This window comes from Anarhichas minor, unplaced genomic scaffold (assembly GCF_050575085.1).
Source record: "Anarhichas minor isolate MPS153535 unplaced genomic scaffold, ASM5057508v1 ptg000038l, whole genome shotgun sequence".
Taxonomy (NCBI): domain Eukaryota; kingdom Metazoa; phylum Chordata; class Actinopteri; order Perciformes; family Anarhichadidae; genus Anarhichas; species Anarhichas minor.
In genome coordinates, this window is record NW_027466484.1 from 2,548,189 (window position 1) to 2,618,243 (window position 70,055).

At 43.2% G+C, this 70,055-nt stretch overlaps 6 protein-coding genes across 9 annotated transcripts; 3 read left to right on the forward strand and 3 right to left on the reverse strand.

The window, feature by feature from the left end:
* The first annotated feature begins 211 nt into the window (after positions 1-211).
* mavs (mitochondrial antiviral signaling protein) lies at positions 212-7,025 on the forward strand. 2 transcript variants are annotated; one of them, XM_076107196.1, is made up of 5 exons: positions 212-309; positions 1,986-2,108; positions 2,629-2,809; positions 3,170-3,912; positions 4,781-7,025. In XM_076107196.1, the coding sequence occupies exons 2-5, from the start codon at positions 1,986-1,988 to the stop codon at positions 5,510-5,512; spliced, it is 1,779 nt and encodes a 592-aa protein (XP_075963311.1). In that variant the 5' UTR covers positions 212-309; the 3' UTR covers positions 5,513-7,025. The 2 variants fall into 2 exon arrangements, with proteins under 2 accessions (XP_075963311.1, XP_075963310.1); XM_076107195.1 differs by lacking the exon at positions 212-309 and adding an exon at positions 974-1,669.
* Positions 7,026-7,236: 211 nt separating this feature from the next.
* On the forward strand, positions 7,237-13,879 carry pank2 (pantothenate kinase 2). Of its 3 annotated transcripts, none has more exons than XM_076107197.1 (7): positions 7,237-7,579; positions 8,038-8,390; positions 8,808-9,061; positions 9,935-10,111; positions 11,317-11,440; positions 11,941-12,066; positions 12,326-13,879. In XM_076107197.1, the coding sequence occupies exons 1-7, from the start codon at positions 7,387-7,389 to the stop codon at positions 12,374-12,376; spliced, it is 1,278 nt and encodes a 425-aa protein (XP_075963312.1). In that variant the 5' UTR covers positions 7,237-7,386; the 3' UTR covers positions 12,377-13,879. The 3 variants fall into 3 exon arrangements, with proteins under 3 accessions (XP_075963312.1, XP_075963313.1, XP_075963314.1); XM_076107198.1 differs by having other exon boundaries at positions 9,935-10,078; XM_076107199.1 differs by having other exon boundaries at positions 7,445-7,583.
* A 5,443-nt stretch (positions 13,880-19,322) lies between these two features.
* On the forward strand, positions 19,323-38,281 carry loxl3b (lysyl oxidase-like 3b). Its single transcript, XM_076107317.1, has 16 exons — positions 19,323-19,683; positions 20,464-20,627; positions 22,290-22,507; positions 24,021-24,086; positions 25,359-25,366; positions 25,643-25,691; positions 26,693-26,900; positions 27,778-27,958; positions 32,537-32,691; positions 33,385-33,555; positions 34,858-35,017; positions 35,911-36,154; positions 36,389-36,504; positions 36,711-36,847; positions 37,598-37,709; positions 37,818-38,281. The coding sequence occupies exons 1-16, from the start codon at positions 19,323-19,325 to the stop codon at positions 37,889-37,891; spliced, it is 2,424 nt and encodes an 807-aa protein (XP_075963432.1). The 3' UTR covers positions 37,892-38,281.
* Positions 38,282-38,607: 326 nt separating this feature from the next.
* mrps26 (mitochondrial ribosomal protein S26) lies at positions 38,608-43,016 on the reverse strand. Its single transcript, XM_076107318.1, has 4 exons — positions 42,664-43,016; positions 41,588-41,734; positions 41,341-41,464; positions 38,608-41,151 (listed from the first exon to the last, which is right to left on the reverse strand). The coding sequence occupies exons 1-4, from the start codon at positions 42,882-42,884 to the stop codon at positions 41,020-41,022; spliced, it is 624 nt and encodes a 207-aa protein (XP_075963433.1). The 5' UTR covers positions 42,885-43,016; the 3' UTR covers positions 38,608-41,019.
* A 2,339-nt stretch (positions 43,017-45,355) lies between these two features.
* neff2 (neuronal intermediate filament family member 2) lies at positions 45,356-47,078 on the reverse strand. The gene is made up of 3 exons (XM_076107208.1): positions 46,074-47,078; positions 45,604-45,728; positions 45,356-45,416 (listed from the first exon to the last, which is right to left on the reverse strand). The coding sequence occupies exons 1-3, from the start codon at positions 47,076-47,078 to the stop codon at positions 45,356-45,358; spliced, it is 1,191 nt and encodes a 396-aa protein (XP_075963323.1).
* Positions 47,079-51,140: 4,062 nt separating this feature from the next.
* LOC142967816 (nanos homolog 1-like) lies at positions 51,141-51,797 on the reverse strand. Its single transcript, XM_076107414.1, has one exon. It carries the CDS (start codon positions 51,795-51,797, stop codon positions 51,141-51,143), a length of 657 nt encoding a protein of 218 aa, XP_075963529.1.
* Between the last annotated feature and the right edge of the window lie 18,258 nt (positions 51,798-70,055).

A 70,055-nucleotide genomic window follows, 5' to 3' on the forward strand; every position in this document is an offset into this window, starting at 1 on the left:
CTGCTGCCATCCCATCCCATCCCATCCCATCCCATCCCAGCACAGCCCAGCACAGCACAGCCCAGCACAGCACAGGTCACCGTTAGGGTCGTGATTAAGCACGCCCCGCCTTCTTCACAGCCTGACCTCTATGCTATTGGCCCGTGTTTTGATTGACGGCGCTCTCGTCCAATAGGAATGGAGAGCGAGCAGCTCGGGAGGGAACAGCTGCGCAGATGTGTGTGTGAGGAAGACAGCGCAGGTTTTCGTGAGAGCAGGAATAGCTTTTGACGGAGAGTCACGAACTGCTGAGGCACCAAAACACGAAAGGTGAGAACTATATTATGTGATATTACGATTACTTCGTCTTTATTTAGCTTTATTTAACAACACATTTCAATATTTGACACGCAGTTAGATCGTCTTTGTTGTTCCTATGCATCGGTCATTGTCTTCCAAACCTGCTTAGTCAATTGTTTTGATCATAAAATAGGCTTGAAAAGTATTCTTCACAACATATTTCACTGGATGATATGAGTCTCTATCGTTCTTGTTGTTCGTGTGCAGCCCTCTCTTTCTTCCCCCACCCTTCCTATTCATGTTTACTCCAGAACTGCCTCGAGCTATTTCCTCATGCCAGTTTGTAAATCTAAATAAATCTGCTTTCACTTCTTGTCGAACGTCCTCGTGTGGGACAACAAGGTTAAAGTGAATCTGAACTCTCGCAAAGCGCCACAAGACTCAAATAAGACTTTGAAGCAGCAGCTGTGAGATTTTCATCAGATCTGTTCTGCATGAAATTTGACCCACAAGTCTTGGAAATCCAAGGAGAAGGACCGCCATGGCCTGCCATGTTAGAGGTCATTCATTGGGCTCAGCTCTGCATAATTCACCCTCGTGCCAAGGTGCTCTTTCCTCCTCTCACCCCCCCCCCCCCCCCCCCCCCCCCCCCTTGTCTTGGTAATCTGAAGTCCCTCATCACTTTACACCTAGATGCATGCTTGAAAATACAACCCACACACTTCCTACATTCCACTTACACAACGGTGTGTGTGTGTGTGTGTGTGTGTGTGTGTGTGTGTGTGTGCGTGTGTGTGTGCGTGTGTGCGTGTGTGAGTGAGTGAGTGAGTGAGTGAGGTAAAGCAAAGCTCGGCCTCTGAGGGCTAATGATACGTTGAGGAAGATTTTGCTCTTTGGTTTCTGCCTCTGACATTAGTTCCATGTTGACACTAACGTGTAACGTGCTGCTCCATTTGACGAGGCCGGTGATGACGGATAATCCTGAGAAGATGTCCCTCCCTCCCCTGACTGACAGCAGATTACTTCACCTGACTGTTTAGATACAAACAGAGTGAAGGTTTTAAGTTGTATTCAATACAAAGTGTTCCCAGGCTTTATATTTGACCCTGACAAAGGTGTGTGTGCGTGTGTGTGTGTGTGTGTGTGTGTGTGTGTGTGTGTGTGTGTGTGTGTGTGTGTGTGTGTGTGTGTGTGTGTGTGTGTGTGTGTGTGTGTGTGTGTGTGTGTGTGTGTGTGTGTGTGGAGAGACGTTCATGCTGCACATTTGAAGTTCAGTTATGAAGCTGAAGTGTGGAGGTGATTAATCAGTGACTAGTCTGGACCTGTTCACCTTCTTCGTATGCCAGACAACAGCAACCTTGACCTGAAGCGTTGTCCTCCTCTTGACAACGTAAGAGAAGAGTTGCAGCTGTGCAGAATGAGTCACACACTTTAAGAAGAGTTTCCCGTAAACTGACAGGAAATGGTCCCATTTTCTGTTTTTACCCCGGAGCTGCAGGACGTCTGATCTTCATTTTCACTTTCGGTTTCACTGAGTAAAAAGTCCCGACTCAGTGAATCAGTGATCACTGCAGACGATACAGATCAGGTTGCCTGAATGTGTTTTTTGGGTACTTTCCCATCTCCCATGTAGTGACAGGGTTGATACCAGGAGCAGAAATGATCGTAACTGTCTCTGTGTTTTTGTCCACGTTGTCATTTCTCAGATGTCGTTTGCCAGTGACAAGCTGTACAACGGATACTTACGGCGGAAAATGCCGATAATTGTGAGCAAGGTGAAAGTGAGAGAAGTAATGATCCACCTGCCCTGCTTGACTCCTCACGACAGGGTAAGTTTCGTTAGTGTGAAGGACTAGGACTAGGACTAGGACTAGGGTCTGTTGGATTGGTTCGGGTGTTGTGGTATCTTGTAAATGCCATTACGAGCTTTAAAAGGAGGCAGAGGAATTATTCTCAGCGTTTATTGGTCTCATGTACTGCTGTCAGGATATAGTGACAGTTTGAGCAAATATGACAATTTTTTAAAAGTTACCAACTTTAAGATTACAAGTACAAGCAGGCGTAGCGTAGCACAGCTCTGTTAGCATTAGGGCCCGACCAATACTGTTTCTCTTTTTGGCCAATATTGATATAAACCATTGAGTCTGTACAGTTAGTTTCTGACATAACATCACATCCGATCAGAAACATTTTTGGAGGGAAAATGTGGTTATTGTTCGGCTTTTATAATGTTTATTACCACTGATGACAGAAACAATAAACCTCACTAAAACAATCATCAGTACACTAACAACAAAGCCATAACTTGATGTATTCATATGCTTCTTTTTGTATGAAATCTAATTTTAGGAAAACATAGAGGCAAAAAGAGAAACGTATGGGAACTACGACAGCATGGTGCTTCTTCTGGACTGTCTGAAGAGGAGAGAGAACTGGCCGGAGCAGTTCATCGACGCACTTGAGGCGTGTGAGCATACGACTCTAGCAGCAGAGATCAGAGCCGAGTACGACGCTCTGAGAGGCGTCGACAGTAAGTCTTTAAGTCAAGTACCTCGTACTGAGTATTATTCCCTTCTGATCAGAACATATGTAGCACTACCTCAAACTAATTCTATCAAATGTTTAGGGTTCCTGTGATCAAAGTAGTATGTGAGACAATAAAGAGAACTAGGCTTCAAGCAATGCGTCTGTGTCCGGTAATAAATAAATGTATCGGACATTCAGCACATTCTGTTCTTCCTGTGAACTCGAGTGCTCGTTAGAAACTCCAGTAAGTGAGTAAATGATAACTGGATTACTGTATTATTACACAGTCAGCTAGCCTCTCAGGAGCTTTAGTCACATGCATTCAAAATGGATTTAAAAGACAACGTTGTTTGCTTTGCCCTAGATTCCAACCCCGGCTCCCCTCCAACGACTGTCGTCAGGGCACACGTCCATCCAGCACCATCTGCCAGTCCTCTGCCCGTCCCAGAGAGCGGTGCAAACAGTCAGGCTGCTGTTGCTCCGCCAGCTGAAGCAGGTGAAGCGCCAGCTGAAGCGTCGGCTCCTCCGGAGCCAGCCGCCGAGGCCTCCCCCCTTCTGGAAACCCCCGTGCAGCCGCAAGTTCCTGAGGCTGTTTCTCCACCTGAGCTGGTGCCTGAGCCCCCACAGTCAACTCAGGGTGAAGTGGCAGCCCGTCCATCAACACCTCCCGCGTCCCCTGAGAGCCCAAACGCTCAGACGAGTACACCTCCATCGCCTCAGAGGGAGGTTAACGCTCACCAGGAGCCGGAGGAAAACTCTGAATCAGACATCCAGGACGTCTCTGGTGATAATGGTGTGATCCCTGATCAGGAGAGCGCGGAAAACAGCGAGGTATCGATCGACCATGTGGCCACTCATCAACCACCCCAGCGTGAAACAGACGCTCCACCCAGCCCGGATCCTCTCCAGACAACTACTACCTCCACACAGGTCCGGCCACCGCAGAGTCCCTCTCCAACCCAGACGAACTCAGATGTCACCGACGGATCCTCTTTCCTCACGATGACTCCAGAGAAGCCTCCAGTCCAGGACACCACCCCTCCTGTGGACCTCAAACCAGCTGTTGTCCTGCAGCCTGAAGAGACCTCTGAACCTCCTACCACACAGGTGAATACCCACATATGGTAATAAAAACACAAAAGATGTCTCTGGTACTATTTGTTTTGGTCCTCAAACCTTCATCAAGCATTAACTAAATGTATTCATTCATGACTTTTACTTAGTGAAAGTCTGAGGACTGAAACGTCATTATGACAATAGAATACGAGTGACCAACAGCGGGAGAGATATTCTACGTTAGTCAGTTAAACCGTTCACAATCCCATGATGTCTGTTTTATATTGCTGTGAAAACATCTCCTTCATACAAGTGTATTCATTCAAGTTTCTAGACAAACATTACATTTGAACACATCATGGTAAAGTTACAATTAACCTGCGCCTCATTTTTACTGAATAGAGCCTGAACGCATCATAATGTAACTCAATGCAACTCTCGTTCAGTGTTTCTGACAAAAACTAATTGTGTGCATTTCTTTAATATTTTAAATCCTGCATTATTTACATTCATGTTTGCTGGCTTGCAGTTTGTTATTTCTTGCTTTTACTCACATTGCGGCGTTTCTTGGCTCGTTGCAGCCGTCAGCTCTCGATCAGTTTAAGAAAACAACAAAAAAACGGCGACCCACTCATAGAAACATAGAGCTGCTAGTCACCTAGCATATGGTACCTTTAATGAAACCCGTTACATTACTAATAACACTTCAATCATAGGTGTTTTCACCCAACAGCATAACATTTTTGAGTAGAATATACTCTTCTAATGTTGTTTGAGAGGGATCGATTCAACTTCACTTGGAGCTGTTAAGCTGTAGTTTTCCTAACGTCTTTTCAAACCACATTCACATACCTGACAGAGAAAAAACTACACCAGCTTCCTTTTTAAAAGCTAAACTTGACCTCATTTTCATCTGCAGGTTGTTGAAAGCGGCCCACAGACAGAAACTGCAGCTGCATCCTCCCCCCTGCCGGGTGCTGCTGGGATAGACGCCTCTCTCTGTGATGACAGCCATGTGTGTCTGAGCAAGCCTGGCCAACTCATCAGCATCCACCCACCAAATAATGGCAGCCCCGCTGTCTGTGCACCCAGCTACCCGGTGCAGCCTTACTCGGGTGACAGTGAGCGTCTGGAAATCAGCGATGCTGCACCGGACGCTGTGACCGCCGCCCAACCTCCTGCATGCTCTGCTGTCAGCTCCATCACTGTGAGTACAGCGTCCGCACTGCCATGCCAGGAGAACGGCATTGCTCTTAGCCATAGTGAACCGGAGGAAAACCACTACGAGTCCCCTTGTCGGGGTTTGGAGAGACACCAGGTGTTGACGCACGTGGTGCATGTATCCGAGGAGCCGTCTATCCTTGACCTGGACGGCCAGAGCCCAACACAAGCTCACATCGTTAACGGTGAAGCAGCCAAGGAGATCGCCTCTGCACCACCACTTCCCACCAACACTGTGGACCCTGTATTGAGTGTAAACACCCCGTCCAGTGAGGAGTGCCACCCCTCTGAGCCCGCACCCGCTGCTGAGTTGAAGGATTCAGAGAAGAAGACGGCCTCTTGCACCCAGCCAGCTAATACAAAGTACATTCTGACCGCTGCAGGAGTGGGCGCCTGTGCACTGCTGTTGGCGTGGAGGTTTAGGAATTAAGGGGATTTAATACCTTTTTAAAGGAAGTTAAGATGAGGATCTTGGGGTTATGGTGCCTTATTGTATCACTGGAAAGGCCAGAGGCAGCTGTTTAATAGTTACCTATAGTAATAATAGCTGATTTGCCAGACCTTTGGTCATGTCATTAATTACGAGTATGTTGTAAAGTCGGACCATGTTTTATCCTTTTTAATGTTGAATGAAGTTTTCCCTCGAGAGCAAAAACCAAACCTTCCCTTCTTAAATTAGTAATGGAACTTCATGGAACTGAGGTTGAGATCTCAGGTTATTTATGCACTCGCTGCAAATATGTGGAACGTACAGATACACTTAAGCTGTCTGTTGGTGATAGAAATGTTTGTATGTTCACTTGTCTGATAAGCACTTTCAAGATAAGACTGTTGGCTGTCATCCAGTAAAGATTAGTGTACAAAGGACCTGAATTATACTGGATGTGGACTGTGGAAGACGGAGTACCAGCATCACACTCTGTAGATGATGGCTAGTGCACTGTCTGTATTTATTTGTACATATTTACACTGTATAGGTATTTTAAGATAAACGGATGTGTTAAAAACATTCCAAAGCACTCAATTCTCAAAGAATCAGTCAGCTAGACGCTGTATATTTAAATAACATACTTTACAAGTTTGAAATGGTCCGTAGCCCAGACCAGTTATTCCGAAACATTTAAAAACTATAGCACTTCCTGTTTCTTTTAGAGCCAAAGAGAGTGTTAATCGTGAGATGTCGTGTCAGTAGCTTCATATTTAACTGGGTTTTTAAATGGTCATTTTTGTGGTTATTGCTTATTTCTTCTGTTTCGATGTTTGAAAACATCAGAAACATGGAGTTAGTGTAAATATCACTTCGGTTTTTTTATGCAATGAGATCAATTTAATAATGCACAATAAAAAAATTGGAAATGGGCAAAACTTTCCGCACAGGCTGTGTGCTCTCTGGCCATCTTCTGGTGTGGATGTTTTGAGATGGCATTTTATTTTTCCATTGGATTTTTCTCTCCTTTAAATAGAAGCAAGTTTGAGAATTTGTGTTGTGTGAGCTGCAAAGATGCTTCGTATATTTAATGTATTGCCATTATGGAACACATGTACAATCTCATTGTAATCTCAGTTTAAGGTTTGTCAAAATGTTGAGTCACTGTCTCTATGCACTTGACAATCATATAAACAATAAACCTAAAATTAAAAAAAATCCTTTATTGAGTGTGCATGTTAATTTCCCTGCAGAGAAAAGAAAGAATGAAAAAAAAAATATATATATATAGTGCTTGTATTATAGATGATTTGGGAGTAGCTGGATCATTATCATCAAACAAATGCATACTTTAAACTTGTTAAATGCTATTTGGTAAATTAAATGTCTATTGTCAAAGCATCATAAATCTATCCTTTCTTTAAAAGGACTTATTTTTTAAATTTGTATTGTATTTATTGTTTAATCTATAATAAATTGAATATAAATAAATACAAATAAAGGAGTTTGTGGGATATACTGTAGCTTTATATTATTCAAGATGTTTGCAAGGGATAAATAAAAGTGTGCTTGTTTTTAACGTCATGCATAAATGATGTTTAATTCAAGAAAAATATGACATCAGCCTCTTTTTATAAGCTGTTTTCTGACTGGTGGGTTCGCATTCTGATTGGTTCTGGAGTCCTTCAATCACCGACTGACCCCGCCCACCCCAGTCTTGACAGCGAACATAAAAAGGACATGTACACCGACCGTTAACGACACAGCTACTTAGCTAGCTAATTAGCTAGCTCATAGACCGTAGTAAACCATTGACGTACAAGGGGTGTTATTTCATCATAAACTGTAGCATGTATGTAGTGAGTTAAGTTATTATAATGGCGTTCAATGGCCACCAACGCGAGGATGAAAATACCGACGAAGACGAAACGCCCACGAAGCAGCCGCGGTCCGACAAGGAGATGCCCGACAATGAGGCAGCCGCGCCCGCAGGAAGAGACACATCCGACCGGAGGACCTCCAACTCGACGGCGAGGCTTCGGAGCGACTCTGTGAAGAAAACAAGGCCGCGTAGGTGTTGACCGTTTCATGCATGGAGCTCGGTGTATTTGCTGGGAAACGCATCGTTTTGCATGTACATAAAATACATGTCGTGAAAATACAAAATGTGGAAATAGTGTCCTTTTAACGAGTGGCATAAAATTCCTTAAAAATAAATTGTAAATGTCTATAATCTGCTGAGATGTAGCTAAAACGGACACAAGAATTTTGGTATTGGTATTACAATGTAATAAACTGTAGTGGCAGTATATAGCCAGGATCTATTTTGCAACAAGATGGCGTTCGCAGTACACACTGTACTTCTGCTTCTGTTATGTCGGCCAGCATTGAGACATCAGCTCTATTGTCCTCACTGTCACTAAGCCTTTCAATTTGAAATATATGCTATCATGCAATGTTAAAACAAAAACAAAATAATGGTGATTTTATTGTCTTTTCTTATTTAAATATTATCTCACATAATGCAGCATTTCCCTGGTTTGGGATGGACATTGGAGGCACTCTGGTGAAGCTGGTGTACTTTGAGCCCAAAGACATCACAGCAGAGGAGGAGCAGGAGGAGGTGGAGAACCTGAAGAGCATCCGGCGCTACCTAACCTCCAACACCGCCTATGGGAAAACGGGCATCAGGGACGTGCACCTGGAGCTGAAGGACCTGACGCTGTGCGGCAGGACGGGCAACCTGCACTTCATCCGCTTCCCCACACACGACCTGCCGGCCTTCCTGCAGATGGGTCGCAACAAGCACTTCTCCAGCCTCCACACCACCCTCTGCGCCACAGGAGGGGGGGCGTACAAGTTTGAGTCTGATTTCCGCACGGTGGGTCTGCAGTTGTTCTCTTCTTCTCGTTTGCTTTTACAGGCTTGGACGGTGAAGATTGTCAGGAAGGAAAGAGCAGACTGACATGTGAAGTATAACCTATTTATAGCATGTGATGTAATCTGAACAGAACAGCCAGTGATGGAGAACACTTGAAATCCGCGTTTGAAGATGTAGTAATACTGTCAGTGGTTACAAGGACAAGACGGGCATGCATGTCCTCATGCAATTGGTTAGAAATCAAAGCAAATCCATTTTTTAAATCATGACTGGACACTAAAGGTCCTTTCAACTCTTCCTGTTTTCTTACCCCCCTGCTTCCCCCCCTCCCCCGGTTTCCCGCCTCTGTTCTCCTGACCACATGCCCTCAGTGATGTTATCCATGTTCTCTTTCCTCTCACACACAAAAAAAAAAAGATGGCGGACCTGCAGCTCCACAAGCTGGATGAGCTGGACTGTTTGATTCGGGGGGTGTTGTACATCGACTCGGTGGTCTCCAGCGGACCCTCGGAGTGCTACTACTTTGAAAACCCCACTGACCCAGACCGCTGCATCCAGAAGCCCTACACACTGGAGAACCCCTACCCTCTGCTGCTGGTCAACATAGGGTCCGGGGTCAGCATCCTGGCCGTTTACTCTGAAAGCAACTACAAACGAGTTACAGGGACCAGGTAATGATCAGTGATGGAGATCTACTGGGCTCTGGCCATGTTGGCTGGTGGACTACGAGTCATTTCATATTATTCAAATAATGGAAATATATATTTACATATGAGGTGCCAGTGTTGCTTATGTAGGACGTTAGTGGAAATCCACTGGGCCTGCTGCAGTTTGCTTTAAGCAGGCTGCTCCCATTTAATCAAAATATAATTCCTATATGTTCATGATGAGTTGGGCCTTCATCTGCCACAGATTTAAAAAGATTAAGGAAAGCATTTGTAGGTCAGATAATATTCTACAGTCTTGAAAGAATGAGCAAAGAAAACAACGAAACTCTTTTTTCGAGTGCAGCATGAAACATTTAAAGACATATTGGTTGTTTGTGTCAGCAGAAAAACAAAAACAGAAAACGTGAGTTAACTCTAGCGAGCCACACGCAGGCTGACATCAGGTTAAAGTGATGCAGGGATTTGCAGGTGGGTCCAGTCAAGTGGGCGGCTTGCTTGGTGACGTCTGCCCCTTGTGTCTCCCTCGTATTAGGGTAGTATTTGTTTTTAGCTGTCTGCTACCAAACCACTTCCCTCACTTAACTGTAGCAAAATGGTTCTTTGTCAGCTTGATTTGGGTTTAGTTTAAAGTTTTCCCTCCTCCGCCTCTCCACTGGTTTGTTTGAATGTGGTTTCTCTGTCTGGTGACTCATGAATGCTTACTTGTCCCTCGACATAATGGCCTTTTGTGCTGAGAAAGAAACACTAGATGAGCGTCTGTATAATATACAAAACCTCTTTCTCTTTGCCCTTCATTTTAGACTCCAATTCTAGACTTTCAGTCCAGACTGCTGACACTTCTAGAATATGAATATCTCTGTTGCTCTGTGTCCACAGCCTCGGTGGGGGGACCTTCCTGGGCCTGTGCTGCCTGCTGACTGGCTGCTCTACTTTCGAGGAAGCAATAGAAATGGCTTCTCAAGGGGAGAGCACACGAGTGGACAAGCTGGTTCAGGACATCTATGGAGGAAACTATGAGAGGTTTGGGCTGCCAGGTTGGGCTGTAGCCTCAAGGTGCGGTTTACAGCAGCTTTTTTTTTTTTTTTTTTTCTACTGTGGGTCACAAGTGTTTTTGGTGGCGTCCAGCACAAACACAGTCACAGCTGTGAACCAGGACAGTGCTACATTTACTGCAGGTCCTATTAGCGGTGGGGGGGGGAATCCATTCTTAGATGCATCGATTTTCTCTTGAAGAGGCAGAAAACTCAATAATCGGAAATTTAAAACTCAATTCCATGGTTGCCGGTAACAATTCTGTGACACTGGGATGTCTATTCTTAACCGCTGCTCCTGAACGCAACATAGGTAGTAATACACGTTAAACTAAACCCAATACTAGCAGAGTTTTGGTGAAGGCGGCTGAGCTCGAGCAGCCGAAAATGGATACAATCCCACCGGACTACCCTGACGTATGGAAGCATTACGCTTCTTCAGGAAGGCTGAAGCCAATCAAAAAGTAGGTTGCAACTTTTTTTGCCAGGGATTTGCGCCCATACTCAGTAATTGAGAATCAGAGCTTTCACGCTTTGTTGCACACGTTGGAACCGAGATACAACATGCATCTCAACGTTGTTACGGACACCTCGATACTCTACAACCAAAACTAAGTTAAAGTCATGGCATCACTGAGGAAGGTGGATCGGATGGTAGTAACGTGCTGTAACCGCTTACTTTATCTCATTCATGTACGTATAGTTTTACCACATGTTCAAGAAAGCGTTTTGTACGAGACCTGAACCCTCATTGCCTCTAAAAGCAGCATCTGTTTGAAGAGAAGTCTTTGTTATTTATTAGTGAATAACAGCAGCTTGTTACGTCACATGACTTGTTGGTTGTCTGTGCAAAGCGTGGCAATGTAACACTCCAGCTGACACATCTCTTCTATTTGTTAATATTGTTTAATTAATAAAAGATAATGGAAGTAAATTCATCTGTTTTTTTTTTATAAATTATGAATCATTACAAATATGCAGTGTTTTAAAAATAGCAGATCCTCACAGTGAGAACAAAAATAAAGTATTTTGATGAATCAATAATCGTTTTATAATCGCATCGTAGCCGTTTGAATGGCGTCGTGCGGTGCCTACAGATTCCCACATCTAGTTCCTTGATTTCAGTTGTTTTCATCCTCGAATAGAATACCCAGCAAATACCAACACCTGATTATACAACGTTCCTGTGCTTGTTCATCTAATACGGCTTGTGTTTTGATCTGACAGTTTTGGCAACATGATGTCCAAAGAGAAGAGGGAGTCTGTGTCCAAAGAGGACCTGGCCAGGGCAACACTGGTCACCATCACCAACAACATCGGCTCCATCACCAGGATGTGTGCTCTCAATGAGGTTGGTGATCAAATAAAGGTGCTTTAGATGAAGCTGTCTGTGGACCCTGCTGCTCGTTCCCTCTCTGCGTTCAGCCTCTTTACGGTGCTGCCTTGTGTCATCTTGATCAAGCAGCATTGTACAGGGCTATGAAGGCGTAGAGGAGCGTTCAACACCTAAAGCAGAGGTCGTCCCACCCAAAACCATTTCAAGGAAAGCTTTATGTCGATATGATTTATTAGTTGAGTTGACGAGTGAAGGGTATTATTCGGTGCTTTATCTATGGCTTCTATTATTACTACGATAACTAGCTGTGACCTAACGGTAATAAGGAATATATAACTTAATATACACAAATAAGTCATATTATTATTGTAACAACCATTTTGCTTGGTTGAATTCTGCCTCAATGGATTTCACAGTTTGACTCGTGAATAATATTTGTCATTTGTGTTGATACCGTTTCAGATAAACTTATTAACCAACTTGTTTCATCCCCCTCGTTCTCTCTCCTCCCTCAGAACATAGAGCGAGTGGTGTTTGTGGGTAACTTCCTGAGAGTGAACACGCTCTCGATGAAGCTGTTGGCCTACGCCATGGACTACTGGTCTAAAGGACAGCTCAAGGCGCTCTTCCTACAGCATGAGGTAAATAACTGTAACAATAAAACAACTTTATTTATAGAACACCCTTCAAACAACAGCGCTACAAAGGGAGGTAACACTAAATGGAGCAAAATTGTACATGTGCAACAAATACAATCAGCTACATAAGTCAATAATAATAAGTCATACGGTTTAAAGAGACTAAAAATGTAGTTTTTTCTCTTTTTGGCCTTGTTCAAAGACCTAAATTGCAGTTTCGTGTGATTTCTAACTTGGTTATTGTCTGTTTTTTGTTTTTTAGGGCTACTTCGGAGCAGTTGGAGCCCTGTTAGAGCTTCTGCATCCGTCCTAATCGGGCCACTCTACATCCAAAGAAGTACTTGTCAATCTGCTGCAAAAACCTTTCGCACTTTAGACTGGCCAGAATTAATTCCATACTGGGATGCTGCGTCAGCCACCAGCCAGTTACTGCTAAATTGTGGTTGTGGCAGGTAAACTGTCAAACATTTCAACGTCAGCAATCAAGCCTGAAACACTTAAAGAGTACTCGTCATCACAAAGTCTTAAGGACTGCATTCACCCCTCAGAGGGTTCAGGTCCTGGGCCTGATGTTGACCCTACTTAGGAACAGCTGGATGGAAGGTTGTTCAATTCTCTTATTAGTTTATAATTTGGTGGCTAGAACTTAAAGGAAACATTTTACCAGTAAAGCGTCATTCATCATTGTTTATTTCCTGAATATGTTGTTGATTTAATTACAAACAAGACATTATTATTATTATTGACTAATCCTGTCATCCCTACATACTTACAGTCCTAAATAACAACATATGGGAAATCAACCAAGTCGTGGATGATATCTTGAGACTTTAGACAATTGAACTAAAATGTAAAGACTGTCGGGCAAGACGTTGTCGTGATAGCACTCCCATCCATCTGATACTCCTCTTTAAAGGAGACGTTCACTATTACTGTTATAGAATGCGTGGCGTTTATTTACTGTCAGCAATTGAGATCTTAATGTGTGTAACATTTATGAACCCAATTGTTTACTCCAGGCTGTCATTTTGTAACAGTGCAGGTATCAGAAAATCTAGACAATCAGTTTTGAGGTTCGTGAGACTGGACTGTAGAGTCCAAGTGATACATTTAAAGTCCCTTTCTGACCCCTGCCCTGCTGAAGTGCCCTTGAGCCACTGCATCTCTCTCCTTCTAGAGGGAAATCAGAGCAAGTGGAAATAGATTTTGATGAATGTGAGAATTGAGGTAACAATGAGGGCATTATATCCCTGAGTTTTCTCCAGATTTAATAAGAAAACAGGTTCATTTAATGCAGAAACGTGATGCATCCCTCCAATGGAGGCTTGAGGTCCTGTGATCCCAAACCACGTTTGTCTTGTTCAGCATGTCTGTACTTAAATGTTGTGAATTCACTGTACGTCTTAGTCAGGCTTCCTGAAGGTAGAACTTGTGTCTCTGACATGCTTGTTATCAGAGTTATTTGTCCCATCATTTCATTGAATGCTTATCCGTCCCACTTTAATGTTTCCACCGATGGATTACAGGGACCAGAATGAATCCTCAACTTCCTAAAAGAGATTTCACTCACAAATGAGTTACTTGATAAAAATGTATCTGAAAGTTCTATATACAGTAAGTTGATTTTCAAATGAAGTGCCTGTCATGTGTTTGTATAAAATACACTGTGTTCAGCAATGTGATTTGAAATGAGAGAAACTGTAACTCTATAGGGTGTCCCACTGTTTGCTTGTAATGTTACATTGCAAAGAAAACTTTTTTTCAGTCATGACAAATGTCCTATTTCATTGTTCCTATTAAATACATGCCTTTCATATCTTTGTGTCAATTTGTGGAGAAATGTGTTTATTTGCTTTCGTTGTTACCTTTCTACAGAGCCAGCATAGCTGTGGAATACTCTGTTACAAGTAAAAGTCTTTTACAATTTTAAAAGTACGTAAGTATTAGCATCAAAATATACTTAAACTAAAGGGAAGTAGTCACGCAGAATGGCTAATTTCAGAATAATATATTGAATTATAAGTATTGATGCATTAATATTTACATTACTTTAATGTTGAAGCTGTTAAACTGTATTTTTATCATATATATATATATATATAGATATAGATATATCTATATCTATATCTATATCTATATATATTGATAGATAGTGCCAGGTAGCAGTCTTCTCGTTATACAAAATAATCATTCTGCCCCAAGCTGAATCTATTTGAGGACGCTGATTGGATAAATTGTATGTCACACATTTATATCTTTAACCAGCAATTGGCTAAACTGCTTCATAGCCCCGCCTCTTTTGGGCAGTTTCTCCAGCGCCCCAGAGCTTCCATATTGATTCCATATTTCAAAACCACAAATATTGACAAGTTGTATAGTTTATTATTATTATTATTAATTTTATTTTATTTGTTGTGGCTCAAGGTGGGGCGGCGCCCTAGCGCCCTCTAGTGACCAGCCGCCACTGTTAGTTACTGTGTTTACCATGCAGTATTATCTCATTTAATGGTAAAGACAAACTGAAGGCGAACATGAGGTGGAGTTCACCCTCATTCATTTTCTATGAGACACGAGCGCATCGCTTCTGATTCCAGGCGACGCGGGAATGTTTCGCTAACGAGGACGAAGTTCGCCTAGAAACCCCGGAAGTGATTTGCTGAAAAGCCAGTAAAAGTGTTGTAGTGAGGAGAGAGCATCTGCGGTGAAAGATTTTGATATTATGGGTGTGAAAGTCAGTCACAATTGTTGTGCCTTCTGTATTCATCTTCTCCATGTTCCAGGATTACAGTTAAAAACACAAACGAAGAGCTGCTTAACACAACATCACATTAAACTATGAGAGAAAGTGCGGTTAGCTTATTTACGCAGTTTGCTAATGAGCAAGCTAACTAATTTAGCTTTACTGGCTAGCATGCGAGCGTTGATACGCTAACCGAAAAGTCGAATTATTCCTTCAAATTAAAGGTTTGTTGAAAGGCCAAACTGTACTTTTTAAGGCTACAGTTAGGGGGAAGCATAATGTTACATGTAACATATATGCTCGCCTATGTTTTCACCAGCAAGGTATTTATTGACATCATTGGAGATTGAATTTTAGTCCCCTTAACGTCCAAGCTACCTGCTTCAACTGCAGGTCAATAGAAGGATATTTTTTATTGATTTTACAGACAAAATGTTTTCCTAAGAAGATATTTTTGCAGATATTTTCAGGTTGTAAATCTTCTGTGACATAAGTGAAATTCACGTGGGTTTTTTGACGTTATGCAAGGTAGGACCTCCTGTTACAGAACCATCCATGAATGAGTTAGTGCCTTTCCAGGGAATAAAGCCAGCCCACCGCTGCTGCTGCTGCTGCTGCTGCTCCTCCTCCTCCTCCTCAGTGACGGCTGCACAGCTGGCAATTTACAGACAATACGCTGTAAGGAGTAATTGGCTGCTAGATGGACCACTGCCCTGTAAATTGGACCAGTGTTTGACGGAGGAGATGAATTAGCACCAGTACTGGGATATTTATTCATCTTTTGCCTTTTGGAGGGTTTCAGCTTGTGAACTTCTGGGATCACCAAAACAACTGAAGACCCAGCCCCTCTGCACTGGAACCGTTATAACCTCCGCATACTGGAAACACAAGGTAAGGAGGATGTGTTTGTGGTTTGTAATCATGCCCTATTCCTAATATATATATATATATATATATATATACTAGTACAACCAACGCTTTCACTTCTAAGATGCTGAATTTTGGAGATGGAAAAAAATGTGAGGAATGCTGCAACAGGAAACGACGTGTTCCCAAAGCCAAATATTGACTTTGAAAAATAGTCAGAAGTGTGTTCACAGGAGTCCTTGCTGCCAAAATATCTGCTGTGATGCACTGAAACCTTCTCATAACTCACAAAGGGTAAATAAGTTGTAGCTATATATATTAATAAAAGATGAAGTTTTTACTGCTTTGTAGGTCACGTATACAGCATAGAGCAACATTTGGGTTGTAAAATCCTTTCTGATGGTGTTTTTTACTTAGTAATCAATGTTCTTAATGCATTAATAACTGATAACCCATCAAGCCTGAGGTTTCTAAACTTGTATAAATTGTTGTTCCAGATGCTGTGCAGTTGTTCTCCAGAATATAAGTGATTTAAGATGATTAAGTGATAAGGTAGATTTATGCATCAGTTGGGTTTCTGATGTCTCAAAGAGCTAAAAAGACGTAATAGCTTTTAAAGATTCCCTTATTATAAAGTGGTAGTGTTAAATGTTTCTGTCAAGATTACAACTCTAACTGTGTTATTGTTATCGTTTGAGAGAGAAACGTTTGACCACCGCTTGTTTCCATATAGAGCAGCTCTAGTCTCCCTTTCTCCTGATCTTCTCTATGGTGAACACTGAAACCTGTCTTCTCCTTCAGTGTTCCTCTGGAATGCAGTTTCTTCCGTCATCCGTCCACTCTCTTTGATGTGGCTCGCGCTGATGTTGTCTCGTTAGACATAAAGGTTCACAAAGTTCCTCTGAGGTCAACAACAAGGCAGTTCTGTTTCAGTCTACAAAAGCACAGCGAGGAACAGAACTCTGCTGGTGAATTGATCAGCAAGTTATATGTGTGTTTTGGTGGGAATGTGTGCATACAGTGTCTCCGACAAAGATGACCAAAGTGTTCCGTATGTTGAAGCAAAGAGATGCGCCGATGCAGAGAACTGCTGCTGCTGGTTGATTTTAGCCTTTCACAAGACCTGATCCATGATCCATGTGCACATTGGTATGGAGAGTCCCTGCTTCAGCGAGGGGCGAGAGAGGAAGAGAAACAGTTCAATGAGAGAGAGAGAGAGAGAGAGAGAGAGAGAGAGAGAGAGAGATTCCTGTAACAATAAATCAATCTGTTATATTCTGTGTGTAATATACTTACCCACTTAATTCTACTTGGGTCTTACGTCTGTGGTTTTGGTTGTGAACAGTTCAGCCATATTATCTAAACCACTTTCTTCAGAGGTGCGACCGATAGTTGGTTGTAATTAAACTTATATACGTACATCCAGGTGCATACATCAAATTGGACCTCTGCAGTTAACCCAAAGCATTTTGGGGAGCAGTGTGTTGCTGTGAAGTCCCCCGGACACGGACACCTCGACAGGCGAACAGTAGGAGCCGGGGATCGAACCCCCAACTGTGATTAAAGGTCGACCCTGTAAAGATAGCAGTCTGTTAACTGTGATGGATGTTTACAGCAGACAGTTAACAACATTATTATAGTTCCACACAGTTCGGCTTCAACGTTCATTTGGTACTTTCCTACATTTCCCAGGATTCCATATATACACCCCCAGAGAGGAGACGTTCATGTGCTGCTTCAGGTTGAGATGGTTGTTGTCTTGTAGGTGTGTCTGTGTCCTCTCTGTAGACTGCTGCAGGGATGAGTCAGCGTTTTTACACTTCCTGTTCCCTCGTCTGAAAGTCAATGGGTTCCTTGAATGAGTTGGGCCTTCACATTCATTATGCTTCACCCATTACCACCCATCATCGTGTGGTGGTTTTGAGGCATCTTTGACGGATGTACGTTAACGAGATTTTTACCTTCTAAAAATGCTGAACATGAAACAGAAATACTCCAGAATTATGTGAAATACACCTTTTTGCCCTCATCAGGATTTGGTTCAATAGATCTACTGTATATCAGCGTTATAACTATGTTTTTAGCCTAGCTTAGCACAAACACTGATAGCATATTCTCATTGAACTCGCAGTAAGAAAGGAGTATAATCCTCAAATAGCTGGAGTGTTTGGTTTCATTCTTTCAGGGCGTCTTTCTTTATTTGGCCCCTCCTCCTCCTTTGCATGCCTGATCTCTAACGTCAACAATATCTTAAATGCAGAAAGCTTTAATAAACAGAATATCTGCCTCACAATGTGGCACCGCCTGCCTTTAGAGGCTTAGTGTGAACGTGTGTGTCCTTCCATACACCGTGCAATTGGACTCAGACGACGCAGTCACTCTCAGACATGTTTTGGAAAGGGCACCTTAAGTTTGTGGTTTCTGTACCAACACATCACACTACTGTATTTGTGTCTCTGGAGGAACAACCCCCCACCTCTCGCTAAAAGCAAAGAAGGAGTGTAGCTGTCAAGTTATCAATAGCAGGCCTGTGTTAGCATCGCTGTACAGGAACGTTTCAGAGCGCAGGGTGAACACTTCGTGTGGAAAAGGGGGCTTGTATCAAGAAATATGAATGAACATCAACCCGGAGGAGAATGTTCTGAATGACGGGGACGTCTGCCCAATAAAAGCTGAACAGCAGCTCGCCAGCAGTGGGGAACAATGGACAGAAAAGCTACAAAAGAGGGACAAACGTACTGTGAAGGTGCAGCTGTTGATATCATATAAACATTCACGTGATCGACCTCATGGTGTGGCCATGGAGCTCTACACATCTTTAAACGTTCCCTGTTATTCTTCCACACATCTGAGTGAAGTCAACACTCACCAGATGGTTTGACTCAAACTGCCGGAGCAGCTCTACACGGTTACATCACTCCTTACAGTACTTCCATCTGCTTATTGTATTCTCAGCTCCTCTGTGGGAACCCTCTTGGTTTTAGCTCCAGCTACTTATAAGATGCATTCAGGGTATCATTTAGGGCCCGAGTGTCACCACAAGTCTGTTTGGAGACCGGAGAGACATTTGGGGGACAACTAAAACTTGGGTAGCTCAAAGGCCTCCCTCTGGTATCAGAATAGCACTAAACGGTATTAAGAGTACTTAAGAGTGTCCCAACATGGAATTAATTTAGAGACAAACTAGTACAGACACAGCTCACCTGTTCAGAAATGTTTGGATCTAATCCATGTGTGAATCGCCATAAAGGAAGAGAAATACACTTTACTCTTTCAGCATGCGGTTAGCTTACCAGCAATGAAGACTGGTAACATAGGGAAACTGATGAGCAAAGTTCCCAAACCTCTAATGTGACATCAGTAGCTCATATAATGAAACGGTCTGGGATGCACCGTGTACAGTAAGAGTGAAAGGTGTGATTGTTTAACTTATTATCTTTTAGTTGTCTGATGATATTCTGTGCTCTCAGGAGTTCAGCCAGTGTCTCCTCGTGCCCGTGAGATACTTCCTGATGCAGCAGAAACCTTTGGCCCGTGTCCCTTTAGGGGCTCTGTACTGTCTAATCTGTAGAAGCTGGTTTCTCCTTAATTCAATTGAATTTGAAACATTGAAACATGTCTCTTCTCCTTTTCTTCATGTGCAGCTGAAATAATGGAGAAGTCAAGACGCAGGCAACGGTTAGCATTCAGCCTTCTGTTTGGGTTGTGGTTACCTTGCTGTTTGGCCCAGACGACGCCATCAAACGCAGCCACTCGGACACCTACGCGGACGCCCTCGCCCACACCGTCCCCGTCCCCGTCCCCCCAGTCCCAGACCGCACGGCTAAAGGTCAGACTGTCCGGATACCCCCGAAAACATAACGAGGGTCGGGTGGAGCTTTTCCACAAGGGGGAGTGGGGAACCATCTGTGACGACGACTTCTCAATACATAACGCCAACGTGCTCTGTCGCCAACTGGGCTTCGTCTCGGCCACGGGATGGACCCACAGCGCCAAGTACGGCAAGGGCCAAGGTAAGAGTGACCTCGGCCACTTAACACACTGTGTGCTATCACATATGGGCATTTATGATGCTCACATGTTTGGATATCACGCAGGATATTCAGATAGTGCAATCATAGAGTTCTGTGTGTCAAAGTAATGTTTAAACAGTTTAAAGTTTGGCAGTTGTAGGTGGCAGTCCTCACCTATATCCTGTAATTCTTCATTTTGGAAAATTAGAAACCCTCATCTTTATTCAGGGTACTTTAAAACATATTGGACCACATTTACATTCGAGACTTTTAGTCGATTCTTTCATTAAAGCAACTGTGGAGAGATTGCTGCCATAAGCACCAAGTGCATCTTCCAGGCCTGGACTGCTTACTTAATGCTGGTAATACTGGGCCCTGTGTTGTTTAGCATGTACATTGATGACCTGCCTTTAGTCTGCCCATCTGTCAGCATTCACATGTACGCTGATGACACAGTTATTTATGGCCCAATTATCAGATTTGTTGAGCAGCTCATGTTTACATCTGTATGTTCGTTACAATGAAACCCACAGAGACTCACCAGCCTGATGTTCTGTTAAAGGAGGAAAGCTCATGGTGGTGTCCAGTTTTAAATGTTGAGGGACTACAGACGGAAAGTAGCTCTCTAGCTAACTTCAGCACATTTACATTGAGCTGAAGAACTGAAATGTTGATTAATGTGCACTGTCCCTGGTCACTAAATAAATACATGAATAAATACATTTTCTGAAAGGCCTGGGAGGGTGCTGGGGCCACACTAACAGTCTGCTGCCTGTTCAGGGAAGATCTGGCTGGACAACGTGCAGTGCAGCGGAGGAGAGAAGAGCATTGAGTTCTGCAAGTCGCGTGGCTGGGGCAACAGCGACTGCTCTCACGACGAGGATGCCGGAGTCGTGTGCAAAGACGAGAGGATCCCCGGCTTCGTGGATTCTAATGTTATTGACGTACGTTGTCATTTTGTTGCAGTAAAGATAACGTTCATTCTGAACCTGTTAAAAGCCCATAAACTGGGCTCCACAGCCTGTAGACTGTAAGATTCAACCCACATGGAAGACATTCATCGCCTCGGTGCTTCTCCACCTGGAGCTGCCACACACATGCTGTTGATGCTCTATACCATGTGTGTGAGCCTGTTAAGAGCAGCAGACTCCATATATGTTGTCCTCCTCGCAGTGAGTGAGGAGCTTCCTCGGTAAACCTGACGTGGCCTCCATCACATGAAAGCTGATTGTCAGCGGGGTCGTGAACTCCGGTCACCGGGTCAGATGATAAACTTCTGCTGTCGTGATGTTGTCCACTCCTTCATGAGCAACTCCCAGTTAGGGTTTAAGGATGACATCACCATATGTTTACTGTATATTAACTACATTAATCTGTGTGAGGGGCATCTGGGAAGGAAGACATGATCAATATTTCATTTTTCATACATTTTTCATATCGTTACACACCTAATTTCAAAGAAGTGATTCTCATTACATCAGAATAAGAAACCAGTTTATTTCCAAATACTTTTTTTTTTAAATACGGTCACAATAAACATAGTAAAAGAAAAGAGGAAAAGTACCCCGAAAGTCAAGAATCATAGATATAAAATAGAAATGTACAATAAATAAATATGTTAAATATTTCTGCTGTAGGGCATTTAAAACAGAGAGGATGTTGTTCACACAATTAAGAATATGTGCAAACTTAATAACATGAAATATGTAAAAGCATATATATTAAAGAATAAGATAATAATCGAGCTGTAAACTGAGAGATACCAAACAGACATTATATAGACAGACTAATGACATTGACTCATTGTCAGTCCCTCCCACCTCCTCCAGTGGAACGATTATAAGTGTTTGTATTCATGTGCTCTCAGGTGGGAATGATGGCTGAATGTGAAGCAGTGTTTCAGTCAAACCTCTTTGGATAAATACGCATTCAGACTTGAGGGAACCTTTGAACCTTAATCTAAAGAGAGCACTGTTGGGTGGGATGCCGGCTATCTCCTTCTTTGATATTCATTTGTTTAAGCGACTGGTCCGAGGTGAACAAGGTTAGAGCGGGGACTCGGCCTCCGCAGACTGGGCTTGAATGACTGGAGGAGGCGTCTCTGTTACATAGAAGGATCTTATGAAAAAGGTTTCATAAGCGTTTCATAAGTGGGCGGCCTTTCAGAGGCACAGCTACTCTCCCTCTTCAGGCTCAGCCAGATGTGGTGTCCAGACTTCAGTGTGTGACCACAGGCCTGCTTTTCTTTTCCAAATAAACCACAGAGGAAGTGACTCACTGCAAAGCTGCAATCAGAGGTAGTCACGTTTACCACTTGTGATCTGTTTGGACCTAAAATCACTCTGTAACAGCTGTGAGTCATTGTGTCTGTTCCCCTCGTTCAAGAGTGTTAGAGAGACGTGCATATGTGTGCATGGATGTGTCAGTATGAGCATTATAAAGAAAACAACCTTTTTATCTGCAAACTAAAGCCTCTTAACGTCATTTAACTGTCTTCATTGAAGATTTTAAAGAAATATACACTAAAAGATGCGAGAGGAAGACATACTAAGATTTAGGTGCAGATGAGTAATAGGATTAAGGTTTTATTTTATTGTAATTAACAGGCTCAAGTCGATGAGAACAAGATAGAGGAGGTGCGTCTCCGGCCCGTGGTGGCCAGGTCCAGAAAGAAGCCGCCCATCACGGAGGGCGTGGTGGAGGTGAAGTACAGAGATGGCTGGGCGCAGATCTGCGACCTGGGATGGACGATCAAAAACACACACGTGGTCTGCGGCATGCTGGGATTCCCTCATGAGAGGAAAGTCAACAAGAACTTCTACAAGTAAGTAGAATCGCTCGACTCCACCAATAAAATCTGATTCTGGTTCAACTGCGTCTTACAACTGTTTATACAGGCAGAGATCATAAAACAAGACAGATCTGTATTCTGTCATTGAGTAGAAACAGACTGCAGCTCATCTTCACAGCCACTTAAAGGTGCTTTGGTATTTTGGGAGATCTGCTAATTAGCTTTCTTGCTGAGAGTAAGATGAGAAGGTTGATACAACTCTCGTTACTGTAGGTATGAAGCTACATACCTACATACATGCTGGTTAGCTTAGCATAAAGACTGGAAACAGATGGAAACAGCTAGCTTGGTATATAACCCACCGGAAAACCACATTGTGTTGTTTTCACACTTGGTTTTTGTATGTTTTTAAAAATATAACTTAATTTGTGAGTTCTTCAGGTGCTGGTAGGTGTATTTAGTTACCTCTGGACAGAGCCAGGCTAGCTGTTGTTTCCAGTCTTTATGCTAAGCTAAGCTAAGCTAGCTGTAATACTTTCTTCCATCCTTGGGGTCTTTGTTGCGTCATACCTCTCTGTCTCTGTCTCTGTCTCTCTAAGTTAAATGCATGCACAGAGGGTTACAAATAACTAATCTTACTGGACAATAATGGTCCAATTACATTTAACATTTTAAACCTGTTCCCGTTGTTTTCTTTACTAATTAAACAACATGGACTCTCCATTGAAAAGACCAGTGAATACTTTGGTGAACTCTCAGACCTCTCCCCCAGTTTGTTCTTCAGTGTGACTGCACACGTTATTCATTCCCTGCAGATGGTTCACAGTTGTACGATGTGTGTTTTCTCTCAAACGTGTGTGAAGGCTGAGAGGACTGATCCGGGTTCTAGGGAGGGAGGTCACATAATGAACAGACAGCAGCGACTGGAGAGAAGCCAGCCTGCACTCTGTGCTGTCTCTGTGCTCCGGGCGTCTTCAAGTCTTTCTGGTTATATTGTAGACAAACAACCAGCGTTTCACAATTATCTACAGAACTCCAATCCAGGTTTAGTTTTTACTTCAGTGCTTGAAATGTACCTCCTCCAAACACAGTCTGGTCTTAAAGGTGTTCTGAAGGCAGGAACTTACTGAGACTATAGTATTTGCCAGTCGCAATTGTCCCAAATATTTAACCTAATAATGTTCTAATGCCAAGAAACGCCAAGAAACTGAGATTGTAATAAGGATTGCTGATACCAGCCGATACAAACGCCAACATGTGAATGAAGGGAGTACTGGCTCTTATTTCCTCCACTTTAAACTTCTGAATAGTTGGAATAGCTCCGTGATCACACCGTGGTGACCTGAAGTCTGTAACACAATATACTGAAGTCTGGAGGAATGTTATTCACCGCTGACCCTCCAGTACTTTACCTGAAGTGTGTGTGTGCAGCTCAGAGACAGAGTGTGTGTGTGTGTGTGTGTGTGTGTGTGTGTGTGTGTGTGTGTGTGTGTGTGTGTGGTCTCTCTCCTGTATGTGATGGACTCTGGCTGTCTCACTGTTGCAGACGTCTGAGAAAGCGAGCAGCTGAGACGGTCTCCAGGCCAAAGATCAATGTTTCAGCCGGTGGAAGGTACTCTGTCCCGGGAGAACCCTCCGTCTGCACTCTAGCTGTGACAGTGGGTTTCCTGTTGGTGGTAGACAATAATAACCATCTATCTCCTGTCTCTAGCTAGTCGCCCTCTCTCTTGTCCTGCTGAAGCTCGTGGTTTCCTCGTGTGGAGGTTTCTTCTCATTTCTGTTTATTGTCTTTCACATTTCCACTGACGTGGCACAGATTGTAAAGACAAATTCTAATTGATTGTAAGTGCAGTAAATGCTTCTCTTTGCTCTCAACATGAAGTCAATTGTTTTTTTTTTATTCTGTAGACTATTTGGGGCCATTTTTGATGTGAACTATGTCGTTAATCTGTGCTGCGTCAGTCACCGGAGATTCATCTTTCCACAGATTAGTCCTGTTCCATTGCTCACTACAGTACGGCATGCTTTATGGAGGAGCTCAGTTACTCTTCATTCTGGGTTCTTCAACCAAAAACAGTTGAGTCCGGTAGAATCTGCAAATAACTCACAGCGTTTGTTTTCTTCTTCTCAGAGTGCCAGACGGGTGGAGTTTCCCACGCTGGACAACAGTTATGACGCAACACCATTTATAAAGTGTCCTGATGTTGTAATATTACATCTGGTGCTCTAAAGAGATAACACAAGATAATAATAACTTACAGATTCTAAATGACCCGGTTCTGGACCAGAGTCACAAAATATCTGAGGTGTGTTTCACAAAATCAAACTGCCTTTCTGATTTAAGACCTGTGCTGAAAACGTTGAAGAACCAAGAATGTGTGATTTATGATATTAATATTTAATATCATGCTTTCCTTATTAAACCTACCTTCATGATTTAAAAGCAATGTCATACGTCAAACAACATCAATGTGTAACTTGAGGTTCACATTGTAGAAAAACTACAAGTACTAACACACATGTTGATGATCAGCTTTACGTGTCGTTCTCTATGTGGTCAAAGGTATACGGACAACCAAACACTCCCACTTCTCCCACAGCACACTGGGAACATCCTGTCCTGTTAAACAGGGACGAGTCCACTGCTGTTAAAACATCATTGGAGGTTATATCAGTAAGATTTCAATCAAATGGAACTAAGAAGCCATAAAGTATACAAGAGTATGTAGAAAGGTGTCCATATACTTTTGGCCATGCAGTGAATATGAGCCTGTGTTGATGAAACAGGTCCAAATAACTGCAGAATCTCCACATTTTAACTTAATTCTTTGTCATATTTGTGTTTATTTACGTGCATTTAAAAGAGATGTGTCACTTCCAACAGACCTGTGTGCCTTATATATAACACACTGTATAAAGAAAAGACTGTGAATTACATATTCTGTATTAACAACTCTTACAAACAACATGTTGAAGGAGACACATCCTTTTGAACAGTGTAGCTACAGGTGTTTGTGCGTCATGTTCTCCTAACGGAGCAGTCTAACCCGTGTTTACCTTGCAGGCAGACATCCAAAGCTAAAGCTAACGCTAACGCTAACGCTAAAGCTAACGCTAAAGCTAACGCTAAAGCTAACGCTAAAGCTAACGCTAAAGCTAAAGCTAAAGCTAAAGCTAAAGCTAGCTCTAAATCTAAACAGAGCAGCGCTGGCAAAAGGTAATCTGAGGATGAACCGGAATTCAAGCCGTCTGAAAAGACCCACACACACACACACACACGCTGCTTCCACCACACGAACACATGTCGTTCAGACTGATAAGAAAGTCAGAAAGTTGTGTGTTCATAAGAACAGAAAACAATGTTAGCTGTTTGAATATTTAGTGCAGAATTAAAACACTAAAACTATGCAAACGATTCACAAAGAGACATTTTCTGTAGAAAAGGAAACATGCTTGTTCCCTTTGTTTCCATAAGTTAAATAAGAAGATTGAAACCAGCTTAGCTTAGTTTAGCATAATAAATTTACTGTACAGGCATGATAGTATATCAATCTTCTCTCACTCATTACATTACATTTATTTAGCTTTTTATCCAAAGCAACTTACAGGAAGTTCTACATTTAGAGACGATAGGAGATAAAGAAATGTGTTTTAGATTTGATTTTATGGGCCAAGATTCAGTCAAACATACGAGTTACTCCTGGCAAAGAAAGTAGTTTTGCATATTTACTAAAAAGTCAAACAATGTCTGTAATTATTGGTTTTGCAAGTTCAACGTATACAATGAGCTTCACTTATTATGTAGCTTTACTGCTGTGTGTTTATCCTTTTGTTCAACATGTTTTATAATCAGAGAGGATATCTGTGATAGTTAGTTCTTACTGTAGTATGAGCTGATGGTTGTGCATGTTGTAATGACCTGAAACAAACGCATATACACGCTGATATCTTCATGCTGTCTTTGTAGATGAGGAACATTGTGTTTTCAGTGATTCATTCATTTGTTTGGTCTTTTTGTTGTTGTTGATTCTCAGCATAATGTCAAAACTTTACACTAGAAAAGAGACAAACTAAAGTATTCTCAAAGCAGAGGGCATGCATACTAAGTATATTTATATATATATATACCTACGATATACATACTGTATATCGTAACATACTGTATATCGTAGGTATGGCTTTGGGACATTAATGTTTCCTTGTCTCCGCTCCCTCCAGGTTGTATTTGGAGCGTCAGAAGAACCTCTTCCACATTCACTCGGTGGCGTGTTCGGGCACGGAGGTTCACCTGGCAGCCTGTCCGCTGGAGTTCAGCAAGACCAACGCCACGTCCACCTGCGAGGGCGGCATGGCGGCCGTCGTCAGCTGCATGCCGGGGCCGCTGTTCATTCAGAACGCCGGCATGAAAAATAAACTTAAAACTTCGGTAAAGTAGTCTTTAAATCGCTGAATAGTCCTTTTCCTCAGCAGATATGTTGACTTGTTACAGTAGGAAGAAGCACAGGTGGTTCACATTTCATGAAACATGTCTCGGCTCTTTTTAAGTGTCCCAGTAAGTCATGATGGTAAGCTAGCATGGACAACACCATCACCCTGAAACCAGCAGCTAAATGGGATTCAAGCATCGATGACTGGTTAGTTATAGACGTGCTTTTCCTACTACGACATGTCAACATGTAAAGTGTGAAGAAAGGCCTGTAGGAGGTCATGTTATGTAGTTTATTTACTTAATTTAAAGCCTGTCACTGAAGTAGAAGCAGAGCAGAGCTTCATTACTCTGCTGAGCATCACATTTACATCTGGACCTTGTAAGCAGCTCTGGACTGAGACTCACGGTCTTCCTCAGTAGATGCATTTAGTTCGGCTGTAATGGACATAACTGCATGAAATGTTACGCTCTTTTATTAATTAGACTGGATTTAAATGCTATTTTATTTCCCTGAATGATCTCATTTCTGTTTTGAGAAGAACAAAGTTCTTTGTGAAATATTTCTAATTTTGAGTAATGGAGGTAGACTAAATTTAAATAAGACTAACTCCATTACAGAAATATGAAAACTCATTAAATATACATCAATATACAGTATATAGAAAGTTAAATATTTATATCTTTTAATAATTGAAGCAGTCTAAATCATCTTCTGTATCCGATCTTTAGAGATCGCTCCATTGAACAGTTATTAAAACGTATTAGCCAATAGCAGGCCGTCTGATAGCCTGCTCACATGACTGTTGGTACCTCCCTCCAGGCTGCTCAGAGGACATAAACAAACTAGAGTTGTATGTGTCTGCTTGTTATCTAGAGCAACGTGAGGCTGAAGGGAGGAGCCAGGGTGGGCGAGGGTCGGGTGGAGGTGCTGAAGGACAACGAGTGGGGAACCGTGTGTGACGATCGCTGGAACCTGCAGTCGGCCGGCGTCGTCTGCAGGGAGCTCGGCTTCGGCAGCGCCAAGGAGGCGCTCACTGGAGGCCGCATGGGACAAGGTCAGTTAAAGGTTATTACAAGCCAGTCTGACAATCCTCATTTGATAAGTCTATAATAAAGTAGTTCACCTCCTGTTTGAGAGGAGGCCAGAAACACTGATCTTATATGTATTATAATATTCAACCTAAGTGTGATTTGGCACTTTATCCCTCACGAGGGTCGAAAGGTTCACCGTGCATTTATAGATGAAGTTAACCTCTCAAAAAGATCTGATCTTTGGCTCCGCCCACAGAGCCTACCTCCACCTGCGACGTTATTTCTGCACCCTTAGATATTAGTTGGAGTAGAATGTAAAGTCTGTGAGCCCTAATGAGACGTTATACCTCGTTACAAATACAAACATGGCAAAAGTCAAATGTGTGTTAAAAGGTGTGATATTTGTGGCCATGTTGACTTGCATGTACTGAATAGTTAAAGCTTCATTTATAGCACTGAAGTCTATTTATTGTGTTTATTTCTTCACAGTTGCAGATGTAACTCCTGTATGAAGGAGGCGGTGTAGCAGCAATCTAACAGCACCAATAATCACATTGATATAGTCACAATTAAACAAAATCCGTTTTTTCTCTATTTTTTTGTTAGACGCTGTAAAAAGAAGGCGATAGACATTTGAAACTTCATTCCAAGACCTCAATAGAACCTCTGAGTGTAACGAAAGGACATTGGGTAAAGCCCTTCGTGATAATAATGTTAATCCTGTCGCCACAAAATCCTTATTTCATGTAATTGTGTATTTTTTAAAGGTTAGCCCAGTGGCTTCTGTGCTTTGCATTAAGTCCCTTAAAGGCAGGTTGTGTCTATAACTGTCTTCAGACGGGACATCAGTCTTCAGCCGTCCATCTGCAGCCCGTCTTATCCGTCAGCTCATCTCAGATAGTCTGCCCTCAACAACGAGGCCGCATTCCTGCACACATTCCTCCATATCTTAATAAGTTCAGGGATTCTGTGCACGACGAAAGAAAAGAAACGAAGATAAAACACATGAAAGAAAGACGCCCACCACAGAAAACAAACAAGTTACTACAATAACAGACAAAACGTAGTGAGAAACTCTCCACTACAGTCCTGACGCTGCACTTCCTCGTTCACTGAGCAGCTCTGTTCTACGTCAGACACTCACACGGTCTGTCTCATAGTTTAGTATTATATCATTATATTAAATATATTATCATATTTCTGTCTCTGTTTTACATGAGACAACTGGACCTTAGTTATATATAAAACTCATAGTTATTGATGAGCACATCTCACCCTAAAGACCTTTTCACTAAAACACATTCCCTCACACGTATGAGGGACAAAGCAACCTTTCAAACCAAGTCCTTTGCAGTATTACCTACTTTGGACACATTTTAAGACAAAAATGACTTCATACCAAACAGTTTGATACCCAGGGTATCAAACTGTTTAATTAATATTGTAAAAACAAAACAAACTTGCAGCAAGAGGAAGGACACAGGAAATGAAACATTGCTGTGAATAATTATTCTCTAACCAAACTAAACTGTAAGTGTTGTCACTCAGAATGAAGCTAGAATATGTATCCTTGCATGTGTGTGTGTGTGTGTTCATCGTTAGAACATGGAGGTGGTGTGTAGTTGTTTTTGGTAAACTGCCCACAGATTCCACCAAAGAAGAAACAAGCAGTCCTTTGAAGGGCAGTTCTCAGAAGCGCTGGGTGGGGATGTCTCCTCCCGTGTGTGTGTGTGTGTGTACGTTATGATTTCTACCACAGAGGAAGTCCTTCCAGGAGACTCTCTGTGCTCAGAGGGAGGTCAGACCACCACCTGGCTGAATTCATCCAAGAAACGTTCCTCAACGTCACGGCTGAAGGAATTTTCTTTCACGGAAATGTCCTGATACACTCAGCTCATGGTGCTGTGACTTAGTGGTGATGGAGTTCAGAGGGTGAATGTAAACCAGGGTGTCGCTGACAGAGAACATGCATGCTCAGCAAACGTGCGCTCCAGTTAAAAAGTGAGCTATATGTAGTTTGAAAGGCTGGACTCCATAACTACCAGTTCTGTATGGAATCAAGAAATGTATTTAGAGATGTAGAAATCTGAACTGATATCAGATCCTGGGCATCTGAATGTGCCTCAGTGGGCCTTCGTCCGGTCCTATCAGCTGTTATGATGTTCATTGAGTCTATGTGCTTTAATGAAACAGTGGTTCCACCTGTATCCAGTTCATCAAAGGGTGAAATAGTTACATTAGTGTAGATGGTAGCCAGCCTGACCTGTAACAGCTCTCATGGTTCATAATAACTAACAACAAAGAAGAGATAAAGTTCCCAAACAGAAAAACAAAAACAAAACCATCAATGTTTCTTTTATTTGGTTTTTCTTGGCCCAGTTTTCTCACTCGTCTGAGACTCAAAAGAAACAGGAACTGACTAATCTGATCTAAGCGCCTTATTTAATGGTTTAAGGCTCATTAAATGCTGCAGTGGTTGCAACACATAGAACGTCTGTACCCCATTCAAACACACATTTTAATACAACCCATAGTTGCTATTAAAAGTATTTTATATATTATAAAGTAGACTGAATTTGATAAATAAACAAGAGAACTGGCAAGTGCAACCTAATTGTCTCAAGAGTATAACATTCTCTCTAGTGTCCACCAGGGGGCGACTCCTCTGGTTGTATAGAAGTCGATGAGAAAACGATGTCACTCCTCCTCAGTCCAGATACGGTCACTTCTGTTCACTGGTTGTAAAAAAAAAACAAGATGCCAACGACTAAAATGTCGAACTTGAGGCAGTCCACGAACCAACGGGTGACGTCACGACAACTACGTCCACTTTTTATTTACAGTCTATGGTTGTGACACGAAAACTACAAAATTAGCAAATAGAGTCGTCAGCACTTGAAAATAAGTTTCTTACGGCTGAAACACGTACATTTCCTTCTACTGCTGAGCATCATCGTTTGCGAGTGCTGACGACTTCATTTCGTAATTTGATGAATTGTCTTTTGATAACAGTGGATTCTGAGTTTTCTTGAAAAACATTTAACTAGAAAATGTGTAATTGCTTATAAATGTTCTAAAATGTATTATTTGATCAAAAAACTGTTAATATAGAAGTGGAGAGAAACTTTGCCTCAGCAGTCAAACTAATCCAATAACAAGTCTGTTTTCTGTAACCGTGTCTGTGTGACTGTGTGTCTGTGTCTGTGTGACTGTCTGTGACTGTGTGACTGTCTGTGTGACTGTGTCTGTGTGTCTGTGACTGTATGTCTGTGTCTGTGTGACTGTCTGTGTGACTGTGTCTGTGTGACTGTCTGTGTGACTGTGTCTGTGTGTCTGTCTGTGTGACTGTGTTTGTGTGTCTGTGTGACTGTGTCTGTGTGTCTGTGTGACTGTGTCTGTGTGTCTGTGTGACTGTGACTGTATGTCTGTGTCTGTGTGACTGTGTCTGTGTGACTGTCTGTGTGACTGTGTGTGTCTGTGTGACTGTGTCTGTGTGACTGTCTGTGTGACTGTGTCTGTGTGTCTCTGTGACTGTCTGTGACTGTGTGACTGTCTGTGTGACTGTCTGTGTGACTGTGTCTGTGTGTCTGTGACTGTATGTCTGTGTCTGTGTGACTGTCTGTGTGACTGTGTCTGTGTGACTGTCTGTGTGACTGTGTGTGTCTGTGTGTCTGTGTGACTGTCTGTGTGACTGTGTCTGTGTCTGTCTGTGTGACTGTGTCTGTGTGTTTGTGTGACTGTGTCTGTGTGACTGTGTCTGTGTGACTGTCTGTGTCTGTGTGACTGTGTCTGTGTGTCTGTGTGACTGTGTCTGTGTGACTGTGTGTCTGTCTGTCTGTGTGACTGTCTGTGTGACTGTCTGTGTGACTGTGTCTGTGTGTTTGTGTGTCTGTGTGACTGTGTCTGTGTGACTATGTCTGTGTGTGTGTCTGTGTGTCTGTGTCTGTGTGTCTGTGTGACTGTCTGTGTGACTGTGTCTGTGTGTCTGTCTGTGTGACTGTGTCTGTGTGTTTGTGTGTCTGTGTGACTGTGTCTGTGTGTCTGTCTGTGTGACTGTGTCTGTGTGTCTGTGTGACTGTGACTGTATGTCTGTGTCTGTGTGTCTGTGTGACTGTGTCTGTGTGACTGTCTGTGTGACTGTGTGTGTCTGTGTGACTGTGTCTGTGTGTCTCTGTGACTGTCTGTGACTGTGTGACTGTCTGTGTGACTGTCTGTGTGTCTGTGTGTCTGTGACTGTATGTCTGTGTCTGTGTGTCTGTGTGACTGTCTGTGTGACTGTCTGTGTGACTGTGTGTGTCTGTGTGTCTGTGTGACTGTCTGTGTCTGTCTGTGTGACTGTGTCTGTGTGTTTGTGTGACTGTGTCTGTGTGACTGTGTCTGTGTGACTGTCTGTGTCTGTGTGTCTGTGTGACTGTGTCTGTGTGTCTGTGTGACTGTGTGTCTGTGTGACTGTGTGTCTGTCTGTCTGTGTGACTGTCTGTGTGACTGTCTGTCTGTGTGTCTGTGTGACTGTCTGTGTGACTGTCTGACTGTGTGTCTGTGTGTCTGTGTGACTGTGTGTCTGTGTGTCTGTCTGTCTGTGAGACTGTGTGTCTGTCCAGGAATGGGTCCGATCTACATGAACGAGGTGAAGTGCATCGGCCACGAGAAGTCCATCTGGAACTGCCCCTTTAAAAACATCACATCAGAGGACTGTCAGCACGTGGAGGACGCTGCTGTCCGCTGCAACGTGCCCCACATGGGACTCGAGGACTCGGTCAGAGCTGAACCTTCTTCCTGCAATGATTCATCTTAAAACTTTTTATACTATTTATTGCCCCAGATAGCACAATAATGATCTAAATCATTGGTGTAAATTGGTTAGCTGCGTCAGACGTTCTTCTGAATAATGTAGCATAGGACAGAGCTTGAAACATGTCTCGTATTATACTGTTTATTGTTTTATCCATTCATTTAGCTCTTTGCTGCTCTAAACGTCTTTTTGGTTTTGCATGTGAGTAACATGTAACATGTGAGCTTAAGAGCTGATACTCATCTTCACTCTCTACCAATACTTCTTCACTGCTGTCACAGAAAACAGTCACGTGAGTTCAGAATTAATTCAGTTGCTTGAAACCATCTCAGACCTCATTATTATTATTATTGTTATTTATTTTTTTGCGACAGCAGTGACTTCCTGTTAACACCGAGTATTTCTGGTTGTGCAGTGTGTACTTCACCAGATGATACTCCTCCGTGTTTCCTGTAGATACACATTGAGGACGGACTAAGTGGGATAAAAACTCTGCAAGGGTTCACGCTCATCTTTTCAATTCGGGTCACGTGACATGTAAACCATGTCACCATTAAGATTTGCACCAAAAGAACTTCTAACAGATGAAGTTTTTTCTCCAGCCCGGCTCTCGTGTATCTACTAGCTTTGCTCTAACCCCCTCGGCCCCACACACAGATCCGACTAACGGGAGGGCGGACCCGTTACGAGGGCCGCGTGGAGGTGCTGGGCTCGGACTCTAACGGGACGCAGAGCTGGGGTCTGATCTGTGGAGAGACCTGGAGTACCAAGGAGGCCATAGTGGTCTGCAGGCAGCTGGGCCTGGGCTACGCTAACCAGGGCGTGCAAGTAGGTTATTAACACCACCGAGGCCAACGTCCTGCAGCAGAGCAGAGCTGCTCTCACCAGCGGCTTGCCTTTTGGTATACTTGACATATGCAAATATAATATACTGTCATGAACACTTCATTTCATTACAGTCAAGACATTCAAATCTATGAATATATGTTCAAATATGATCAATACTTCTGGTCAGTCACATACTATGTAATATGTACAGCACTAATCTGGAAACACATTCTAATATCTTCCTAAAACATATGCTAAGTTTGGGTATATGTGTATTCTGAGTATTCTTGAACATTGCAAGTATTAATGACAGTACATTATAAGTTCCATATGCAGTAGAAGCTTCTTTTTCTTCCTACATGGAAGATCATGATACCATTTTGGTCTTTTCTCATGAAGTCACTAATCAAACTCAAAGAGCAACTCACCACTAAAGCCGCGTGGTGAGCTCATCTGGAAACCACGCGGACGCTCTGCAGGCCTAGAGCCGTGTAACCAAAGCACCGCTTCAACAGCACGTTCTCCACCGCCGGAGGAATGTGTGACTAGAAGCGTTAGCTTCAGCCCAGACAGTTCAGAGACAGGACAGGAAGTGTGTTCCCCTCACTGACTCCCAGCAGGGCATGTCTGCAGATCCGGATAGTGGGAGGCCGGACCACTTATGAGGGCCGGGTGGAGGTTCAGGTTGGCTCCAAGTGGGGCACAGTGTGCAGCACAGGCTGGACCACAAAGGAAGCCATGGTGGTTTGCAGGCAGCTAGGGCTCGGCTACTCCATGCATGCCGTGACTGTAAGTAGACCAGAATGTATTGTTTAAAGGAGAAACGTACTCAACGTAAACATGATTAATAGTGAATAAAAACAACAGTATGACAGAGTCAGGACGAATGAAGTTACAAAGTTAAACATGAATCAGGAGGAACTTGATTAGTTTTGAATATTCCTGTAAATCATTCCAATCAAAGTGGCAGCAGGTCTAAGTGTTTGAGGGAACAGAGAAGCAAAGCTTATCAAAGTGTCTTCATATACAGAGTACATTGAGGTATATGACTGTAAAGACTGATTACAATATACTGGGTCATTAAAAAGAATGAATTCATTGATTTAGAGATACTTTAAACATATCACAATTATTATTACAATCCAGTCAGATTATTGAATCACACAGTGAAGGTTATTGTCCTCCAGTGATCATAAACTCAGCTTTACACCAGAGATGAGTCACGAACTCTCTGCAGCTCCATCTGTGCACGGTTCTCTCCTGACCGCTGCGCTGTGCTTGTTTCTGTCTGAACCATCCAAGGAGACGTGGTACTGGGACAGCAGCAACGTGACGGAGATGATCATGAGCGGTGTGAAGTGCACGGGGAACGAGATGTCTCTGAGTCAGTGCCAGCAGCACAAAACCGTCAGCTGCCAGAAAGCGGCAGCAAAGTTTGCAGCGGGAGTCATCTGCTCTGACAGTGAGTGAAGGAAACAAGCGGAAAGGAAAGGACCAGCGCACACATGTGTTACTGATCTGTAGACAAGAAAACACAGAAACAAGAGCCAACGAACATCTATGAGAGAATTATGAATTGCTCTCCCTCAAACCATCAGCTGTTACTGATATCATGCGCTGTACTAAAGAAGTAACTTGATTAAAAGTGATTGTTCTTAATTCTAATCGCTAGGTAGTTTTATTCCAGCGCGTTATTACAAAATTGCTGTATTTGTATTACAACAGTGGTGGATGGAGTAGTCACATCCTTTACTTTAGTACTAATACACTGTAAAAACACTCCCTGTGACTGCTGTACTGTGGTATATTATATCATTACATTGTTCTTGCTCATGCATTCATGTAAATGCAGGATTCTACTCTTTTAGTTGGTTCAGATGGAGTTCATTTTGCATCATAGATCAATCTGCTGCTTATTTTCTCCGCTGTTTAATTTATTGTTTGGTTTGTAAAAATACAGAAAATAGTGAGAAATGCCGTCAGTTACTCGGAGCGCAAAGCGACTCCTTCACAATGTCCCTTTGTCCAAACAATCGTACTAATAATTAAGATAGATCGAGATTAAGGAAAAACAAATCCTCACATTTGTGAAGCTGCAACATGAGGATAAGGATGCTTATTGACATCATGACATTTTTACTTTTAGTTGCCATGATTTGATTTTTCTGTCAATCAAATGATCGACTAATCATTTCAGCTTTTCTTGTACATTTTTCATGTTCTGTGTGTAACGATCTTGATGTTTAAACTGAAGCTGTCAGATACATGTAATGGAACAGAAGCATCAAGTAAAGCCGGTTACATTTACATGAGTGTAACCCTAACCCTAATCCTACTGCCCGCCCCTCTACGCAGCGACCTCTGACCTCGTCCTGAACGCCCCTCTGGTCCAGCAGACGGTGTACATCGAGGACCGCCCCCTGCACATGCTCTACTGCTCTGCCGAGGAGGAATGCCTGTCCAAGTCTGCAGCCAAGGCCAACTGGCCCTACGGCCACCGACGCCTGCTGCGCTTCTCCTCCCAGATCCACAACATCGGGCGGGCTGACTTCAAGCCCAAGGCCGGGCGCCACTCGTGGGTCTGGCACGCCTGCCACGGGTAATATCATCTGTCATCAACTGCAGCTAACTGTGTGGATGAGACAGACTGGAGTTTAATGATGCGCTTATATCATCTCATTTGTCTCAGTGGGCGAGAAAAACACAAAGAAATGAAGTTTACACCAATGCAGCTCCGTTATTTTGTCATAAAAGTGTTTTGTGTTGTCAGTTATCAAAGGAGTTATTTTCTCATGTTTGTCATTAACAGCAACGTGTTGTCTGTGTTTCACAGCCACTACCACAGCATGGATATCTTCACCCACTACGATCTGCTGAACGCCAACGGGACCCGAGTGGCCGAGGGCCACAAAGCCAGCTTCTGTCTGGAGGACACAGACTGTGAGGAGGGTGAGTCTGATCCACAGAGTCCAGTCGTAGAGCAGCAGAGCGACAAGTGGCACCAATGTTGGGTGACACTATGTCAGCTCTCTTATCTAAACAAGTGATAATAAAGGCAAAGATACAGGAACTGTCTGATCAAAGAGTCATTATGAAATACTTCATGATGGATTCACTAATGCATCTTAAAATCAATGAATCTATTTGCCTCCCAGGTGTTTCTAAGCGCTACGAGTGCGCCAACTTCGGCGATCAGGGCATCACTGTGGGCTGCTGGGATTTGTACCGACACGACATTGACTGCCAGTGGATCGACATCACAGACGTCAAACCTGGAAACTACATCCTGCAGGTGAGCAAATACCGCCAGCAAATACCGCCACGATTAATCTCATTGTTATGGCAAAATTCAAATAATGAATTCAAAAGTATTGCGCACTTTTATTTTGAAAGTACTGCTATATGAACAAAAGTGCAATAACATTTGGTTCACGAGATGCAGGTAGCATGTTTTATACTTAATGTGAATATAATTCATACTTTGTTGGCATCTTATTCTGAAAACCGGATGTTCGTCTGAAGAAACCGGATGTTGTCTCACGTTAATCTTTCCGCTAACTTTCAAAGTCCTTCGCTCGCTCCCGATCTGTGCCGTTTAAAAGCGTTTACCGTGAATGTCAGCATATAGGTGCACTAACATGTGAGTGTCTGCTGACTTTACCACAGCGATGTCCAGTAGTCTCCTGGGAGAGCAACAGCTGGTGCAGCGTCTCTCTTTATTTCTGCCCCCCCCCCGACCAGAAGCGGAAGTCGCCTTTTCTCTACGGCAACCCTGAAGGGACATCTTATCTCCAATACAAAACGATAAACATGAGACAGTCTGTTACAATAATAATACATTTTAAAAATGCGTTAACGCGAGATAAAATAATTGTCGGCGTTAATTAATTAATGCGTTAACGCGATAATAACGCGTTAACTTGCCCAGCACTAATATATTTATATACATACATATGTATATATATGTATATATATATTTATATTTATATATATATTCTATTCTGTTTTTAAAATGTTCCCTTTATGTTTCTGACTCCTTCAGATTGTTATCAATCCAAATCAGGAAGTGTCTGAAAGCGACTTCACCAACAACGCCATGAAGTGTAACTGCAAATATGACGGACATCGGATCTGGCTCCATAACTGCCACATTGGTAACCGACTAAACCCTCAAACTACCGGATGACTTCATGTCACCTTCAGCTCGTGTATTCAGACCTTTGTCTTTAACTGCTCTGGTGATTGTCTTTGAATCCCTACAGGTGATGCGTTCAGCGAGGAGGCAGAGAGGAGGTTTGAGAAATACCCCGGGCAGCTCAACAACCACATCCCTTAATCCAGGTTTTAATAGAATCACACTTCACCAGCTCAACAAGCGACACACAAACCTTTTTCTCTTCAGGTACCAAAATGCATTCGCCCACATATTATCTGGAGTCATGGAAGAAGCCAACAGTATTTCCCTGAATGTGTTTTATATACTTGAATATTCAAGTGCTAATGTTTGTCTTTTCTCAGTCGAATGTGAGCTAATGCTCTATTTTTATTACAATGAATGTTCTGAATGATCCGAGTTATGAATGAGGTGTTTATTATGTTCTTTAAGCGTTAGCGTTAGCACATTTTAAACTGAGGCAGTAGCTGGAACAGATGCAGCTCTGTGGGAGTCCTACTGGTCTTCATGGGTATCAGACGGTCCCATTGCCTCAGATCACAACAGTTCATATTAGCTGCACCATTCGCTCTGGGTTGAAGGTTTTCACATCAGTTGCTGGTCAGTTTTCTGCCATCTTGCTCACAGAAATGGTTTTGGAGTTACAATATTTCGTGAATGTATTTATTGCTAAAATCGAGGTGCTTGTCAATTTCCTTTGGGACCAGTTTGAAGCCGTCTGTAGCTTTAGTCTGTGTATTTCTATTAATAGTCATTTAGGGTCAGAACTTAGATGTTATCGGGCAAAACAAACTACAAATACCCTCAAGAATGTCTGTGTGTGTGTGTGCTGATGTAATCTCACCGCTGCACCCAATAAAGAGGAGGAACGATAATGATGATGCATCTGAGAGGCTTATTTTAATAGAAACTGTGTGAAGTCACATCCTTGCAGGTTTAGGGACGTGGCTCTCAACATTTTGGCCTTGTGACCCCTCATGACCCCTCGTGACCTCTCGTGACCAGTTCAAACCATCAGGTTTTCACAGACGAGGAGATGGTGTTTGGTTGGTGTTTGTGTTTTGGTGCATAAAATAATAAACACAGTAAGAGGAAATATAAATATCAGTAAGTACTGCAACCGTCCAGAAACATAAATATAGAATAGATAAATGGACAGTAAAAACATGTAAATATGTACAATATATCTGATTACGTCTTTGTTTCGTTTGAATCATCCAGAACCTGAAAGAAAGAAAAATAGAATAAAGCAAAGTGTGAAATACATAATTTGGGGTTCCAAAAATATCTCCTTTTTTTTACCATGACAACAATCTCTCTAATCCTAAATTACACTTTTTATTTCTATTTTTAGGATTAAGTGAACTAGAACAATGCATTTTTCTTGCTGTTCCAGTTGACTCTATAAGACCAATATTGACCTCGTTACAGTTGATCGATGAGCAGTTCGGGGAAACGTTTCTGATGTTTTTGGAGCCGTAAAAAGATTTGCTGTTGAGGATGAATTGACCCTGTTGGGCTGAATAGATACTCACTGGATTTTATTTTTTAACTTCTCTTTCAGAAACAATGGTTGAGAGATGCACCTCTAAATGAGTGAGAGCATCTTTACACTGAATGGAAGCTGGATGTAGTGACCGGCTGCTAATCTGAGCGTTCATCTCAATCTACTCTGTCGTGCTACTTGTAATCCCAGCCTTCGCTGCCACGGTTAAACAATCCCGTTAACCTCAGTTACCGATCACATTAACTGCGTGCGCTGCATTACGGCAGCTCGGGTCACATCCTGTGATGTTGACCACTACAGTCAGTCCACAGAGGGAGTCCTCACAGCGATGACTGCTCAGAATAAAACCACTGGAACACACACAAACCCCGATTATCTTTCAGACAACTACTTCCCATTAATATGTACATTATTCTACTAAGCAATTCATTTCTTATTTTATCCAAAGTAACATTTTCAAACATCTACGGAAAAATATTCAGTTTAAAATGGAGAAAAAGCAGAAAATCCTCACATTGAGGAAACTGAAACCAGAGAAAGATTGTAATTTATGTCTAAAAATGACTTCAAAATGATTCAGTAATTATAAAACAATAGATACATTGTCTGTCAATGTACATATTTGAGCTCAACGCCACACACTCGATTATAACTGATTATGTTTTTAAAGAGGAGAAACGGATGAAGAATTTAAAATTGTCTTTAATGACAAGATTATTGTACGTTGTTTGTTTGTAAAATGAGTGTAGGTGTATATTTTCTTTACTCTTATTTGTTTACTCTTTCTGTTAATGTGGCACGATCACTGCAGGTGTGTATCTTCACAGAGTATCACCTGAGTTCAGAGGCCATGTTTATTTCTGCTCCTCACACTAAAGCCGCGGCAGGTTTCCTGACTTTCTTCATGCCATCAACCTGCACGCCCGGCCTGACGGAAGAGGATTAACGGGGTTCAGCAGCACGTTGTCACACATGAGAAGCTTAATGCCTGAAACACCGTAAACACTGAGGGGAGCTGCTCACAGCGACCCCTAGAGGGCTGCAGCTGCATGTGCAGGACCAAAGTGATGGTGTAAACACACTCAGACTCCAGAGCAACACCACGTCTATTTAAATATGTTACTGGTATTGTGACCTCTCTTTAATAAAGGGAATGACCACACATGAACTCATATAAATTCAACCCCAGAGTGATTTTTAAATTGTGTCATTTGAAGGATGGTTATCGGTCGTAAGAGGGGAACGTTACCGTCGTCTTTAGGAAATACTGATGACACAATATCCTGACATTTTATAGAATTAGAGATTAATTGCATATTAATGTAAACCTACTCGCTACAGTAGGATGATAAAGATCATAAAGGACTTGATGTATTCATGGATTTATTCTCAGCAATCATCATTGAATGCAGTGTTTCTGGTTATTCCTGTCACACAACATTGTTTAATAGCTTGCTGGTAGCTAAAGATTCTCCCCACACAAATCCTCTTTAACGACGACTTCGTCGACCTAAAGGCCTGAGCAGTTAATATTGTGCTTTAGTGACTGTGGAGCCTTCAGAATATAAAGCAGAAACATGAAGAATAAAAGCAGGAAATGAAGCTTTAATCTATAAGTTATCTGCTAATGAAAGAGTCTCACATATTTCTTAGTTCTTACAAACGCTGAATGTTTTTCTGCCTCCAGGGTGGATGAGACTGAACTCGGCTCACAGTCCTGAATGACGTCCGTCCGTCTCCGTGTGTCCTCTGAGACGGACACACAACAGGTCGCTCTGGTGCTTCACTGCAGCGTCGTCTGTTTCACAACCCTCCCTTCTTTGTCGATGGCAAAGTTGTAATTCTTTGGATTGTCCAGAGCTTCTTCTATACGCTGATCCAAGTTCTCCAATGTGATGAAGTTCTTTGCATCCTCCTGTAAGAGTCGCATATGTTGAGATCAGATTTAGGAATTTAACCACCGTGTTATTTTGAGGCAGAATTTCTAATTTTCCTCTATTTTGTCGACCACAAAACATGAAAAAGTAGCAATTTGAATAAACATGTTTTACTCTAGTTTGGAGGAAGAAAGCAGATAAACAAAAATAGAGAAAATAAATCATACCTGCAACTTCAGAATCTCCTTCTCTTTTTCTTTGATGAACTCTTGCTGCTGTTGTTGTCGCTGAACGACGGCTTCTAGCTGCTGACGCTCAGCGTCCTCCGTTTCCTTCTGGATCCTCAACATCCTGAGAGGGACAGAGCACAACGTGAGCCGTTACTTTGGGAAGATAATAGAAACCAGGAGTGGTTGATCGCATCCTAAAATGAGGTTTCTACTCTTCATGTTGTGATTCGGAGTTTCTTCTTACCGGACTTGGAGTAGGCGGAGGTTCTCCTGGTTGTTGAAGGCCATGAGGGCGCGATGCTCCTCCGCCTCGTGCCTCGCCCTCTCCTCCGCCAGGGAGCCCGTCTCCTCCTCGTACTTTTTCCGAAGCACCTCCTCCTTAAACTCCAGACTGACGAGACACAGAGGAGAGACAAAAGAGAATATTTTACTTTAAAGTACAGTGTTTAACTTTAAACTATCAAGCGCACAATATTTCACAACTGACAAAATGACGTATGAATAATTTTAAGGAATATTTTTTGAATCCTTCTGGTAATATCAAGGCCGCAACTATAGATTATTATCTCTCGTTTATGTTTTTAAACGACCAAACATTTATGTTTATCAGACACGGGTTGAGATGTAAGTGGTTTTAAAACAGAAGCATGTAACGAGAGATAGTCAACGTCAAAGCAAAGTCATGTTGCTGATTTATTCTGTTGAAGGAAATAAGAATTTGGAAAATGTACGATATTGAAACAGCATGCAGATTGCTTCTTTTGATTTGTCGATATATTAACGAATGCTTTTAATTAATCAGTTAACCGTTTGGTCTAAAACATGCCAGACATTGTGAAAAATGCTTCTTTTGTCGAATAGTACAAAAGATATTGATTAATCTATAATAATTAATACGATTAATCACTTTAGTCTTGTTTGAGTTTAACTGTACTTATTCTGTCTTTGTGCTGCAGCAAAAAACGAATTTCCCTTCTGGGGATCAATAAAAGTTCATCTCATCTTATTTACCAGCTTCCTTCAAAATAAACACATTTTAACACCGTGTTGATTCAAATTAGGGGATGCAAATTTAAAATAATTCCTCAAACTTCTTATAGATAGTACCAGCTTTGTACACAGCGAGAATTTGACCAATGCTAGGAATGCAAATTCTCTTGCAATACCTGAAATTCTGCAGCACCTGTTGGCAAGTTCTGGCTGTATATGTGTTGGATGAGGATTGAGGGAACAATATCCGGTCTAACATTTGTTTGGGGGCCACAGATTTTGAGCAGGGAGACAGAATTTGCCACAACACCAGGTGACCCGCTAACGTACCGAAGCGCCCTCGTGATCATCTGGTACTCCGTGTATCTCTCCTTGAGGACGACCATCTCCGTCGCATCGACCGGAGGAGGCACCTTGATTCGCCCCTCTTTGGACTTGGCCACCGGGTCGGTGCGGGACTTTCTCCCCCGGACAGCCTCCACGATCACGGGGCTCCTGGGTGCGAGGAGCCGGGTCACCTGCACGCTCCTCCCGCCGATTACCTGGAACATGACGGCGTCGAAATGTGGCTCCCGGGGTGCAGATTGTAAGTCGCTTAACGTAACAGGTTAATCAAAAGCATTTGAAAGTTAACATTGAGACAGAAATGTTATCGACAGAAGGCAGCGGCCATTTTGGTAACCTCTGACCGGCGGAAGTAATTAGCAGCGTAGCTAGCTAGGTCGGCTAAGGCGTCCGTTAGCCTCTACCGCCATCTGTAGGTCGCTGACGATGCTTTTTAAAATATCAGTATGTCATAGACCATATAAGAAGCAGTATGTGCTCCTTATGGATGTATTAAACAGGCTTTAAGAGTTAATGGCTCTCCTACACCGGTGTTATTGTCTTAACAATAATGACAGATAGCTAGCTACGAAGCTAGGTAGCTAGTTAGCTTCACAATTGTTAAGCAGGCAAACATGTATAAACTGTTTATAAGTTACTTTGTCAAACAAATGTGTATATAAATCTTTTATTTAAATAAGAGTAGCAATATCACACTGTAGAAGTACACTGTTACAAGTAAAAGTTCAAAAGTATTCTTGGAAGTACCAACAGCACAGTAGAAATAGAGTAGAAAATATCAGAATCATATTAAATGACTGAATTATAATTATTGATGAATTAATGTGTACATGACTTTATTGTTGCATCTCGTAAATGTGGATACGATAAAGTCTTATTTTAAGCTATAATAACACATCATTTCTTTGTTGATTTTATTAATTAATCAATAACGCTGATTCTGATTAATCTGAATCTGCAAAATAACAACTTACCTAGTTATTCATTAAAAGTAAAAAGTACAGTGTTTCCCTCTGAATTGTAGTGGAGTAGAAGTATAAAGTAGCATTACATGGAAATACTAGGACACTAGTACCAGTACAAGTACCTCTAAATTATACCTAAGTACAGTACTTGTAAATGTAATTGTGAAATGGGGGAATTTATTTGAGTGTTTTAGTGATATTGGAGCCTTGATTACGCTTATGATGGCTGCCTATTGTCTGTGTTGTTTGTAAAATGTGTGTTAAAATAGATGCCTCGTCTACTGCGAACCAAGTAACCTCAACCTAAAACTAAAAATAACAGACTTTGTATTTGATGTTCTCAACAGAAGAGTCCCACTGGCTCTTAGAACGAGAGAGGGACACAATACTTAATGTTATGTATGTTGAGCTATTGTTTTACACTCACAATATGAGGTACAAATTACATTTTTTGTGTGTATCTTTCTTCAGGGTGCAGTGGGATGCCGGGTGTCAGCCTGGTGACGGATGATGCTGAGGCGAGGTACCAACACATTACAGCTACAGTCAGCGTGCCAAGAACATGGAATAATGGGAAATGGTGCAGTGCCGCTGTGTCGCTTATTGTGACATTGAGAGTAAGGTAAGTAAGGAGAAGTTTAAGCAGCATGAATCGCTTCATGAGTGTCAAATGAAGACAGGAGATGTGAAGTGATTTGCAGGTCAGTTATATGTTTATTCAGCTTGTTGCCGGCTGTTACAGGTACACCGAGCGTGCAGACTTTGTATTAGTTTCACAGATGTAAAGCACCGTTTAGGTCTAACATCAGCAGACAAACAACAAGGAGCTCCTGCACTTATCTTTCAGTTTCATTGTTTAGCTTTAAATGAACTCACAGAAAACAAATCTAATGCAGATAAGCTGTGAGACGCACTGCATGAATAGAAGGAGAAACCAGTAACAATTTAGTCTTCCAAAGCATTTACATGTCCAAATGCTTCAATTAGAAATTTAAATAACCAGCCAAATAGAAAGACCCAAACTCACTCTGGTTTTTAAACCAACCCAATATGTCTAGTATTTGTGTAAATGCAGAGGAAGAATAACTAAAAAGGACGAAAATGGGTCTTTAATATGGTGAAAATAAAGGTTTTAAGGTCACTGGTTCACTCACTGCTAGAGAACCAGGGGTGCAGGACAATGCAGGATCGATTGGGAGAGTTCCTGATCAATAATGCTGCAGGTTTCTTGCATCAGTTCACACACGGATAAAGTCCAAGCATCGAGAGATAAAAGGGATAGTTGTCCTCCTTCACAAACAATTGGTTAAATGTTTGCACAACGAGGGATCAGAAGAGTCGAATAGTATCTCTGCTGCTTGGACCTTCACGTGTGTGACAGAGAGGAACTCAGCCAAAACAATACAGCTGTCCGACTTAGCTATGTCACTAATGCAGTGCAGCCACTCTGCATCTTACAGTTTGCCATCTTCTTGATGTGCGGTGTCAGAACGTGTGTAGAAGAAGGGGGACTTCTGGTGGACCTCTTGTTTAGCACAAGGGCGCATCTGTCTTGAGAAAGGATGAGCTTTGGTTTGGTTTTGGGAGGAGTAAAGGATGGAGGGGAGTATTTGGGGGAGAGAACGTAAGAGAAATGAGGGAGGGAGAGGGGTGATGTTCAGGTCAGGGGTGTGAAGAATTCAGGTTGATGCCGTGCTAGTGGCATTTAGGTTTTAGTTGAGGGCGGGAAAGGAAGGGTAAGCCAGACGAATCTCTTCCCCCTCCAGAAGTTTCCTGGAAAGAAAACAGATGATCTTTATCCTGACTCTGCATTTGTTCACGTATTTACACAATACAAGTATGAAAAACAGAATTTGTCAGTCGTGTGAAAGTAGAGATGAAATAAACATCTTCTAAAACATAGTCATAGAATCATACACGTTTGATTAAGAGGAAGTAAATGTCCACATCCAGATCTCACCTGTACGCAGCTATTTCAATGTCGAGGGCCATCTTCACATTGAGGAGGTCTTGGTACTCTCTCAGGTAGCGCGCCATCTCCTGCTTGGCGTCAGTGATGTCCCGCTCCAGCTCACTGATCCTCATCTATAAGTGCATGAAAAACACAGACATTCATTATCAAATATCACAGTTAGTGATGCTACACACGAGGGACTTTTTCTGCTTGCAGAGATTTGCTACGTTGTGCTCTCACAGTTCATTCGGACAGTCGCTGTGAGCCTGCCACCATTTCCTGCTGAGCTCTACTTTTCACGCATCTGATGTCTGACCTTGAGGCCAAAACCCCTTTACATGCCATCGTTCCTCTTTCTGCTGGAAGAGAAGATTGCTCCTGCTCTGAGAGCACCAGACCAGGTCCCACATACTGGTACACATTCCACTATTGGGTGACTATTCATGCAGATCAGGATCCAGTTAACCCTCATTCACCTGGTACTTTGCCACGTCTTTGGCCTGCGTGTCCTCCAGATCCTCCAGCTGCTTATGAAGGGAGTCGATGACGTTCCGGAGACATTCGATCTCAGAGGAGCGGGACTGAAGCAGCCGCCGGTACTCCATGGTCTCCTCCCGGATGGCGTGCACGGCCTCGTTGTTCTTGCTGGCCATCTCCGCCACGCTGGTGAACTTGCCCTTGTACCAGTCCTCGGCGGCCTGCATGTTCTTGCTGGCCAGCCGCTCGTACTGCGCCCGGATGTCTCGCAGGGCGGTGGAGAGGTCGGGCCGGGACACCTCCACATCCACGCTGATGTTGGCCACCTGCAGCTGGGCCTGCAGCTCTGCCTGCTCCTCTGCAAAGACTTTCTTCAGGAACACCATCTCATCGCAGAGAGAGACCACGGAGGCCTCGCCGTCACAGTTGGAGAGCACGGCCCTGTCGGCCTCCTCCCTGGCCCTCTGCAGGGTCTCCTCGGTATCCATGCGCCGCCTCGCTTCCTCCTCAAAGCGCTCCTTCATCTGCTCGTACACGTCGCGCAGGTAGTCTCTCTCCGCCTCCATCCGCATCTTGTCCCCGTTCTCCGAGTCTATCATGGCCCTCAAACTCCGCGACTGCCCCTCATAAAGCGTCTGCAGACGGGACGGGTCGTTCTGACGCCTCCTCAGTGCCTCCAGCTCGGCCAGCAGGGCTCGGTTCTGCTGCTCCAGGTGCCTCACCTTGTCGATGTAGGTGGCGAAGCGGTCGTTCAGGTCCACTAGCTGCTCCCTCTCCTGGGAGCGCAGGCCCATCAGCTCTGTGTTGAGGGAGCTGGCCTGAGCCAGGTCCATCCGCTCAGACCCGTCTGGCAGGGAAGAGCAGAGCAGCCTCGGGATCCTCTTCCCAGACGGAGGAGCTCGAGGAGTAGAGTAGAGGGAGGAGGACATGGAGGATTTGGTGGTGGATTGGGAGCCTCTGTAGCTGTCCCAAGGGCGGCGGGAGGAGAAGGAATCGTAGCTCATGGTGAATTTTTTGTTGTGGATTTTTTTGTTTGTTTAAGAAAAGGATGTTTTTTAGTTTCAAAAGGTTTTTTTTTTTATGTCCCCCTTGTTCTGCACACCATCGGTGAGGATGAGCGGGCGTTTTGCACTGCACCAGCTCAGTGATGCTGCAGATCCCTGGCTCTTATAGAGTGAGGCTGCCCCCCCCACCACATGAAAGCATCTGTGCTGTCAGCATCCACCAGGCCAATAGCAGCCTGCTGCAGTGAAGAGGGAGGAGGTTGGTTTTCAGACTCTCTCTCAGCCTAAACAGGCAGACCTGATGTGGTAGTGCAGGTTTTCTTTTAATCTGCCCTAAAAATTGCATTGCAATCAATTACTCTCATAACTCTATGCATTTCTGTAGGCTTCTTTTACTCCACTTTATTCCCCGAATGCAGGCTCCGATGCATCTCTCAAAGAATAAACACATCCTTATTATTACAGTGGAAATGACTGGAAACAACCCGTCTGAGAGATCAATACAAAGCACGTAAAGGGGCATTTACTTTAACGGGCACCACTCAAAGGTTTTAATGTTCAAGAGAACAATGAATGAATTGGCACACAGATTGCTTGGTACTTAAATAGATTGATGTGGTTGATAAGTGCCCACTGCTTTATGTGAATCATATGAACGATGATTGAATATTCCCACATACACAGATATCAAGAACCTTTCTGAACATTTAACAGATGGCTGGTTATACTTCTACAGATCATCTTACGTACTTCTCTTTGTTCATCACTACTCTTCATTGTTTCCTGTATTGCTATGAATGTCCTTCACGATGCTCTAGATATTAGAGAATCCGTTTGATCTATCTAGATTGTACATCGATGAGTCACTGATGTCCCGACACCGACAGTTTTTGGGAGACACCACCGAGGAAGAATCTGTATCTGCTGACACAGAGAAACGGTCCTGTGTAACATCCAGAGATGAGTCAGAGGGCCTTTAAATCAAGCTGATCCTCTCGTACAGGAATCGATTGTCATTTCTGCCCAAGGACCTGTTTCTGTTTCAGACACTTCGGACTTGGTACAGTTGTAAGACCGTCGTCTCTTTAGGAGCATTAGAGGGTGTCAGGATGTGTAATCCTGCTGGACTCACTATTTGACCCCTGACAGTAAAGGGAAAATAATTAGGATTTCTCACACAAGATAAACAGTTTATTGGCAGAGTGTGGGTTTAGTAGTGTGTAGTTTGAGAATGCACATCAACAGTACCACCCTGATGAAGGCAAGATGGCCTGAGAACGTTCAGGGCTTAAAGCACCATGCTGGATTCCATAAAGTCAGGAATGTTGGGTAGGAATTCTTTGCATCGCCTGGAGTCTAACCACACATCGAGCCTTAAACATGCAAATGATAAAGCAATATTAGAATGCCATCACGTGACACCATTTAGTTCTCCTCTCGGGTTTTGTTTCCAAACTAAAAGATGAGAAGTTACTTCATCTGATCCAATTATTCCTTTAGGATCAATGTACATCCAAAGCTTTTGTAGAGGAAGACACTCAGGTCGTTCCATGTTCACCCAAAAAGTCAATCAATATGTTTCTCTCCACTTAAAGCTGCAGTGTATGAATGTGTAGTTGATGTAGCAGAGACAATGCATGCAGTGCAACACACGTCTCCTGTCCCTGGTTAGTGTTATTCAAGCTATAATGTAGTTCACTCATAAACAGTTTCACATAATGACATTTGATTTGTGGTGCTCAAGGCACCAGAAAGAGCATTTGATAACTCGATGGCAAATAGTTTAAGGTTACTTAGAAGGGCTTTCTACCTAAATACTTCCACCAGCAGTCTCCACATTAAGGTCTGTGAATAATATCATAACAGACAAACACCGAGTAAATATAAGAGGAACACTCCCGAATACATAGTTAATGCTCAATAAGTGAATTCCATTCAGCTGCTCCAGTTGCATGTTCACTCACTGTCATGACTTAGCAACACGTTTTCATGTCATGACAAGTCTTGTGTCTGCTGTGTAAAAGCTGATTGTTTCAGCTCCATCCTACGTTAGGGTTAGAGAACGGTTCCTCCTGTCACAGATGTATGACGGCCTGGAAGCCACAGCAGCGGCTGATGTGCTGATCATTTAACATGAACACTGGGCTCCAATAGAAACACAAACACAGCTGTGTGTTGTTCACTGTCTAGAGGCTGATCGGGTCCATTCATGTTGTTGCAGTTCTTAGTAGTTGCCAATAGAGGTCAATAAACCTCATTGATTGGTCAGTTAAAGGGACAGCTCGCCAAAAAAACACAATCAGATCTTTTCCCTCTCTGTAGCAGGAGTGTTTTTGTGTGACTGAGTATTTAAGCCATCAGATGTAATTCCTTTAACTACAGTGAGTGACAATTCAAATCTTTTGAAAATAATGCCACGCTCACAGCACCAAGATAGGGATGTTTTTAAATATGACGCGGTTACTTACGACAATCCACAGATCTCATTTTGAAAGGTTTCATCTAGAACTAAAGCAACAACAAACGCCCACCAGCTGTCTGTCTCCGCCCAGTAAGGCCTGTGAATCATCATAACGTTTGCTTTCCTTGATGTCCCTTAATGCTGAAATGATGTTCGATAACTGTTCCATGTAAAGGAAACTAAAATATGAACGTATCAACATGCAGACATGTCTGGACTTTGAGGTTGAAGGAGATGTTTTTAAGTGCCGGCATTGAGCAGGAAGGTTCTTCACAAGTCGTCAGACAGGTGAGCTTACACACAAGTCAACCAGGTTCACTACGTTTCAAACACTAAAGATCTTCCTGATCTAGTCTCACGTGGGACCAATCCATCATAAATAACAGCATGTATTATCTCAGCTCAGCTCTTCATTAATTGACTATATTACTGCATCATCTTTATTAATAACCCAGTGCTTAGAGTCCAGTGCAGATCTTTTAAGAAAGGTTATTGTCATTCACGGTTTGGACACTAGATGGCGCAGTGTGACTATCTCAGAGGAAATACAGTTGTGACAAAATAATCGAATCAAAATAAACATTGAGTCACATCCTCTGCTGCACCTTCATGATGAAGTGTATTCAAATCAGTTGTAGTCAAAGAAAAATGCAAATGACATGTTTATTCAGAGTCATCTACAGAGAATATATTTCCCAATGATACATAAAGTAAAAAGAGAAGTACAAAAAACATTTCTATTGACAGATAAAGACTTTGGAATGTCAGGCTTTGCATTGCTAAACTGTTTCACCCTTTAATACATTTACAAGAGTTCCACTTAAAACAAAAATAAATCTATTCAGCATCTGTGTTTTTGAAGAGTAAAGTGAAATAATGGAGCTTGGAGCTACTTGAAGAGCATGTGCTGTGTCTCACATCTTCCTTTTACATTCTATCCGCATGAAGCCACATCATGAGTATAAGACATGAACATAGAAACAATACAGAAATGACCCTTTAGGCTACGTCTCAATACAAAAGTCTATTCCTTTGGTAGAAAACATTTATCTGCAGGAAAGCATGTGTCCGACTCCTTCCATCCACGGGCCAATGGACTCTGATGGGACTAAACATTCATCTCATATCAGGAGTGCTGCATATTCATTCATGTTGGCATCTCTTAATAATAAACCAATAAAGCCAGAGCAGCCCGCTGACATGCACAGGGCTGTCTGCACTGGCACTGTGCTTCTGATTACAGCATGAAGGTGGTCATTCACAGGTCGATCTGTACAGTACTTTGGTTCATTGTATTATCACCAAGTCCTTAAGAGTGCTGGGGGGGGGGGGGGGTGTGTGGGGGGGGGGGGGGGGGGGGGTATTGCGCGCAATGCATCCAAGTGTAAACTATGTGCCCACAGAGTTGCAAGATAGACCAAAATAAACCCATTACAAATGAAGCAGTGACACGCAAGACAATACTAATAAAAATCTTATTTTCTTATTCTTTCACTCCAGACTTGTCTTGTGCATGAAATGGGGGGGGGGGGGGGGGGCAAAATCACTGCCATACACACTAGTAATTTACAGTGCAACTCAAACTTCATTCATCTCCTGCTTCAGAAGATTTTCAGCCGTTTGCCGGTCGGTCTGCCTCCCTTCGCCACTCTCTGGCTCGGCTGGTCTCTAGAGAGCGGGCAGTACTTGATGGTGTGCGCGTTGTCGCCGTTGGCACTGCAGAGCGGGCAGGTGTACGCCCGGAGGATCGGGCACAGGACTCTGCCGTCCGCCGTCTTCAGGATGTGGGTGCCGTAAACTTCCTCCGGTGCGCCGTTATTCCGACAGAAGACGCACACCTTCGGCTCCGGCTTGCCCCTCTGAGTCTGTTTGCGCCTCCGGTCCATGGAGAGCAGGTCGAGGCCGGCGAAGCTCCCCCTGTAGGGGGGCGAGTCTCTGTCTCCCAGCGGCGAGTCACCCGCGAGGTGCTCGTACGGCCTGAGCAGCGAGATGCGCTCCTTGAGATCGTAGATGGAGCAGCAGTCCAGGTGTCCGTCGCTGTCCCTGCCGTGCCCAATTACGCAGGAGCAAACCGGGGACTCGTCCTCCAAGCCCAGCGTCGCTTTAAGGGACTCTGTTATGGAGTTGGGGCTGCAGGACGGGCTGTTGATCTTGTTTTTGGCCACGAGTGTCGACAGGCCGAGGTAGTCGTTCCAAAAATTAAAGGTGTTGTCATACGGGGACCGCGCGTCCAGGTAGCCGCTGTCTAAGAAATCCATCCTGTCGGAGCTGCAGTCTAACGTCCGCAGAGGTGAATAGGTGTGTTTGTCAGCATGAGTGGTCTGGCGGAGGGGGTCTACTCTCTTCTCTTGCTGGGTCTAGTGTGCAGAGCAGTCAACATGTAGGCGCTGATAAATCCCCCAGAATAAAACAGGGGGGCGTGGTTTGGTTCAAGTTGATGTTCTCTCTGGCTCCAGAGGAGGGTCCGCAGCAGAGCAGGGAGGTACCGAGCTGATCCCTCCCAGGATGTGATCACTGAAAGAGCATCTCTTTGTGTTGCAAGAGAGTTCTCTCTCCTGTTGGAGATAAACTGATTACATCTTTTATTCTCTTGTTGGTGAGACATCAACCTGGTAAAGTTAACCCATAACTATGTTATACAGGGGATTGAACTGTTGGTCAATTTACAGTCAGATGATGAAGGTTTTTTAATAAACAGAAGTAGACTGATACTTTGTTTGCTTCCAGCTGAGGTTTATTTAAATGGGCCTTCTGCTTATTTTGCATCACACTTCCATGAAGTTAGATGACTTTCAAGAAACGGAAAAAGAAAAGTCAAAATCGATGCAGCAGAGGCCAAGACACCTCGACTGTTTGTTCAACACTGGAGCCTACATCCTCATAGCCTCTCACCCTTAACATGTGGTTCAGGGCCATGTGTATATTGGTCTAAGCTCAGCTCAGAACGCCTTCAGTACATCACAGGACTATATCTCACACTTGACAAGCTTTGAGAGCCACAGAAAACATAATAAAACTGTTTCCACATTAGCGGAGCAGAAAACTGATGTGTGTGTCTAGAATCATTGGAGGTTTCCTTTTCAAAGATCTTTGGATAACTTTGCACAATACAGATAAAAGATATTGTTGCAACTGCAGTCTGTTCCTGCATCCCCCGAGATTACAGACGATAGACTAGAATGTGCCGCCTGATGTTTGCAGAACAGGAACAATTCCTCACCTGCGTAGAGTCTCAGACATATTTCATTTATTCTAATGTTTGCTTGGGAATCACTGGAAGACTTACGACTATAAACATTCAGAAAGAAAACCCATCTGAGAATGAAGAGACACACATCACAGCTTATAGACGATCTGACCAGCAGCCGCATAGACGCAGCTCTGCTTTAGGTTGTCACCAGCCACTGAAGGTTGGCAGCTGCTGGCCCACACACTAGATTATAAAGGGATTTAGATTATGAAGAGTCTTCAAGCATAGGTTCACATTTCTCCTGTGGATGTTGTCCCACATCTCTCACATAGTCGTCAGTATTCAGAGGAGCATTATTATAGAGACCGAAGGCGGTTTCCTTGTACATATGGCGATGTTAGTACAAAGGGCACCACAACAACGAAAAAACCCCAAATCAGCATCATGCATATGAACACATTAGCAGGTCCCTTCCTGCACTGATGAACCTATAGTGAGCTGTTCCACGTGAAGCTGCCGGGTCCTCCCTGCACCTGTTCTGCTTCCCCCGAGTCCACAGCTTTGTGCTCACAACCAGCCCTCCTCTGCTCCATTGTCTCCTCTACAGCGGCCCGTTTACCTTCATTAGTATGCATTAAAACGGAGTGTGTGTGTGTGTGTGTGTGTGTGCGGGCGTGCGTGTCAGTTAAAGCTCAGTGAGACAGGCTTGATGACTGACCTGACTGCTGGGACAATGACTGTGTTACTATATTTGTCAGACCCTCAAGTGAAATATTAAAGGCAGTTGAAGTTGAGACCAAAGTCGTTTGCATGTCTTGTGTTTGGAAATTGGAGCTAAGATCCAGTTTGCCAACAGCGTGGGGGGTTTCATTGATGAAATAAATCAATATCAGTCCTTCACAGACTGGTGGTTCAGTGTTATCGGGAGAATTATATAAAAAGTTAAACCCACAGTTTGATCTTCCTACTTCTGGATTCAATGTTGTTTATCAGAACTTCAGAAGCTTTTTTTCTTTAGGTTTGTCTCCTTTGGTAATCAGTATTTAATGCTGAAGGACCTGTATTTGGTTACAAAAGGATTGAATTTGACGCTAAAATCCAAAATGTGCACGACCCTATAAATCCTAAGAAATGCTTCTTTGAAAAGAGAACACCTCGGCTGCTGCTATAAAGGTTTCCAGCGAGTGTCGACGGCACGAAGCATGAAGAAAAATCATGTTCGTGAGACAGTTTCTAGTATGTGAGAATAAATTATCATCAGAATACACCACATGGTCTACTTTCAAGGTCACCCCCGGCTCTGCATGCACAAAGGAAATCATGAGAGAGCATTTAACAGATGAATGGCTGACAAATCACAATAGATCCATTGCATCGGGGCCAGTATGACATGTGGCTCTGCTGCTTCAGGGTGCCTATATAGCTCTTAAAGCAGAATGTGCTTGGCAGCAACAAAGAAAGTATTGATAATGCAAATGAAATACATTCACTTCCACGTTTGAAGACTTTCATCTGGAGTCCCGTGATGTGATAGCGGGCAGCAGCTTTCCCTCCAGAACCATGTGTGGCATGAAAAGAAGGATTCAAGGCAAGTTTATGTGTGTTTGTTTGGCACAAAGGGCTCTTCACAAACACAACAGAGCAGCTAAAGAAGAGTAAGATCAGATACAAATACTAAACAGGGAGTGCAGTTATTGTGCAATAAATCACCTCAAATGTAATAAAGGAAACTAAATCAAAGACACAGGGAAACAAGAGAGTTTTTAATTCAGCTTTAAAAGAGGCCAGAGCTTCATCGTGCATGCAGAGTTATACACTCAGTAGCCAGTTTATTAGGTACACGTAGTGCAACAGTCCTGTAATAAATCAACTGTGGATTCAACCTCATGCTTGCTTTTGAGATCGTAGTTTGATTTTTGTATTGCTTTTTAGTGAGAGATGTTTCTGCCATTGATATAAACGTGAATATGAGAAACACCTGCAGTATAAGGCAGAACCAGAATGATGAATCAGCACTTCATGATGGACTGCATTCGTTTTAGCTGTGTGTATATTTCAAGCACATCAGTCCCGATAGGATTATTATCATCATTATTATTATAGGATATTAAGTCATTTAAATGGATACTAATTGTCTTATATTTTTCTTATGTGAGCAAATCCCACGAAAAGACTAAAACCAGCGTCACCTCCACTAAGCTCCAGGCGGACGTTTAATAGTCTAGTTTAGCCACCTGTTAGCAACCGGCTTCTTTAAGACGCGTACAAGTAAGAAACATGCTGACTGGGTATTTACTGATGTATTTTATGTTGTAGAACAAAACATAAGAATCTCTTAAGCTCGTGTTAACTACAGACCTTGAGACAAGACAACCGACGTGCAGAAGTGCGGACTCATTGCTGGGTTTCAAGACTCATTCCTGCGCCTGTTTCTGTACAAAAACATTTAAAAGCACATCAGAGTTGCTGTTTCATGTTCCTTCATTGTAACAAACATACTGTGGTTTGTATTTGAGTGAATGTCCTGCTGCTGTAAATACCCACAAGAACCAAATGGTATCAATCCGCAGCTGTAAACGCATTGTTTACTCCTGTTTGAGTAATGTTTGCTAGATGTGACGCCGATGTTTCATGAAAGTATCAAGCCTTAAAAACCAAAAATAAACTATATATGTATGTATGTATGTATATGTATGTATGTATATGTGTTCTTGAGATCTTCAGTAGAAACCAATTGTCTTTGGGATTATTATATTCAGACACAAACTAACGCACTCTTGGTTTTGGTCTTTTCATTGAATTTGTTGAAAATGACAAAGATAAAGAATAACGCAGCCTTATCCTTTAAAATAATAATACAAATAACTGGAAGGTGGTGTATTAGTGTGAATAATGTGCTCAGTTTTCTAATGGTCTTTTTAATACATTTAAACTAATACATACTGATTATTTGTACTTCAAGTGCAGTTTCTGGGTTTTTTAGCCCTCAAAGTTGATGAGAAGCAAGAAGCAATAAAAGTACATTTGAGGCATTTAAAGGCTCTCAGAAAGAGTGCCTGATAAACCCGCCCAGATAACAAGAAGGAGTCAAAGAGTTACTTCCATTGGAGCCAAATAGCAGCTCTGTTCACACAATGTGTTGCCATTGTTTCCCTCTGTTTACTTGTCGGTGCTATCTGGCCTCCACACGGCTGCCACAGAGTGTGAATCACGTCTATTAGGGTTCAGCTCCAGTGACTCTAAAGCTTTGGCTTTCAAAGGGTTAAAAAACTCTTCACGTGTGAATTTGGTTTTCAGAGTGTGACGATCACACCCGAGGCCTCCGAGGAAGCTCTGTCTGCCCAACGGCCTGAGATGGGCAGGCCCTGCTCCCCCATTCATCACTGTCAGGTTGAATAGAAAATTAACAAATCCCTTAATTAAAAGACCTCTCTAGACTCTGTGTGTGTGTGTGTGTGTGTGTGTGTGTGTGTGTGTGTGTGTGTGTGTGTGTGTGTGTGTGTGTGTGTGTGTGTGTGTGTGTGTGTGTGTGTGTGTGTGTGTGTGTGTGTGTGTGTGTGTGTGTGGCAGGCACGTGCCAGCTGCACTGCTACAATGTGCAAAGCTACAACGGCCCGGCAGAAGAGACACACACACACAACACCCCCTTCCATGCAAACATACACACACACGCACACACGCCCGCCATTGCTGTCGCTGGATTCATTCGCACAAACTGCATAATGGAGCTTCATCCTGGATCTCTGTGAAGTCCCCCGACACAGAGCTGTGTGGGGCTTTGATCCCTGACCTCGGCCTCCTCTCTTGGGGATATAAGACTGCATCCCTAACGGTCCGTCCATCTGCACACTCACTCACACACACACACACACACACACACACACACACTACCACACACCTTCTGCTCCTTGAGTCCACCCAGCTCCAGACGCGTGTCGTCGTCACCAGCAGCAATGGGGGAATGCTAAACAAGCCACGGTCAACGTGAGATTAGGGGCTGCCTTTGGGCCTTTCGAGTGCTTCATCACGACTAACCAGCTCTCTGCTGTTAAAAGCTCCGCCTCCTCCTCCCAGCAGCTCGGCATTCATGTATTCACACACACAAACACAATATCCTCTTGACAGGGGGAAAGTGGTGCAGCTGACAGGGAGGTGGATGAATGTCCATCGAGCAGGAAGACCTAAATGTGCACATTAATATTCATGTTTTATGTGAATATTGTGACACCTTTAACTCATGATTTCTATATTATGTCACCATCGCATATCAGAGCTGAAACTGCTAGTTGATGGACAAGAAATTGATTTGGCAAATATTGTGATTGTCGATTTATCGTTTAAATAATTCATGGAGCAGAAATGCCAAATAGTTCCTGTTTCTTGCTTCTCCAATGTGAGAAAGTGGAGCTTTCCCCTGTTTATGTAATTGTTTCATTCAATATTTAAGTCCCTCGTCAGTTTTTAATGTTGAAACAAACTGATTGTATATTGATGATCCCTAAACAGAAGCGCTCCCTCTCATCCTCTGTTTCATAATTAAATGACCTTCAAAGCAGATTCTCACAGCTTTTCACTTCACTTGTTCTTAGTCAGTTAATTGTTAATTATGTTGAAACTGAGGCTGCAGCTTCGTCATCAAATATTCTACCACTTGTTTTTCAATTAGTTGTTTGGTCTATAAAACGTGAAAAATAACCAAAAGCCTGATGCGATGTCTTCAGTCCAAATCCCACATCATTCACTTCTTTACCACCACATTAGATAAAGAAGAGCACTAATGGACACTCCACTCATCAAATAATCCACAAATCGTCTCTAGATGAACCATCTTCTATCTGTGACTGCTGTAAAGTACTTTGTAATACTGGTTTGAAAAAGGTCTTGAATGGTATAAAATATATTTTTTTACTGCTGTAAAAAGGGGGTCAAAATCTCTCTGCTGGAGGAGGAGGAGGAGGAGGGAGGGGGGGGGGGGGTTGCGGGCCCACAGATCAGGAACTTGTTTAACTCGCCCAGATCTGCAGAGATCAGAGTGGGAAGTGGTCCAAGGCTTTAGAGTGTATCGGCACAAAGGGGCCGAGGGGATTAGAGGTGGATTCGTTGAGCCCCTGCGATGCCCTTCATCTCTGGGGGTCCACAGCCAGAGCACCTTTGTTGGGTTAACTGACGGTACTTCCCATGAACGCTGTGAGCGGACCAATCCCTTTTTAATGATGCAGGGAAAATTCCATCGTCCCTGATTACCACAATGCTTTCCAGAGCCGCCATTGTCCCACACACCATGTCGAGCTTCTCAACTGTGCAGCCAGGCGAGTGGACGGCGAGGCGTTTGAAGTCTACTTGCAGTATTTTCGCCTGTTACTAAAACAATGCTGATACGTGCACCTGCTTTATGGTTGGAGCATAATGCTAACACTAGCACTGCCGGGGCTTTAATTGCCACTGTGGCCACCCATGTCTAAAATATATGCAGTAGTATGGAGCTTAATGGGCTGTAACATAGTGCTATAAAGTGGTGAATGTGTATATGTAAGGTAAAAGGTTTTATAGGAACCATCCGAATTATCTTGCAATGTCCCCTTGTGTGATCCCCATTGTCCTTTAGGGCTGGACATTAGGACATTAGGACATTAGGTGGGCTACCGATTGAATAATAAGTGAAACATCCCTCAGATGATCCGTAGAGAAATAATCCTAAGAAACCATCAAACTACCCGCTCAGAAACATTACAGAAACAAAATACCACAGTCTTCAACCGCTCGTACATTTTGATCGCTGAACAGTAGAATTATTCTGAGTCATTTTCAGAGAAATGAGTGAGGCTGTACTTTGAGCTAAATGCTAAAGTCAGCATGCAAACATGCTAACATTCACTAAACACAAAGTACAGCTGAGGCTGATGGGAAGGTGTAAACCAAAGTATTGGACTAATAGACGTATCGACTTGATGATGGTACTAGATGAGAATAATGCATCTTTCAGGGAACTTTGATTTCTTTGATACATTTCATGACGATCCATCCAACTGTTCTCGAAGCATTTCACTCAAAACCACCAGTGTGAACCTCGTGGTGGCGCTAGAGGAAAAGTCAGTCGGGTTCATCCCCTGGGAACCACGAATGTCTGGACAAAATTTCATCGCAACCCACTCGTGCTGAGAAAATAAAGTATCACCATATTTTTCTGACCAAATACCTTACGATATTGCGATAATGTTGGGTTGACCTTTGGTGCTTTTCAAAATATTTGCTTGATAATCATCAGTAATGTGTTTACAATGAGTAAGCAGGTGAAGGCAAATAGTAGAACAGCTAGTAAGTTACTGTAATTCAGCCCTTAAAACCAGGAGAAGACAACACTTTTGCCATATTACGATATCCAAAACGTAAGGCGATATCTAGTCTCGCATCACAATATTGATTCATATCGATATATTGCCCGACCCTACAATCAGAAAGATATCTGTGTGGACTAAAGTGATATTCTGACCAACAAACAGGCAGACTGACGTTACTCTGATTAAACTCTGATGTACTGTAATATTATACTACTGTACTAAATCCTCTCCTCACAGAGTACATTCTTGTTGGTTCTCTACAGTAATACGCAGTAAACTCCGTGTACTTGTACCTCACAGAGCATTCGGTCTGAGCAGCAGATGTGTCTCATTGTAGCTCATGCTCGGCGGTCTCTTGTGACCTTGCAGCTATGCAGCTGCTGTCATGTCTGCATTCTGACACTATAGACTCATGAGCAACACATCCAACATATGTGAGTTGACTGCTGACATGGCTGGATGGTAACCCGTTCTCCGTTTGTACGTGTTCAACATATTCACCGTGTATTTCTAGCTGCTGGTGTCTTGGTGTTGAGCTCTGGGACCTGGTGGAGCTGGCGGTGAGGTTGATGAATGCAGTCCAGTGGAGCGAGCTTAAAACCATGTTCTGTGTTGTAAAATAATATATCTTATGATAGTGAGCAGTGACGTATCACAAGTACAGGAGAACACCGGTGAAGATCAAGTGTGATTGTCATCGATTAGACTTTGCTCTCTGATGTAGTAATTGACTTCACTGATTAAATGTGCACGAACACATGATATGTTGTTTGTTTATGCAGAAACCAAAGTGTAAATCAACTATTGTTGGTTCAGAAATATTTAGCTTTTGGAACTCTTTTGTTTTTTTGTTGCAAGAAAGCAAGTGAGCGTATTCCTGTAATGTCAAACCAGTTAAATCAGGCCCCGTATACTATACTTACTTTAAAGGGAGTTCTTCTGACTCGACTTTGTAAACAAACACGATGGAAACTTGCTCCCAAGGTTGTTACTTTTTCGTAATAATGAAAACAAAAAACACCAGGAAGTTTAGAATCGAATGAAGTCCCCGTTACATTTATAATCCAACAGTTGAGCTGTGAGATGCCTCGCATCTTTGTACTAACTTCAAAGTGGCTCCAACAGGAGCAGCTTTGAGTTTATTATTGAAGAACGATCGGCCTTTAAGAACCAAGTCCGTAGTTAAAACAGAGTAACGTACAGAAACCTCAACACTGAGTCTGATGTGTTTTATTATTCTATCTGCTGCAGAAATTGGCACTAAAAGACATACCTGCTAGTCCCACACAGGGCCGCTGAGTGCATGATAGCAGGAGGCTATCCTTAGCTGCATGGAAATCACTACTGTCTAATCTTTCGTTCTGCAATCACCTGCCTTTAAATTCTGCATCTCTCTATTCTTTACTTTGTTTGCTGTAAAGTGCTTTTTGCTGGAGACGAATGAACAAAGGGAAGCAGCTTATCTGATGCCGTCTGCATTTACAGTAGCTCTAAGTGGTCAAAGAACCCTGACTCAGTGTGTGACTACTGAGTGAGTTTTACTAAATATTACCTGTTTTGTTAATTGTGCTTTGCTGCATCAAACAACCCGCCTGGAACCAGCGGTATAGAGCCAGCCCATCTGTACACCTCAGGCAGGTCACAGCAATCCCTCCCAGTGATTTGCTGCTATTAGTTGACCCACTATCCCATCTGCAGAACACACACAGACCCGTGGACCCATGTGCAGATCGGGACAGGCCTGGCAGTGTAATGGTCGATACCACACAGGACCACAGATGGGTCCCCGCACAGTGGAGCCGGTGGCTGGCGCCGGGGCCTGGGCACTGGCCAGATGGGCCACCCTGAGAGAGGCTCAGCCTGTCAGGCCCAAACAGCACAGGCTGATCCTATTACTGTGGGCCAAGACTGGAGTCTGGATCCAGACACATCATCAGGGGAATCCACACTATCATGCCCGACTGTCGCAGGCTGGATTCACCCTGGTGTGTGTGTGTGTGTGTGTGTGTGTGTGTGTGTGTGTGTGTGTGTGTGTGTGTGTGTGTGTGTGTGTGTGTGTGTGTGTGTGTGTGTGTGTGTTTTGTCAGATGTCATTGCTGTTCAAACTGGAAGAATCCGGTTCCATGTGGGTTTGGTATGTTTAGATAACAACACAACTGAATTCTGGATCCTTCTCAGGTTCCTCACATGCTGGATGTGCAGCAGCTATAGTGACACAGCTCACTCTTCCAACACGGTCTTTGAAGGCCAACACTGAGAGTTTAATATTGTTTCTGGGTGTGTGCTCCGCTTCAACCTCAGTATGTATTAGCTGTGAGCCACCACTGGACAATATTTAATATTTTATGGAAATCGAAGTAATACATCTGGGACATTATACATGAATCTGATCCGTTTTCCCTCTTTCTGGTTTTACATTCATTACAAAAAACACAAATATTGGCACAAACCTTTTTTTAAGTCAGATCTTAAAATGTTTCAAACAAAGCTCTAAAAATATTCCTGGAGCTTCTCACATTGCAGCTGCAGTCTGAGGATGCTGAATGTGAGGCCGGGTGTTAGTGAGAACATGCTCACTGTGTAAAACAGTTCCCAAGATGAATAAAAGCTGGATTTCTCTGAAAGATCAAAGGTCTGACAGCAGTGCTACATTCCTGTTAAAGTGCAGTATCGTGGGTCACAAGGAGGAGGTTGTCCATATGGAGTCCTATCTGCTTTCACCTAATGGCTGAACTCAATGTGCAGCTCATGTGTGCTTATTCGCCGGTCTCTGCCTCATCTGCTGTGGTGTTTCTCAGACGTTAGACACAATCAAGAAAAGAGGAAAACATTTAACCTGAAGCTTGTAAGAAGAATTAACTACTACAAAGTGAATGAAGTACTGTACAGTACATGAACATGGTAAAGTATCAGCCTTATTGTGTTCTTTCGGTTTAGTGCAAGAGGCGTTGTAAACAACGTGTGGTATTTAGGAACGTTGAGCAGCTCCCCGGCAGTGATTGATTATTTTACAGTCCCACCTCCATCAGCCATCAGTGACGGGGAGGAGGACATATGAGGACGTCTTTAATTACTTCGTAGTGTCTCTTGGTGTAGATGTCTTTGCTATGAGAAATTAAAAAGTAGCGAAGCACGTCAGTACATCTGTCGGTCAGACTCAAACGCAGATGTCAACTGTGTTTCTGTAATTACTCTCACTGCCAGAGGGAGAGACAAAGGTCTGCATAGAGAGTCACAATGTAAACATATTAGTCGATTAAACCAACCTGTTGTGTCTGTCATAGCTATCATAAAATTGGGGGTTTTTGATTAGATTTATTATAAAGAAGATGTAATAGCCCGTGGTTAAACGTGGGGCGGACCTGTGTCTCGCCCTGGCAGTGAGAGTAATCACAACAACACGGTGAACAGCTCCTCATAGCTCCAGAAACGTCGGCATACATTTCCAAATAGGTGTTATCACATATTGGGGAAACTGAATGGTTACTTTCTTGCTTTCTTTCAGCTTTTTTAAGGCTCAAGAAATGTCCTTTTTGGCAAGTACAGGATGATAAAGCTGGTGAAGCGAAGCAAAGTAAACCTAGTTTCCCTCTAATGCGGAAGTACGATTACAAAATGGCGCAATGTGAAAGCACCCCAGTTCAGGCAAAGAATACAGTCAATTCCCAATAAATGTAAACATATTCATGTTCCCCTCAGGATGAACTTTATTCACTTTGGTGATCGCTTATCTTTTCAGCTAGTATCATCATCCGGTCAAAAACATTAATTTTATGTTTCAAATACTAGTTTTTTTGATCAAGTACCTGCAAAACTAACAACATTCCCATCAGCCGGAGCTTAACTTTGTGTTTAGTGCTAATTAGTAAACGTTAGCATGCTGACAGAGTAAGATGGTGAACATGGTGAACATTACAGCTGCTTAGCATCAACATGTTAGCATTGGATTGCTAACGTTAGATTGAGTACAGCCTCACAGCAGCATGTTAGCATTGGATTGCTAACGTTAGATTGAGTACAGCCTCACAGCAGCATGACTGTAGACTCTAACGCTTCTTCATAAAAAGAGGAATAGAAGCTCATGATGCATAAAAGAACAAATTAATGAAATAAACTGAGCAAAGAGGTGCATTAACAAAGAACGCCAAAGAAAAAAACACAAAAGGCCTTTTTCCTTCATGTTCAGTTGTCATTTGATGAGAAATATTAATGTAGGTAGTATGACAAGACAGTGTAGAAATGCTTTAATCTGTCAAATTAGATGACTCAGTTATGATTTAACTTGTAATTTACAGAAGCTTGAGTGAAGTGAGCCTTAGTAATCAATGTTTATATTCTGCAAATGTCAAATCAGCTGAATTGAGTTGTAATTCACTCCTTAATTATTCAACTGCAACTGATGTTTCAACCTTCTTAATGACAGACTTACATCTGAGGAGCAGGGCTTCATGCTGCACGCTGCCGTTTCTATAACGTCCTCCTCTATGTGACCCGTCCTCACACTGAACCGTCTCCCGAGGTCTAGCTCAGGGGGGGGGGGGGATGGACAGGTTCTTCTTGCTGCACATTGATTTCCACATTTGGGTGATTAAGTTCATAACATGGCCCCGCGGCTACATTAGCGTGTGATTATGCTGGTGTGGGACAGAGGGGAAGCTATTTAACTTTGAGAACAAAGGGACCTCGTGGTCACCTGAGTCCCTCTGGAAGCAGGAAGAAGAACAACATGGGGGCGCTGGGTCTGTGTTTAGCTCTGCGGCTCCTCTCAGTCGGCCTCTCTTCTCCGTTCCCCCTCTCTCTCTCTCTCTCTCTCTCTCTCGCTCTCTCGCTCTCTCTCTCGCTCTCTCCTCCCGTCCTCGAGCAAACATTTCCTCTTTTGTTTGCCAAGATCCAGGTTACCATGGCTACCAACTGGCGCTCTACGAGCACCTCGTTCCTCATCTGAATATCTAGTTATCTATGGTAATGAAATGCACACACCATTATCTGGCTTAATGAAATACACTCCATTGTCTGTGATTAGAGGGAGAGAGCTTTATTTCTCAGCAGTCTACGATAACGACAGCACCAGCGTCGGAGCTGTTGCTGCTTCAGACTCTTCTTCGGGTTTTGAGCCCCGAACGATAAAGAAATACTGTGAGCAGCCCTGCTATGCAGCTTATGTGCTACAGTGGCTGTTTGACTGCACTAATTGGCCTGTCTGCGCTCTCTTCGCCTCGTGACCAGCCCATTAAAAACCAGAAAAAGGACAGATTATGACGATACAATCTTTACATATTCCCCGTTTCTTGAAAAGACTACAACATTAAAGCCGCTGAAGAAGCAGATATAGAACATCATTATCTAACAGTAGCTGAATTCAAAGATCTTTGTGCCAAATCAACTCCTCCCCGCACAGCACTACTCATCTGTGCCTTTGAAACCCTTTGAAATATCAAGAGCATCATAAAGCAGAGACACCGTAAACATCTGCATCTGATCTCACTCGTTCCCCCTCAGCGATAAAAGAGAAAACAGTGAAAATAACTGCCAGTGTGTACTTTAGTCAGAGCGCATCTGCGTGAGCGTGCCGGTGTCTATTTCCAATTTAGGCCGGGGTAATATCTGCAGATTGGGCGGTTAAGTCACTCTGCATTTCATGAGCCAGTCCTGTCAGTAACAGTTATCTCCTCACTGCCCTCTGAGGAGCTGTCGAGGTGAAATGATTCTCTGAAGCTCTGAATAATGCATGAAATTACGTAATGCAAATGGAGGCTTTATTTCCCCTGCCTCTCGCAGACGCAGACGCGGGGCCACTGTATTAGAGCGGCGGAGGAGAAACAGTGGGAGTCCCCAGAGTGAAGGCACTACAGCGGGGAGCGAAAAGGTCAACGATAAAAAAGAAAACCCCGGGGGGCTTCTCCTCACATGCAGCTTTATCAAGTATGAGTCTGAGTTATTGCAGAGCAGAGCGGGGCGTTACTCACAGGCGTTCATGGGAGGCTTATTGTGTGGAGGCAGTGAAATATTCATTAAGCAACGGCCTGGCTGGTTTCCACGCTGCCTGCCTGTAAACAGAAGCCCAATCAAATATAAATAATAACAGAGAGACGAGAGCAGCGCCAGATTTTACCAGATCAAGAAATGACACTTGCCTTCTATGCACCACATTAGGCTGCACTAAACTGTTGTCAAGTCCCTGCTTCAACAAGTACACGAGCCTTCCCACCACCCTTCTGCCCCTCTCTCTCTGCGTGCAGTGGGTAGACCTGAATGGCATTAATTGCGCCCTAAGATGACGGGCAGATGAAAGTGAGGTGGTGGTTTGCTGTGGGACATGGGGGCCGGTTACAAAGAGAGGCTGAGGACGGCTGGCAGGTCTCACAGACTTCAAAAGCAGATAAAGGGCCTTTTTTTGCACAAAGGATCCTCTTTTTTTATTTTTTTTGGTGCTTAATCTTCAGATTCAGGGGTTTATTCGTGCCAGCCTCCTCGCCTTTGTCCACTTTGTGTCAGGTTTTAACGCCAGAGGATTAAATTGCTGTTGCGGAAATCATTGTTTGTGTTTTCTTCCAACCCGCTGCCTCCCATTGTCCCGCGACATAATCGACCGCTCTCTAACAATATGAGAGGTTCATCTCTTCCCTTTGGTGAGAAATGAACAGCGGATGGATCTCGTTACCTTGTTTGTCTGAGGAAACAGAGGCACAATATGTTGTTCTGTTCAGGCAGAGTGCTCTTAACTATTTAAGTAGCTTCTCTTTTTAAATGAGGACACGGAGGTCTTACTCGGAGCAGCCTCAGAACAGAGAGAGAAAACACCGAGCTACCACTGGATGTAACAAAAGTGAGGCTGTTTTTCTGTTCTCTGCAAACAAAGGAGGTCCGACCAGAGAAGATCAGAGTGAGAACACATTGGTCCAGAGGAATAAATCAGACATATTTGGAAATGGGAAAGCTTCGTCAGGTGCTCTAAAGTCTGCCCGGTCCATCCACCCGGACCTTCACCTACAGCCCAGATTCCTGTCATTCTCCAGTGAAGGTATTGGTCTCCAGCCCTCCATCTGCCCATGAATAGGACCAGTCACATTCGTGATAGCATTTAATGAAAAATCCACCCGAGCTTTGGAGGGGGGAGGGAGGGGGATGAAGGGTGGATACAGAGGGAGGGGTTAGGGGGGGGGTGCTGGGGTTTGCAGAGGAGTGCTCAACAAAGAGTGCCTTTCACTGGAGTGGAAAGCCTAAATTGCTCCCTCTCCCTCCCTGCTCCCTCCTCGCTCTCTCATTTTGTCATTTTTTTGATTCAACATCAAAAATGTGCCAAATGACTGGGCAGAAACCCCCAGAGGTTTTCAATGTGTGTGTGTGTGTGTGTGTGTGTGTGTGTGTGTGTGTGTGTGTGGGCACCATGTGTGGAAAGTGTCACACAAAGGGACAGGTGTCTTGCGGTTTAAGGTGGCAGCGGGGTGAGGAGGACACAAAGGTAAAAGCAAACAATCGGCGAGGCTTCATTGAGAAAGATTTGGTCCTGAGCTTGTAGAATCTGGAGCTCGTTTCTGCACGACTTCATCATAATTACAATTATATCATACCTGTACAAATATCCCTCAAACTATGAACGATAAGGCTGGTGTTATTCTTTACTTTTAAAGGCCCAAAACAACATGTCAATCCGCCTCTCGATGCTTTATGACTTCCCTTCTCTCTTTCCCTGAGACCATTGGTTCTTACTGCAGATACAAATATTCAAAAACTCACAAACCTCACATATACATAGTGTTCTTCTTAAAAGAGTTAAAGGAGCAATTTATGCAATTACATTTGTTGTGTGTTTTCCTGCGACTCGTTACAGTCCTATTAAAATAAACGTCCCTCTTTACAGGAAACTACTCAGTTGGGTTTAGGCAACAAAACAATTTCGTTGGATATTTAACAATTACGGCGCATTATTTTTCGTGGGAAGAGCTACAAACGCTGGTTGAGATTCAGAGCATTGATATGGCAGAAAACGATTAGCCATGTAAAGACATAGAGGAGTAATGTCCACCTGAGTCGCTCTCCCCCTGTGTGTGTTGTTATCAGAGCTTCTCCGTGCTTTGTTGACATAGCCGGGCCGGCCGAGCATGCCTTTTAGTGCACGTTAGTACGTGTGAGCTAGCTTACGGCCGCTGCTCTGCACTAGCACTAGCACCCCCCCTCTGGTCCCCCGCCCCCCCTCAGGTAAACACCGTTTGCCGGAGTTGTTGTACTGTTTGCGCTGTTAGCACCGATAGCTACAAACTGCCGGCTCGTGCAATCGAAAGGCTCCCGATCTCGTATGATGCACCTTCAAATGATCCGCTGCGCACTGAATTATAAATGTCACTCAAATAGAAGTAAATAGTTTATTTGTTGGGGACTATTTTGATCTGTGGATTAATCCACATTTGGTGCTCTAGTGAGTATTTGGGGCAGCAGGACGTGTGTGGGGAATGAAGTCAAAATACACTACAGTGTGTGTGTGTGTGTGTTTATGGTAATGAAGGAACATGTCACCAGAGCAACAGTGTGACTCGTTTTCAATCATTTGCAGACAACAATAGAGCTCTATGGCAATAAGATATATCAGGCTTTGATGCACACACAATAGTTCTTGATATGAAAATGATAGAATATCACGAGACTTATCTTTCAAAACACTTTGCTCCCCTTGGTTGCCTGAAACACTGCAGACAAATGTCAGCGGTAATATGAATATTTTGGTCGTTTATGTAGCTTGAAATGCCAAAACCCTGTTGTGGTCCTTCTAACGTTATTCATGTCTCCACACAGAACGTATGTTCAGTAAAGCTGCCTGCCTGCATCCATAATGTTCACTCCTGTTTCTGTTCATCTGAATGAATTATTCAAGTGTGCAGGTCTTTATGTGAATATGTGCGTGTTTATGTTCCCACACAGAGAGAGCGTGGTGAGCGGAGGATAATGGCTCTGACCCTCTTTTGTTGTCTCCCTGATAAATGGAAGTTTAATGGCTGAATCTCAGGAGCAGTTTATGGTTTCTTTCGGTGATTTCATGGGATTTGTGTCTTGCAGAGACTTGCAACACTGTTGAAAGCTCCTTTTACATATTTGTATTTTTATAACATTAGCAAGTTGGCTCTCAGTTTTACCTTAATACGTCTGCAGCCTACTTGACAACGAGCCAACTTGGACTCAAACTACCTTTTGCTGCTCTTTTACATTAGAACATTTAAAGACATTCACAGCGTGTTCATCACTGATCTGTTGACAATGAGAATAGTAGACTTCTCCTTTAAAGATCTTGTCTGAGCTATCTAATTAACCCAAAGGAGACTGGGTTCCTTGCTCACAGGATTTAGTTTTTTTATGTAGAAAAAGAACATTGTGCTCCTTTGAGACTTTGTTTTCTATGCATGCATGAGTAGGTCTGCAACACTGGATGACGACACCGTCAGGACATCTTCCAGCTTCTCCCTCCTTTGTTTACGCAACCCAACAGGTGCGAAACAAACCTGAGAAAAGCTTTCTTCTCTCCTCCGACATCAGATAACAAACCTCACTCATTCCTCATTTCCGACAGACGGGACACAAATGTCCTCCGTGTACTTCGCCATCACTCCCATCTCTGCTTTTTGTATTTTGTTTTTTATCAATTGAAGCAAACATCAGCAGGTCTTGTTTGAGTTTGCTTTTGTTCTCCTTGAAGGAGGTCAACCAGACTAAAACTATCTGATTTACTGCTGCAGCCTTTCAGTGCCGGGTTTATCTCCATTCACATTACAAACAACCCGCTCAGGGCACGTTCTGCTAATAGGACAGCACACATTGATTCTCTTCTTTGCTCATATCTAAAATGTTAATCAATACCCCGACAGCTCGTGGCTGGTCTTCAGAGGAATGATCAACAGTCTTCACAGTTGTCCCTCGATGCGAGTGTTGAACGGATGACTGACTGGATGCTCTTCTGGGGAACTGCACAGCTGAAGGCTTTCTTGTTAAAAAAACAAACAACGTTTCACTTGCGAGACGTATCGCAGCAGAGAAGAAAAGGAGCAGTTTGTATTTTCACAATGAGGATAAACGTGAAAGAGAGTAAACAATTAGATCTATATGCAAAGGCTTCTGTCTTAAACCACAGTTTTGCATCAATATTCAACCGTTAAAATGAGAGTTGTGACCCTGAACACACATTCTGGTACGTTTCCTCCTGCAGAGCACAAACTGCTCTTTGTCTTTTCTACAGTGGAATCCCTGTTTCTCTTCTTGACTATATTACAGTACCTTTCTCCAGTATGGAGAGTATAGAGTCTGTAGAGTATAGAGTCTGTAGAGTATAGAGTTTGTAGAGTCTGTAGAGCAGAGGTAGCCAACACGGTGCCCGCGGGCACCCTGTCGCCCGTAGGGACCACGTGAGTCGCCCGCAAGGCATGTTCTAAAAATAGCACTAGTCACCATGGAGGTCCGTCTAAAATTGTAGTTGCTGTTCTTTTTTAATCAAAAACGCTTGCATTAGTGTAGATTTTAAAATGACAATATTTCTTGTCATAGAGTTGGGTACCCGGAGGCGCACGGCGGACAGCCAGGACGAGGCCGCCGCACCGCACTAGGTTTTCAGGTTCCGAATGGCGGGCGCTTCCCGTTGGCGCCAGACGCGCGCCGCGAGCGCACCCCATCGTCAGGTCCGTAAATCCTCGGAACAGGCCGCGGGGCAATCCGATCGAAAAGGCCCAGACTAGAGGTTTGAACGCGGGCGCCCGAAGACGCTCGCGCGCCTCGGAGGGTTGGATCCCCCGCTCGGCTATAGACGAGACTGGTTACTAGTTTCTTCGTGGAGAAAAAGGTACCGTTGGAAAAGCTGGTGTTGGTGACAACAGACGGGGCTCCCGCGATGACGGGCCGGCATGCAGGGTTCATTGCGCAATGCAAAGGTGACCCAGACTTCGCAAAATGTCTACATCACCACTGCATCATTCACCAGCAGGCGCTATGTGCAAAAGTAACCAGCTTTA

Bases quoted from the DNA above. Each gene is read 5' to 3' on its own strand.
- mavs (XM_076107195.1), top strand. From the start codon at position 1,619: ATGCCAGACAACAGCAACCTTGACCTGAAGCGTTGTCCTCCTCTTGAC. The intron at 2,109-2,628 runs GTAAGTTTCGTT...ATCTAATTTTAG, and splicing joins GCTTGACTCCTCACGACAGG to GAAAACATAGAGGCAAAAAG. The intron at 2,810-3,169 runs GTAAGTCTTTAA...GCTTTGCCCTAG, and splicing joins CGCTCTGAGAGGCGTCGACA to ATTCCAACCCCGGCTCCCCT.
- pank2 (XM_076107197.1), top strand. From the start codon at position 7,387: ATGGCGTTCAATGGCCACCAACGCGAGGATGAAAATACCGACGAAGAC. The intron at 7,580-8,037 runs GTAGGTGTTGAC...CACATAATGCAG, and splicing joins TGTGAAGAAAACAAGGCCGC to CATTTCCCTGGTTTGGGATG. The intron at 12,067-12,325 runs GTAAATAACTGT...TTTGTTTTTTAG, and splicing joins CGCTCTTCCTACAGCATGAG to GGCTACTTCGGAGCAGTTGG.
- loxl3b (XM_076107317.1), top strand. From the start codon at position 19,323: ATGGAGAAGTCAAGACGCAGGCAACGGTTAGCATTCAGCCTTCTGTTT. The intron at 35,018-35,910 runs GTGAGTGAAGGA...CCCTCTACGCAG, and splicing joins GGGAGTCATCTGCTCTGACA to CGACCTCTGACCTCGTCCTG. The intron at 36,155-36,388 runs GTAATATCATCT...TGTGTTTCACAG, and splicing joins GTCTGGCACGCCTGCCACGG to CCACTACCACAGCATGGATA.
- mrps26 (XM_076107318.1), bottom strand. From the start codon at position 42,884: ATGTTCCAGGTAATCGGCGGGAGGAGCGTGCAGGTGACCCGGCTCCTC. The intron at 41,465-41,587 runs GTAAGAAGAAAC...TGTCCCTCTCAG, and splicing joins CTCCGCCTACTCCAAGTCCG to GATGTTGAGGATCCAGAAGG. The intron at 41,152-41,340 runs GTATGATTTATT...CGACTCTTACAG, and splicing joins AGGAGATTCTGAAGTTGCAG to GAGGATGCAAAGAACTTCAT.
- neff2 (XM_076107208.1), bottom strand. From the start codon at position 47,078: ATGAGCTACGATTCCTTCTCCTCCCGCCGCCCTTGGGACAGCTACAGA. The intron at 45,729-46,073 runs GTGAATGAGGGT...ATGCACTTATAG, and splicing joins AAGACGTGGCAAAGTACCAG to ATGAGGATCAGTGAGCTGGA. The intron at 45,417-45,603 runs GTGAGATCTGGA...TTTTCTTTCCAG, and splicing joins ATTGAAATAGCTGCGTACAG to GAAACTTCTGGAGGGGGAAG.
- LOC142967816 (XM_076107414.1), bottom strand. From the start codon at position 51,797: ATGGATTTCTTAGACAGCGGCTACCTGGACGCGCGGTCCCCGTATGAC.